Consider the following 72,089-nt stretch of genomic DNA (forward strand, 5'->3'; position numbering starts at 1 on the left):
TCTGGTCTGAATACAGGGATGCATAACCCACTTTTTTATATACCTTGGGAGTACATGAGCTATATATAGATACATAATACAAAGGCTAATCTCACAACTATGACTTTTCAATATCCCATGGTGGGAATGATTGTCTTCCAGCTGTTTAGTGACTGTAGCGTACATGACTGTTGCAGATGCACTAAGTGAACTTGGACATAATTTTGTAGGATATTTTATACCCTGCCCCCCAAAGGGAGGCAAGGGGTATTGTTTTTGGTTCAGTTTGTGTCTTTGTTTCTTTGATTGTTAACAGTCTAGCAGCAAAAATATGGGTCGAATTCATACCAAATTGGGGTTACATTGTCAGTGACCCAGAATAGATCTGATTGCATTTTGGGAACAGTAGGTCAAAGTTCAAATATTTTATGGATTTTTAAAATAATAGTAATAATGATAATAATAATAATAATAATAATAATAATAATAATAATAATAATAAAATATGTGTTTCAATTACAATATATACTGACAAATAAGGATTCACAGGCTTAATATTAGTATCCCACCCCCCTGTAGGGGAGTCAAGGGGCATTGTTTTTGGTTTGGTTTGTTTGTTTGATGTTAACACTTGAGCAGCAAAACTATTGGTTGAATTCATGCCATATTGGGTTTATAGATTGCTAGGTACCCAGAATAGATGTCATTACATTTTGGAAAAAGTAGGTTAAAATTTCTATTTTTTCTGAATTTTTCAAATCTTTTTTTTTGCCCCCATTTACGGGGGAACATGGGCGACATTTTCCATGTCTGTAGCAGCAAAATTATTGGTCGAATTCATGCCAGATTTGGTGTATAGATTGCCCGTAACCCATAATAGATCTGATTACATTTTGGGAACATTTGGTCAAAGTTCAAATTTTCTATGAATTTTTAAAATCTTTTTTTTCCCATTTACTTTTAATGGACAAAATTTCAAATGTCTGTAGCAGCAAAACTATTTGTTGAATTGATATCAAATTGGGTTTATAGATTGCCAGTGACCCAGAATAGATGTGGTTACATTTTGGGAAAAGTAAGTTAAAGTTACATTTTTTATGAATTTTTTAAAATCTTTTTTTTCTCCCATTCACTTATAGTGGGCAAAATTTCAAATGTTTAAAACAACATAAATTTTGTTTCAATTTACTTCAAACTTGGCACATACATAGAGGCAATTGATATGCTGACATCACCACACACATACTCATGATGACATCAGCTGGATCGATGCCAAAATAAGCTACAATACATGCGAGGGGCGGGGTTTGTTGTGCCTGGAAATACTTGTTTAATAACTAACTTTAAGACATGACAAAAAGAGTTGCATTCAACTAGTGCCAACATGATTCATTTATTTGATGCTGTTTTCTTACAATGATGCGAGATTACCATGAATCCTCTATCATAGGGGTGTCAAACTCATTTTATTTCAGGGGCCACATTCAGCTAAATTTGATCGGAAGTGGGCCAAACCAGTAAAATAATATAACATATATAACAATATAACATAATAATAATATATAAATAATGTCAACTCCAAACTTTTTTTCTATTTTTAGTAAATTTACATTATGAAAAGGTAAATACATGAAAATATTTACATTTTGAAAGAGAAACATTTGGAGTTGTCATTATTTTTATGTTATGATGATAGTATTTGACTGGTCCTGCCCACTTGAGATTGAATTGGTCTGAATGTGGAACCTGAACTAAAAGGACTGTTAATATCTTCAGTGTATTTTTTGCATTTCACAAATTCATCCAAAGGGCCAGACTGCACCCTTTGGAGGGTCGGATTTGGCCCCCGGGCCGCATGTTTGACACCCCTGCTCTATCAGATGACAGTTTTGGTGCCTGACTGGTGTTCAACACCTGGCCGACAGAGAAAGAAATGCAGCAGAAAAGGGTGAAGACAGGATTTTTCACTTGTTTATTTTACAGGTCTTTACTAAGGAAACAAGAAAAGCTTTAGTAACATTCACTTGACTGTCATTTTTGAGTAATTATCTACATGTACTCCTGCACAAAGTGACTGGGAATAGTATTACACTGACTGCCCAGCCAAAAATAAAAGCTGCATAAGCAATATTTCACTGCACCACCTTTGGTTTTGATGAAGGAAACATACACTCTGACAAATTTTTTGCCACATAATGCTTATGTAGTGTCACAATAAGGTTCATATTATTTTTTCCATCCATAGTTGCATTAATTTTTGATTATTAATGATGTAGAATCAGACCTCTGCATCATGTCTTCATCACATTTCAAATTAGGATCTGGACTTTATGGAGCCTAATCCATGTGCGGAAATGTCTCATTCTTCTTGAACCATTCTGTCACAAACCTGATGACCCTGATCAAGCCTGGCATTGTCCAATTTTTATGACATTAGAGACATGAGAGGACACTTACTGCATCAGTTAGAGTTAAATAACCTGTTACAGCTGAAACATTATTAACCACTGCAGTACTGGATCGGAACTATTTGCTTAGTTAAACACAAATAAATCGTGAGTGATTTTGCAACAGGAGTCATTTTTGTGAAACACTCTGCCTTGCATAACTGGTTCGATTCCCAAAATGTAGCCTACCTGTAAGGGAATAAAAAGATCTTCAAAAAATAGCAACACAAAATTTTTGTGTCCTTTTTTACTGTGTTACACGCAGATTTTTGTATACAAAAATAATATACAAAAAATATTAAAATGTGTTTTATCTGAAAAATAGTTTCTCTTTTATCTCAGTAAATATTTATTTTTTGAAATAGACCCAAAGCGCTTCCAAATTTTTCCATCTGGTTTGAACTTTTAGCCCCTCTATCCTGTTTTTAGGGACTAGTTTCATAGAACAGAATAGAATACAATACAATAGAATACAATAGCATGAATAGAATAGAATGCCTTTATTGTCATTATACATATGTACAACGTAATTAATAGAGACAACTCTCTTGTGGTGTGTAGTGCAAAACAGTTTAAAAGAAAAAAACAGTTTAAATATATATACAGAATAAAAACAAGCAAGTCAACCAACCAAGAAACGCTAGAGATAAATATATTGCACTTTGATCCTGGGATATATTGAGGATAAATGTTAAATGTATATCCTTATTTGGGGTATTGTCACTATAATGTATTCAGTACCCATATTAGAAGCACCCAGTTCTGTTTATTTTGACCCGTTTTATTTTTATAGAAGATGAAGTTGTCATGTTATGAAACAATAGCATCCAGGGCAGGTTTAGACAGTAGGTGCAGTAGGTTTAGTGGGGAAAATCTTTTAATCCAAGGTGATTTATCATTTAACATTTTATTATCCTGGTTACACTTCACTGGCACATTGGGTCATGTGGGCCAGACAGATATTGGTTTAACCCTAATGAAATTCTGATTTGGTGCATTAGTAATTCCACTTCATAATTCACTCTTCAAGGGTATTTGACTCACTGCTCCCTTCTACTTTTTTTTTTTAACTTAGAAATGAGAAATCTGACTTTTCCTGATGAGAACTAAGCTTCAGTTCTGTTCGGACTGTGTGACCGGTGTGGACAAAAAAGACAAATGAACCTCATCAGGTCATGAAACTGCAGTTTTTGTGGAACAGTGTTAGAGGACTGACAATGACAGTCTCTGCAAATGAGAGTTAACATTATACTGCGTAAGAAAAACAGATATGGATCAGGAAAGAACTGCTATGTTGTCGTAATCAGACATTATCTCTGTATGAAAATAAAAATCTATAATAAGATTAGACAGACATTATCCATTCCAAGTTTCCAGTTTGTTTGTGACTGTACTCTGTTCTTTCTTTATTTTGTCAGTTGAAGCTCATTTTGTCATGTTAGGTCATCGTGTTGTATCTGTGACAGACTTTGGGGGAAGAAAGTGAGATGTAAACACAAAGGACTGACTGAGGTGACACTGCAACATCATCTCCTGCATGAAACTGTCAGGACTGAAATGCACTCACTTGTCATTGTTCATCTTCTGTTTAAACTGGACTGCAGTGGTGGAAACACAGCAGAACACAGTGTTCATTACAGCCTCTTGGTCAAACTGCAGTAGGCCGAGTGGCAGAGCTGTAATTGCAGTGATTATTATTTCTCCCTAGATTCACCTATAACTGGCCCAGAAGTGTCATTTTCACTGTGCTCAAATTTGATGTTGGAGATTGCTGCACGGATTCTGTTCTGTGATATAGACGTAAAAATAATATGGTGAAGCCTTTTTCTTATCAGAACCACTCATTTTCACCCTGGCCGTTTAAGACTAGGAAGTAAAAACTCAACATTGCTGAAAGAAGGGATCCACATTTGTTTTGGGAAAACATTTCATTTATGTATTTAGTTTGTAGAACTTTACATTTCTTTTACTTTGTTTGTCTATTTCATGCTGGGATATAGGGCTGCACTATTTGGTAAAATATATATTACATTATATATTTGGGGTTCCTGCGGGGTTTTAAAAAGCCTTAAAAGTCTTGAATTTACAAATCTACATTCAATACCTTAAAAAAGTCTTTAAAAGATATTAAATTTGATATGGTAGGTCTTAAGTTATGTTGCCAAAAACTTGTTGGCTGTGTAGTATTTAACCCTGTAAAGCCTGAGCCATTAAATCATAGACAGAAAATTCCAGTTGTTTGAAACTGGAGCCTTTATTGGTCCTTATAAAGAACCAAAAAAAAATATTTTTTTTTAAATATCAGTTTCCATGTATGAGTTTCAATTTTCTATCATATTTGATACATCGGGTCTCAATGCTCAAATATTATTATTTTTGAACAAACAAAAACATAATATAACACAGACATGTCTAACAAATCGGTAATTCCTTTTCAAAATTGGATTGCATGTATGTAATTGTATACATCAGGTTTAATATATATATATATATATATATATATATATATATATATATATATATATATCACTGATCATGTAGAGGGCTTTAGAACTCATGTATCAAATATGATACGTTTGGTGTTATAGGGTTAAATGTGTCTGTTAAATGAAACAATTTATATTGAATTTAGGAACCAATTATCTCTGACTTGGCAGCCCCCGGTCAGAAATGACTTGGGGAATAAAGGCATTGGAGTAAGTAAATACATTTTCCCAAATTCTAGGAGTCACAAATTTTTACCAGTATGCTCATGAAATAGGCATTAAATTCTGTTCTAAGTAGTCTTAAAAAGGCCTTAAAAAGTCTTAAATTGAATTTGTAGAAACCTGTAGGAACCCTGACATTAAAATATCACAGTTTTCTCTTGTGATTTGAGTCTATTTATCTGGTCATCAAGCAAACTGATCATTTTGTATGTGTATTTTTTCACCTCAAGTATAGAAACTCGAATTTGTATGAAAATGTACCAAAACTTTAAAACCAGTAAAACAATGCAACTTTTATTCTGTATATTCTGCACAGTATACATCCCTGCATAGCGTTCCTTCTTTCAGTGTCACCGAATCCCAAATCTCACCACACACTGCACCTTTCAATTGCAGCCTTTTGTGATTATATAATCACACAGGCTGACGTTACAATGCGACTGCAATTTGATTAATTGTGCAGCTCTACTGGGAAAAGAGGAGACGCTTTCTGTTAGTAATTTCACAGGCAAAATAAAATTTGCTACCATGCTTGTGTTCACTATAGTCTGAGCTATTACAATTCCTGCATATGCATCTTAGTTCTGTAGAGACCCAGTTTTTCTTTTAATATATGAAAACACAGATTCATCATCTCAGGAAATCACGTGAGCCTCTAGGGTTGAAGCCATCAATATTGGATTTGTGTGTCAGGAAGGGTGCATGTGAATAGCTAAAATTAGATTCATTGAACTTAGTGAATATGTGCGGTATGTAAGGCACCGAGGGACCAGCGTCTATCTGATATGTTCATGAGTCACAAATAATTCAACCATTCAAATAAGATAATTCTCAAAAAGGCTGAATGTCAAGGAAAGCCAACAATTGCGACATTTACTTTTCCACTATGCGATAAAAGGAAATGTTAAGCGTGCTTAGCTACAGTACTCAGTGTCGCCTGTTTTGGTATGAATTAATGATTGAACCACAGAGTGCTGGGTAACGACTGCGCTCCCTGTAAAACTTTAATGACCTGCATGTTTCCTCTCGTAGTCAATGGGCCGAGCTGCACAGAAAGGAAGTGCTTGTGCCTGCAGTAATCTTATGCCGTGAGCACATCTCCTTCATCTTTGGACTCAACGTGCAGGACTGAAAAGAGAACAATGCATTGTGTGAAATGATAAAGATGGTTTCATTAAAGTTTCCCAGAGGAATTTGAAAGCAGGAGAAATACACTATGAATAACTTAGCATAGTTCATACATTTTTTATAACTATTATTATTTAGCTCAATCTTTTTATCATTAATCATGATATATTACCACTGCAAAAAGCCAAGTTTAATTCGAAGCGTGAAATGACTTGGTATAATGTATTGTATAACCTATTTTATTTATAATTCATACCTTTTTACCGCTGCTTGGTAACTAAACTTTCCTTAAACCTACTCTAGTACCACTTTGCCTTGTTAAGTAACAGGCGCTGACGGAGGTTCCTCCTCAGAGCGGGGGATCAGTGTTTTTTCCCCCTTGGTTATACTGTGATTCATTCATGATTGATGGTTTCTGTAACAGGATTTGTGTTTGTGGGCCAGGTCAAAGGTCACATGAGCTGTCCAGTGGCATGTTTTTTTTCTTAAATCAAGGCTCGAGCTTTACTTTTTCTGAGTCAGAGTATGAACCATTTTCCAACAAAGAAAATGATCTGGAGAGAATATTTTTATAGCCTGAGTCATACTTGACTCATCAAACTGTTAGAATAATAATAATAATAATAATAATAATAATAATAATAATAATAATAATAATAATAATAATAATAATAATAATAATAATATATTGCTTGATGTTTATATTTCTAAAAGTTTATTTTTGATTATTAATGCATCAATAATTGGTCAATTCAGGCCTCCTCTAAATGATTATAATTTCATCATTAATTATTGTGTTGGTTATCTTCTTAATTAATCGATAAGTATTGTATTGTATGCTTTGGTCTAAATGTCACTAAATGGTGAAAACAACTCTAATATACTCAGTTTACGGTCACACTAATGGAAAGAAGCACATAATACTGACATTTAAGAAACTTCAACCAGAGAACTTATAATTATTTTTTACATGGATTATTGATTATCAAAGCAGCTGATGGTTAATGTAATAGTCCACTGCTAATGGATTCATTGTTGCAGCTCTTGTTAAGATTTTTTATTTCGTTTTTTGGCACCTAGTGCTTCAAACAAATATATATAATTTGATTTGAAACCTACATTGGCAGTGTAAATAAATACATGGGCTCTAGTGTATTTAACCCTGTAAAGCCTGAACCATTAAATCATTGACAGAAAATTCCAGTTTTTGAAACCGGAGCCTTTAGTGGTCCTTCTGAACAACCAAAAAAATGTTTTTTTCAAATATCAATTTCCATGTATGAGTTTCAATTATGTATCATATTTGATATTTTGGGTCTCAATGCTCAAATATTATTATTTTTGAACAAACAAAAACATAACACATACATATCTAACAAATTAGTAATTCCTTTTCAAAACTGGCAAAATTCTTCCTCCTTCCTCATTAATGACAGTCATATAGTGTCACTGGAAAGGCCTCTGATGAATGATTTCCTCCCCCCTGGTGGATTATCTGTGTATTGCATGTATGTAATTGTATGCATCAGGTTTTTCAAGACAAAAAATACCACACTGATGTAGAGGGCTTCAAAACTCATGTATCAAATATGATACATTTGGCATTATAAGGTTAATATTGATACAACAAGGATTCTGTTGGGTTTCTGTAAATTGGCTTAGAGTGTGGTTTTGAGCAACTCTATATATAAAGTGTCATGAGATAACTTTTGTTGTGATCTGGCGCTATATAAATAAAATTTGATTGATTGATAGATTTGATTGGTTTTCCCATGTAAGTTGCTTTGGAAAAAAGCATCTGCCAAATGCCTAAATGTAAATGTAAGATATATATATATATATATATATATATATATATATATATATATATATATATATATATATATATATATATATATATATATATATATATGTGTGTGTGTGTGTGTGTGTGTGTGTGTGTGTGTGTGTGTATATATGTGTGTATGTATGTATATATAATTTGATGTGAAACCTACAATAACAGTATAAATACATCCTGATAAATTAACAAATGACAGGGTATCACTATTTTTTAGAGGATTTATTGAAAAACAAGAGGACCACTTGGAGAGCGCAGACCTCCACCAAGACAGATCTGCCCCCCCATCACCACCAAAATTTAATCATTTGTTCCTTGTGCCAGTATCAACATTTTCTGAAAATTTCACGAAAATCCGTCCATAACTTTTTGAGTTATCTTGCTAACAAAAAAACACACAAAGCAAAGTGATCGCAAACCTGTTTTTGTTCAAATATTCAACACTTTGAAACATGTGGAAAAGTTGACTGTGACATTACAGGGTGAAAACGTGGTTCCCATGGCTTGTTTATTAATTTTCCTCAGAATCAGAGGGCTCGTCCAGCTGGGTCCAGTCACTATTTCACCTCCGCTCCTCTCTGCTTTTGCTCGGTGGCGTCACAGCAGCCAAGCGTTAACAATATGGCTTTGTGTCTCACACCTGTGGGCTGTGGGACTCAGGGAGAGTGGGAGTAAGCGGGGGGAATAAGGGCCATGAAGTCGATAGAATAACATCACAGTAAAGTCTTTGTGCAGAAAGTGACAATTTTAGTTTACTTTATGCAGTGTGTTTCACTGATCCAAAGTGGAAACTACTCTGGCAACATTGATTTGAAATAAAATACTCCATTAATACTATTACTAGATTGATGGTGAAATGTGTTAATCCTTAAATACATAGAACTACTTTTGTGGCAGCATCCAAATGCATTCTTTTTTCAAAATGTAAACATTCCCAAGTGATTTATCACTATTTATTATAATATAATCCTATGCATTTTTTAGTGAATAGCAGGTATTTTTCAATACTTAGTGACTGATCATGTAGATGTTCTTAAAAGCTCAGAGAAAATGCATCGTATTATATCAAAACTGAAAGGAAATTGAAGAGATGTGACTTTTCATTCAGTCAACGTAAAAACAAGCACCTAAAAACACAGCTATTTATCAAACTATGTTGTTGAATCAATGTTGTAGATGACGGTGCTTTCACATTCACTATGAAGCCACTGAACATCCAAAAAAATCACATGTGATGCCCTTGAAAAGCTGAGACACTAAATTTTAGTTGAATTATTTAATGTGTTAATAGGACTAGTGATTTAAAAGTCATGAAACATTTTATATCAGTTGATGTTTTAGGTCTTTGGGGTCTATTGTTGAGGTGTAAACAAGTATAAACCGCTCATATGTGACACAAAGAGTACGTTACAAGTATTATTTATTGCAAGAACTGAACACTTTACTTTAATATCCAGACATTTGTCTTAACCCTGTAAAGCCTGAACCATTAAATCATTGATTGAAAATTCCAGTTCTTTGAAACTGTAGCCTTTATTGGTCCTTCTGAACAACCAAAAAAAACTTTTTTCAAATATCAGTTTCCATGTATGAGTTTCAATTATGTATCATATTTGATACATTGGGTCTCAACTCTAATATACTCAGTTTACTGTCACACTTATGGAAAGAAACACATAATACTGACATTTTAGAAGCTTCAACTAGTGCTTCAAACAAATATATATAATTTGATGTGAAACCTACACTGGCAGTGTAAATACATTCATATATACAATGTACATACATACATACATACATACATACAATGTATCATATTTGATACATTGGGTCTCAATGCTCAAATATTATTATTTTTGAAGAAACAAAAATATAACACAAACATGTCTAACAAATTGGTAATTCCTTTTCAAAATTGTCAAAGTTCTTCCTCCTTCCTCATTAATGACAGTCTTGTAGTGTCACTGGAAAGGCCTCTGGGGAACGAATTCCTCCCCCCTGGTGGATTATCTGTGTATTGCATGTATCTAATTGTATACATCAGGTATTTCAAGAAAAAAAATATCACACTGATCATGTAGAAGGCTTCAAAACTCATGTATCAAATATGATATGTTTGGTGTTATAGGGTTAAAGGTTGGAGGTTGTAGAGAAGAGCAATAATAAAAGCACACAAATACCACAGATCCACAGCACAATAATCGTGTGTGAGCACAGACAAGCATTCACACTCATCCAGTTGAAATGCAAAGTCATTATTTCAGACACTCTTTGCGCTGATGCAAACACCCACACATTCCACTTTTCTTTTGTTGGGCATTCATGCATTTCAGGGCAATTTTTTAGTCACACTCAAATTGTGACCGGAGGAAAATCTCCCTCTATTAAACAGTAATATGATGAATAGTGTCATCTTGAGTGTGCAGACATTTCTGTTTGATTCTGCTCTGTTTTATTGAACTGTTTTATTCTGCTCTTTTATGCAGGCTTTCTCTGTTTATGAAGAAAACCAGACCCGATGCGCTCTCATCTCAGTTTGAAGTTTTGACACACTTGGACAAAACCTCAGGCTTGGGAAGCAGCATTAATCATCTCTCCGTGAACTACTGCTGTGACCTTAGAAAGGATGTGGAGGAGTCCATGTGATGATAGGAAACCAGTATAAGTCCCCAACCCACCAAGAGAGGAACTAGGATTACATGGCTGCCATGGACTGACAGGTCAATTGATACCAGATCACGCTGGCTTTGCTTGGAAGTGTAAGTCCTTGTATTAATCCTTCTGACCACATTCCAGGTCAATTGTGTTTCAAATCAATGGAAGAAATCAATTGAAATTTAATCCATTAATGGCGAGTAATGTATTCTTTCTAGACGAGAATAATTGGATTTCAAAATATTTCTCCAGACTGATACTTTTGACCTTAAACATGAACAGAAACAGGAAATGGAGACAAATAAACAGGGTTAAAGTGGGATTAAAATGCTATATATATTAGTTTCTTGTTTCTGTTTTTCTGACAAGACAGTGAAGCTCAATCCTTTTTGCTGCTTCTATGTACCAAGGATGTCTTCCATTATGGCTGTTATCTCTCAACCCAGAATCTAGACATTTATCTCCTGCAGCTCCACTCCTCTTCTTTCTTCTCCTCTTCTTTCTTCTCATCTCATCTGCTCTCTCATCTTTCCTCCCCTCTCTGCTGCCACACTTTACTGACATGTGTTTGTGCTCTAGTTCCATCCTTTTCTTTGACACTTGGCAACAGAAGCGCTGGCTGTTTCTGCGATTCTGTTTTTGTTCTGCCTTTGTTCTTTCTTCTTCTTGGAAACAAAAAAAAAATCTTTTATCTTTTTTGTGTACAACACATGTCAACTATTCTGTGCCAGTTGAAAATGTGGATTTGTCTTTGAGGCTGTATTGATCTGTGAAAAAGCCCAGCGTTGATTGGATACAAATACATTTTGGATATATTTTATTATTTTGAGATTTGAGATATAACCCTAAAATACCACTTAATTCTTAAATGACACTTAGGAAATATGCTGAAATACATACTTAATATCAGCGATGTGAGTCCTTTTTTCACATCTGCAAACATGTCCAGTAATGTCCTCTATAACGTGTCACTGATGGAGCTTTGCTGAATGATTTATAAGTAAGATATTTTTCAAAGTCAAGGATTATTTCAATTACAGGAAACTTGTTGTAGGTTACTGAGGCTCATAGTGTGGTATAATAAGCAGTACATCATCAGTTTTCATGGTCACTAGCAATTAATCATTACCTAATGGAAGATGTAGCCATGATGGGATTGTGCGTCATTTAGTAAAGTAGGTTGTCACTGCATTGTGTCTTGCATGGAATATGTTAAAGTGTGTAGTTAATGTCACCTCTGCTCTTTTGTACCATGTCTAATTAGGGCTGAAACTGACAGAAAATAAATCAGCAACTCTACTTTATCATCTGTTACTTATGTCTGATGATCGCAAATTCAGTACATTTGTGTTTTAGTCAGTTCATTGAGGAAAACTAACCATTTAAAGACTCCACTTTGGGGTTTCAGTAAAATATTATGTGTGTATTATTGATACACCCTACAAGCCTTACATTTTAATGCTAGATTGTAAATGTACCTGGAATGTTATTGGACTAAGGGCTTATTATTACTTATTATAGAAGATACTTCTTAAAAAAATAAATAAATTAATAATAATAATAAATAAATAAATAAATAAATAAATAAAAAAATAATAATAATAATAATTATTATTATTATTATTATTATTATTATTATTATTATTATTATTATTATTATTATTATTATTATTATAATAATGTGTTGCATTTACAATATATACTGACAAATAAGGATTCACAGGCTTATTACTACCCTGCCCCCCCGAAGGGGAGTCAAGGGGCATTGTTTTTGGTTCACTTTGTTTGTTTGATGTTAACACTCCAGCAGCAAAACTATTGGTTGAATTCATACCAAACTGGGTTGTAGATTGCCAGTGACCCAGAATAGATGTCATTACATTTTGGAAAAAGTAGGTCAAAGTTTCTATTTTTTTCTGAATTTTTGATATCTTTTTTTTTTTTTACCCCATTTACTTATAATGAATGACATTTTACTTGTCTGTAGCAGCAAAATTATTGGTTGAATTCATGCCAAATTAGGTTTATAGATTGCCCGTGACCCATAATAGATCTGATTACATTTTGGGAACATTCGGTCAAAGTTCAAATTTTCTATGAATTTTTAAAGGTCTTTTTTTTCCTAACTACTTTTAATGGGCGAAATTTCAATATTTGTAGCAGCAAAACTATTGGTTGAATTCATACTAAATTAGATTTTTTGAAATCCCAGTGACCCAGAATAGATGTCATTACATTTTGGGAAAAGTAGGTCAAAGTTTCTAGTTTTTATGAATTTTTTAAAATCTTTTTTTCTCCATTTACTTTTAATCTGTGAAATTTCAAATGACTGTAGCAGCAAAACTATTTGTTGAATTGATATCAAATTGGGTTTATAGACTGCCAGTCACCCAGAATATATGTGTGTCACATTTTGGAAAACGTAGGTCAAAGTTCACATTTTTTATGAAATTTTAAAATCTTTTTTCTTCTCCCATTTACTTATAATGAGTGAAATTTCAAATGTCTATAAAACATCAATTTTCTGTCAATTTACTTCAACCTTGGCACATATATAGAGGCAATTTATATGATGACATCAGCTGGATCGATGCCAAAATAAGCACAATAGGTGCGAGGGGCGGGGTTTGTTGTGAATGGCACCACTTGTTAATAGTAAAGATTTTGTTTCATTTCCATGTTTTTGTGCTGAAGTTATTTATATTCAAGAACTGTTGAGTAACGCAGTCAGTGAGAGTTGTAGCTGCAGAGCTGATAAAGATTGTGTATGAATACAATTTTGCTGTTTGTTGTCTTGTATTAAGCCATTGCATTTTGACAGAATATACTAAAGCAGCGTCAAGCATGTGTAACACAGCAAATAAGACAAACAGGCACAAAAAGAACAAGATAACATTTAATGCATTGAGTTTTTTTGTCAGAATTCATCAAGCCTTGTGCAGTTTTTCCAGTAGAGGGAATGTGATGTTTTATTTGGACAGAAACCATATTCTACTGGTCTCCTGAATGGTTTCTTGCTATGTGAGACTCCTTCAGTCTGGAATATGGTTTCCTGCTTTTAGTGTCTGACTATGGAACGGTGCAGTGTGCCTCAGAGGTTTGTGCAGTCGGAGTAGGGCAGCAGAGATCAAATGTGACACACTTCACTTTGAAGTTCACTCAGAATGTGTGTGTGTGTGTGTGTGTGTGTTGGCTTTTGAGGAAGAGGAAGCGAGCCAGGTCATCACCAGACAGTGGAACCTGTTATAAACTCTTAAGATCGTGCCTTTGATAGAGTATTTGTGAGGAGAGAAACATAGCCACAAACTGTAATGATCATTAATTACACTGTTCCTCTCAGTGTGATAAACATATGCTTTCTGTTGCCTTGTTAAACAAAATCTGACTTTCTCCCTAAGGGGACAGACATTTATTTTCATCTGCGCGTATTGTTGTGACCTTTGCATTCTGGAAATGCCAACATACATCAGCCATGAAAGGTGTAATGTTATTATTATCACAGTAGCATGTTCTCAGCGTTAATGAAGACATATTGTTCCTGTTTAATACAAGTAATCATTTAAATTAATCATACAGAGGCAGAAAAGTCACAGTGTGCAGATGTGGCGCTCTGGGAACAGTTCCCTCCAGAGTATTTCCTGCTGTTTGAAGCTGTGGACACACTTTCACATTGATTATGATGGGGATTTTAATGTGACGACTGACTGGACTCAGTTGGACCAAGTCTGTGACACGACATTAAATCTTATCGTGTGTACGGATGCAGGACAGCAAATTTCTTGGCTGATATTTAAAATGACATTTTATTTGATGGCCCACCTCAGTACTGATGTTTCTTTATCTCTTTTTGATGTTATTTGTCTGTTAACACTAGAACCACTAACGATGGAGTACCTACTAGAATGGCATGAGGTCATTTTGATCTTACTCCACTGCAGGCTTTATCATAACAAATTAGACATCTGTTACTGGAATATATGATTATCTTTCTAATGAATATAAAAATAGGCACTATTTTAAAGTCTTTCAGTCCTTTATCACATGAGGATGAATCTTTGTTCATCTTTGAATGAACACAGATTTAAACCTGTAACTTTCAAAAAAAAAAAAAAAAATAGATAAAAGAAGAGGTGTCAGGCGCAACAAACCCTGCCCCTCGTACATATTGAAGCTTATTTTGGCAATGATCCAACTGATGTCATCATGCCTATGCATGTGGTGATGTCAGCATATCAATTGCCTCCATATATGTGACAAGTTTGAAGTAAATTGAAACAAAAATTGAAGTTTTTATAGACATGCTGTATTTTGGCCATTATAAGTAAATAGGAGAAAAAATTATTTTAAAAATTCATAAAAAATCTAAATTTGGACCTACTTTTCCCAAATGTAATGACATCTATTCTGGGTCACTGGCAATCTATAAACCTAATTTGATATGAATTCAACCAATACTTTGCTGCTACAAACATTTGAAATTTCGCCCATTATAAGTAAATGGGGAAAAAATTATTTAAAAAATTCATAGAAAAATTGAAACTTTGACCTACTGTCCCCAAAATGTAACCAGATATCTTCTGGGTCACTGGGAATCTATAAGCCCAGTTTGGTATGAATTCAACCAGTAGTTTTGCTGCTAGAGTGTTAACAAAGAAACAAACAAAGAAACAAACCGAACCAAAAACAATACCCCCTACCTTCCCTTCTGGGGGGGGCGGGGCAATAAATAACACGACAGAAAAATGTCAGTCAATATGTATGTTATATGCTGATACCGATATTAGGGTGCCTATCAAATGATCAAGAAGTTTGCAATGTATGACAGGCATTAGAAGGTCTCACCACATGCAGTGGTTCGTTGATAGGGATGGAGAGGGTGGACCAGAAAGAAACATGAGGTTCAGTCTCATTGTTGAAGCACAGGGAACTTTTAATATTAGCCAATATTCAATGTGTCACATATTCATTGGTGTATCATTAGTTGTGTGAAAACGTTCTATACCAGGGGTGTCAAACTCATTTCAGTTCAGGGGCCACATTCAGCTAACTTTGATCTGAAGTGGGCCGAACTAGTAAAATAATAACATAATAAATTTTTGTCTTGTTTTAGTGCAAAAACACCGCAATTAAATTATGAAAATACTTACTTATATAAACTATCCAAACAAAAAAGATGTGAATAACCTGAAAAAATAGAAATTTCTTAAGAAAAAAAAGTGCAATTTTAACAATATTCTGCCTCAGCTTATCATTTATACATGTGCATTATGGAACCGAACTGCAAAGACACTAAATACTTAGTAACAGGCAGAAAATTGTTAAAAATTGTGCTTAATATTCTATAAACATTTCAGGTTGTTCATATTTGTTCAGATTATTCACATTTTATTGTTACAGGATAATTTGTAAATGTAAATATTTTCATAATTGAATGTTATTTTTTTGTACTAAAACAAAGATAAAAAAAATTTTGAAGTTGTCATTATTTACAGACATAATGGAATATTTTTTTCACATCTAACCCAGAAGAAAATATGGAGTCATAATTTTTTGTATGTTATTTTACTGGTCTTTTACTGGTATTTTACTCATACTGGTCTGTATGTGGAACCTGAACTAAAAATCATCTGTGGAATTTTTGCACTTTGCAAATTCATCCCAATGGCCAGACTCGACCCTTTGGTGGGCCGCATTTGGCCCCCGGGCCGCATGTTTGACACCTGTGTTTTATACAATAGCCCTTACTCTCATAAATATGTGTTGAGCATGTTTAATGTTTGCTATGTTAAAGTGAAGCACAGCTGATCTATATTAATATGCAGTCCAGTTTTGATATATATGTATTATAATGTATAGGGCTGTGTTTTTTTTTTTTTTTTTTTTACAGCTCTCATATTCTTAATGCATGGTCACGTCTAACCCTTTTTTCTCTAACACAATAGAAAAGCTGATTAATATTGTATAATGCATATTAGTGCACAAAATATGAACATCTGCCCTAAGGTTCAGCCACCAATGGAATCCATTCTGAATGTTAGTACTGGATCATGCATGGATGGAATGATTTGCTTCTGCACTCTCAACTCAAGTGAAGCAATATAATTTAATTCACTGAGCACATTTATGGTGAGCAGGTGCTGGAGATTGAAGGAAGTAATGACACTGTTGCTGGTAATTTGTTAAAAAGACTGAAAAGCAGGTCTCTGGAATGAATGATGCAATAAGTAGCTGATGGAAAGACACTTAATTCATTTTTTTTTTTTTTTTTTTTGTGTCTTGTCACCTTTGTCTAAAAAAGTGATCTATGGTAACAAAATTATACTGTTTAACCAGGGAATCCAGTCTATTGCTCTTAGTCACTGTATCCCTCTCTGACATTGTTTTATCAATACCCTCTGTTGGTCACAGCTCAGAACTGCAGCTCATATCAACCGCTACGTCTTAATTCCCTTTTCCTTTCTTTCAAGTTTTTTTTTCTTTAGTAGCGCCTCAACATATTTAATCAAGATAGTAGCTCCATTTATTTTCAAGACGCAACGTGTGACATTTTCCATCATTTATGTTCCTTTTTCCCTCGCTCTAAAACAGAACTGCATGGTGTGTCTGACAAGAGATGACAGATAAGCCGTGGCCTGTGCAGTGACCCACACACACAGTATGTCACACAGCATAGAGCTGTAGGAAGGCTCTGTGTGAGTGAGTGTGACTTGCCCAGTGGGGTAGTGTGGGGAACAGGTGCCGACACTGTCATCTTGTTAACACTGGGGAGAGAATTGGCTCCTGCAACACAATTCGGCACATATGCAGCACGTAACCTTTGGCTCTGGAACGTATGCGCTGGCATGAATACATACAATGTGAGAATATGCTGTGTATGTGTGTGTTACAAAACATGATTCTGTGAGTTTAATGATCTAAAGGAGGTTTTTTTTTTTTGTTATAGTTTTGAATATGTATGTGCTGGGGTTGACCTTACAACACAGGTGTCAAACATGTGGCCCGGGGGCCAAATCTGGCCCGTCAAAGGGTCCAGTCCGGCCCTTGGGATGAATTTGTGAAATTACACTAAGATATGAACAATCCTTTTAGTTCAGGTTCCACATTTAGACCAATTCAATCTAAAGTGGGTCAGACCAGTAAAATACTGGCATAATAATCTATAAATGACAACTGCAAATTTTTCTCTTTCAAAATGTAAATATTTTCATGTATTTACACTAAAACAAAGTATAATTTCGCAAAAAATGTGAATAACCTGAAATGTCTTAAGAGAAGTAAATATAATTTTAACCAGATTCTGCCTGTTATTAAATGTTTTGTGTATTTGTAGATCCACTGTGATCTGTACGTTATAATGTACATGTGTAAACGATAAACTGAGGCAGAATACTGATAAAAATACACATATTTTTTCAGTTTGCTCATGTTATTCACATTGTTTGAAAGGATAGTTTGTAGATGTAAACTTTTTCATTATGTAAATTTACTTTTTTCGCTCTGAAACATAGAGAAAAGTTTGGAGTTGACATTATTTATATATTATTATGATATATTGTTATATATGTTATGTAATTTTACTGGTTCGGCCCACTTCAGATCAAATTTAGCTGAATGTGGCCCCTAAACTAAAATGAGTTTGACACCCCTGCCTTACAACATGGGACTTTTGCACATGTGAAAGCAAGCCTTATAAATTTCCATTGGCTTTACTGTGTCAAAAAAGCACATTTATAATGACTTTCCAAGGAAGGTTTTTCCATCTTTATTACACCCTTGTGTGTGTGAAAACTCCAGGGTGTGTCTTTGTCAGAGTTCTGTGTATTGCAACAAAGAGAACTTGTTTAAAAAAAAACAAAAACCTTACCCTAATTTAATATCGAATAATATTTTATAAGTTTTGACGTAAATTTAATTTTGAGCGCATTGTTAAAGCTTTAATATGTAGCTCTGTTTTCTACAAAAGCTTTGGGAGATATATTCATATGAAACCCCCTAGGGTTATGTGCAGAGATATTCTTGCAAACATCACAAATTAGGCCCCTAGATGACCCATTTCCAGAAGAAATAAATTGACACAATGAATTATTCCATCCAATCTTGTGGCCTCCGTAACGAGGAGGGGACTTAGAACAGAGGATAAATTAGGGCACTCAGAACTCGCTTCTCTCATTTATTCCATCAAAGTCATTTAGGCAGATTTGCCCCTGTTTGCCCAATTATTTCTGTGATTTCTTATTTGGAGAAAAGGGAAGAAATGAGGGGACGGGCTTGAGTCTGAAGAAATTGGCTGCTACATTTCAAGATAACACGATATAAGGATAATGTGTCGGGTTTAATTTAAGTCTGGTGTAGAGAGGAACGTTATGTATCCTGGTCTTTTTGGAAAGACACTCACCCACTCACTGAGCTCTGTGAAAGATAAATCACTAATCGCTTCCAGCAGAAATATTAAAGGGAAGAGTGACATTGTGTTTTAGGTTCACAGTAGACGGACGGCAAGAGTGAATAAGGAGAAAGTGCTGTGAAGGGAAAATAATACCATCTGGTCTTCTTTATGAAACCAACACTGTAACCTGTACACTTATGCTAATTTGAACACATCCACAGTGATTTAGGTGTCCTTGACAATGTTATTGTGCCTTTGAGAAACTACGTAAGGTTGCTTAGTTTCATTGTCACTAAGCAGGGTGTTCTGCCATGCTCCGTAGTGTACGATATCAAAGACAATACTGCAAAATGAGACGACTTCTTACACACACCCCGTTGAGCTAAACCCCAGTTTCAAACCCCAAATCCACAGGGGATATGGTTACTGTCACCTGTGGGATAATGTCTCCTTTACTGGTTTGATGTCTGAATGTGAGGATACTGATATGGTTTACATTTTGTGGCTCTTTCAAGTCAGCCTGACAGAACAAGACTGTGGGCAGATTTCCCACAAGGAGGTTCACTGTTCAGCACTGAGACACACAGACATCACTCTCAAGCCTCTTCAAAGCTTAAATCTCCATTTGGGCTTTAGTGTGCTTCACAAGCTGATGTTTCATAAGGTTTTAGCACCTCCTAGTGGAGTTATGAAGGAATGCATTGTGGCATTATTATATGAATACAGCTGTAAACAACAGAAAATGGTCACTTGGTCCTTTAGATAAAGACATACGTTACACCAGTGGTTGTCAATGCTTTACTTTCAGCTGTTACATAAATATGCCATGGAACTATTTCATTCACTCATTCATTTTTTTCGTGACCACTTAATCATTTTAACCTAAATATTTCAGAGTCAGAAACTCTTTATCGTCATTGTACAAAAAATACAATGAAATTGAGCTCTCTGGTTTAGTGCAAGAATTACAAGGCATCAACAAATAACAGTAAAAAAGGCACACTTATTTACATAAAAAAAAGTTTTGCAACTAGGAATATTTGTAAAAAAAAAAAAAAAAAAAAAAACAGAAAATGATCTCTTGTTCCTTTAGATAAAGACATACGTTACACCAGTGGTTGTCAATGCTTTACTTTCTGCTGTTACATAAATATGCCATGGAACTATTTCATTCACTCATTCATTTTTTTCTGTAACCACTTAATCATTTTAACCTAAATATTTCAGAGTCAGAAACTCTTTATTGTCATTGTACAAAAAATACAACGAAACTTGAGGTAGAGCTCTCTGGTTTAGTGCAAGAATTACAAGGCATCAACAAATAACAGTAAAAAAAAAAGCACACTTATTTACATTTAAAAAAAAGTGTTGCAACTAGGAATATTTGTAAAAAAAAAAAATACAAAAAAAAAAAAAAACAAAACAGAAAATGATCACTTGGTCCTTTAGATAAAGACATACTTTACACCAGTGGTTGTTAATGCTTTACTTTCAGCTGTTACATAAATATGCCATGGAACTATTTCATTCACTCATTCATTTTTTTCTGTAACCACTTAATCATTTTAACCTAAATATTTCAGAGTAAGAATTTCTTTATCGTCATTGTACAAAAAATACAATGAAATTGAGCTCTCTGGTTTAGTGAAAGAATTACAAGGCATCAACAAATAACAGTTAAAAAGGCACACTTATTTACATTAAAAAAGTATTGCAACTAGGAATATTTGTAAAAAAAAACAAAAAAAAAAACAGAAAATGATCTCTTGTTCCTTTAGATAAAGACATACTTTACGCCAGTGGTTGTCAATGCTTTACTCTTTGCTGTTACATAAATATGCCATGGAACTATTTCATTCACTCATTCATTTTTTTCTGTAACCACTTAATCATTTTAACCTAAATATTTCAGAGTCGGAAACTCTTTATTGTCATTGTACAAAAAAATACAACGAAACTTGAGGTAGAGCTCTCTGGTTTAGTGCAAGAATTATAAGACATCAACAAATAACAGTAAAAAGGCACACTTATTTACATTTTTAACAAAGTATTGCAACTAGGAATAGTTGTAAAAAAAAATAAATAAATAATAATAATAATAATAATAATAATAATAGAATTGAGTAGTGCAAATAACATGAGTGCAAATGACATGAGAAAATAAACATTGTGGGATAAATAGTGTGAAAGATTAAAAAAAATAAAATAATATGGGAGACTAAACATTATCAGATATTGCACATGTTATAGGATATAATGAGATTATTACAGTGAACATCAGTGTTATTACAGGTATCCTATTGACGTTGTGTTGGGTTATTTATTATGGTGATAGCTTTGGGAAAGAAGCTATCAGACCTGTTTCATAATGACACATTTCTGTTTCACTTCTTGTATTATACAGGCAATTGACTGTAAAACTTTTCACAATCTGGCTTCATAGTCTCAGAAAAAAAACTAACATGGACACTTTAAAATTACCAGTCTAAAGATATATTTTAGTAAATAAGTGATTTTATTGGTCGTTATTACAGTTAATGGCAGAAAGCTGTCATAAGAGTGTTACTGAATAAATCATTGTAATTAAGCCTAATACTGGAGAAAGCATATTTCCATACTCCTTGTTTAACTAACTAACTAGCAGACTAATAAGCTGAATTAAAACAGCAGCAGGACTGATTCATGTCGGAGAACAGAGTGAACAAGTGAATGACATTAATGGACAGGATATGTACTGTATTTATTAGTGTAAACAGGTCCTATCTTTAGATATGCGTCTTTAGAGAGACTGTTTTTTGGTTTTTTTTGTAATGTGCAATTATTACAGTTATACTAGACTGTAATTATAGCGCATCATTTAACAGACTCTACTGTTTTACTACATTAAAAGACTTTGCTTAAAACTGTTGTTTGTGAGATTTCAAGTTAAATTCCTGCTTTGTTTCATTCACAGTGACAATGGTGTTGTTTCTGATTGGGATCTCTATAGCCTTGAATAACTCATCTCATGACAATCAAACAACAGGTAATTGTTGCAATAATAACAAGTAATAATACTGTTTGCAAGAAGTGAATAGAGGTTTTTTTTTTATTATCTGCTGCAGAGATAAAATATGCAAAATCTTACATACATTTTATGCATACACGATGAATTGGAAGACAAATGACAAAAGTGCTGGTTGGTTAATGCTCTCAGTGTAAATGTTTAGGTGTAATTACATATTGTACATGCACAGGTTTATGTATATTTATATTACAGTTAGAAGGGATCTGAGAAGCAGCTGTATTCTAATGTGTAAACAGTGTTTGGAGGTAGAATTTGTAGCTCAGAGGCAAACATTGCTTTAGACTAATACCTATTCTCTCATTAACTCTTAGAATTTCATAATTGGAACCTTGAAACCTATAACCACCTTAATTTGTCTTTGGTAAATGTGTACTTTTATTGTGGAAGCATTTTTTTTTCAGAGCAGTGATGTTAAATATCAACTGTTAATTTGTATATTTTGTGGACTGATGTGAGTATTTTAAGAATGTGATTCACTTTGTCCTCTGTTTAGAAAACCCCACCCATCAGGGGGCTCATGTGCTACCGTCAACACTGGTCATATCCCTGCTTCTTATCATTGTGGTCCTGCTGACGATCTACTGTCTAAGGTGAATAAAATCAACACACACACACACACATACACACATACACACACCACCATGTTTGCCTTGTTTTAAGTGCATCTCTCCTTGCGTCCTCTTCACTCCCTCCCACCCCTTTACCATATATGTGTGTGTGTGTGTCAGTGGTGGAGGTGGTGGTGGTGGGTCAGGGCATAAGGAGGGGGGTGTTTTGGATGTTGGAAGCAGGCGGTGAGCAGTGGCTTATGGGTAAACAGCTGCACCTCAAGTAAGACAGCAAACAAACAGTGAGGTCAGGTCAGGCCGAAGACACTCATTCAGCGAGTGAGCGAGCGCCTGTTTCTGATGGCAGCATGAAGAGGAACAGCTTTGCCTCACTCCGATGGTTGAAATTAGTTTTGGTGTTTGTGTGCTTGTTTTTTAGAGATCAGACTCGGCTCAGTTTTTGGCTTTTACAATAGAGATATCTGCCCTTTAATCACTCTGACCGTCATTTTTCTCTCTTTCTTTCATTGCTATAGGTTTAAACACCACAGGAAAGCTCTGGTTACCTCTGTGGATAAAAAGATTCCAAATGGCTTTTTGGAGGAACAAGGTACTATTGTGCCGTACTCTATATAATCACCAGCGCATGAAAACGTAATGCTGGCTTTTACTTTTTATTTCTTTTTTATTTGATTTTTAAATTTACATTCTTTATGGACTAGGAAAGTTTCATGTTCTGAAGTCTGCGGCAGTTGGAAAGCTTTCAGTAGGCCCTTAGCTTTCATAGCACATAGGGAGCCATATAAAGTTTCATTTCAACTTAAAAAAAATAAATAACTGGAAAGGCCAAATTTGAAGGTAAGACAGTTTGGTGGAGCAGCAGCACTATGTTTATGACTCAAGAAATCATTTCTGTCATGTACCCGCAGAAGTAGGAAATCTTAATGGCCATCAGGCTTGTTTTTGCAGGTGGTATGAGGGTTTGTAATGTTCTCTATGGGGAGATGTTAACATTGTGACCGCCATATATTCCTTTACACAGGAGAGCAGACAGTGGTCCTCCTCCCTAGGTCTCCCTCGCCATCCAAGAGGTACTTCCCCATCCCTCTGGACTCGCTGGAGGAAGAATACCGGATACGCTCAGCAGATGACGGCAAGCTCTTCAGAGAGGAGTTCAATGTAGGTTTTTAAAAATTTTTCTTTTTTCTTGTTTTCATCGTGTGCATAATGCAGCAGAGTGGTCAGTATGTGACTGAAATTTTCATACAACCAACCACAGAAAATAGTCGTAAAACGTTATGTCAGTAGCCTGCCAGATATGAAAGTGTACGAATGGTTGGGTCTCATGAGGGCTTGGTTCTCTTTTTATAGTCGCTGCCGTGTTACTACCACCATGGGTCCTTTGAGGAGGCGAGCAGAGAGCACAACAGAGAGAAAAACAGATACCCAAACATTTTACCATGTGAGTGATTATCTATGTTCTGCAGCAGATGATATTATTGTAACCTTTAGACTTGCAGTTTTATTGATCACTAAATCTAAGGGCACGTAATGTCAGCTGAAATCAAAATGAGAGTCAGCTTTATTGACCGGTGTTTGTTTTGTCTTCCACAGATGACCATTCAAGAGTGGTGTTAAGTCATCTGGACGGACATCTGTGTTCAGACTATATAAATGCATCCTACATAGACGTGAGTCAAATGGGATATTTTCGAATTAGGGCTAAGATTTATTATATTTTATATTGCGAGAATTTTTCATGGAAATCAGTAGCTATCACACTGTGGCTCCTAAAGTCGGAATGAAATATTTTTACCTCTTCTCATGAAATGATTGTTTCTTTTTTGTTTGTTTTTGTTTGCTTTTTTTACCCGACACCACCCCCCCCCTCTTCGGAGGACAACTTTATTTGTAATTACAGCTTGTGTTTAAGTTACAATCTCAAATTTTATATTCACATGTTCATCCATTTCTTGCTTGTATACATATGCACAGAGGGAGGGCTCATATAGACGAAAAACAGACATAAGACAAGACAGTGGGATAAGCCAGCTAAGTGGGTGCTGGTCGCTATTCACGAAATGATTGTGACAGTGGGATTTATTCTTGAAAAACTATAACTGAGACTCAAAGGGTCAAATGTGATTACTGATGTGTATAAATAGGAATAAAAAAAATCACAGCAAAAGCAAGATATTGAAATTACATTAAAATCAAAACAAAGGGGGAAAAAAGACATTAAAATTACAGAATAAAAGAAAGACATGAATTATGTTAAAATCATACATTAAAATTAGCATTAAAATTAAAATAGATTAAAGCAAGACATTAAAATAAAAAAGTGTATGTAAAAGACAAGATTGAAAAGAGGAATGCGTTTTTATTTTTTTGTCTTTGTGGTTTATACTTTGAAATGTGACACAAACTGTGTAGTTTTTGTTTAATTCTCTTAATTACGGATTAATTTGGGATCAGTACAGTTCATCTGTGTCTGTAAATTTTTCCGTTTTTTCTTTTTTTTAAATAAATTTTACTCATGCATATATTGAAAATGAACAAGCATTTTTATCATTTTAATTGTATTGAAACCTCTAAAATTAAAATGTTCTGGCTGTTAATAAAGAAGTTTACCATCTCTCATTCAGACATTCATCATAATGATTATCAGTGGTGACTGATGTGAATTTATTTATTTTTTTATCATGATAACATTTTAGACGTATCTCTAAGCCTTAGTTCAAGGCGCACTATGCTGAAATGTACTAATACAGAATTTTATGTCACAGGGTTTTAAAGAGAAGAATAAATTCATCGCTGCTCAAGGTAAAAACCAAGTGGCTTTTTTTGTATTTTGTTGTTAATCTTCCTTCTTTCCCTCTGCAAAAAACATCTACACTGCTGTTTTTTTTTTTATTCCTCTTCAGGCCCAAAACCTGAGACAGCGGCTGACTTCTGGAGGATGGTTTGGGAACAGAAAACAACAACTATAGTAATGCTGACAAATCTGAAAGAAAGGAAAGAGGTTTGTCCATAAACATTCTTCTATTGTGCAGAAATGCTACTCTACTGCCAAGGAGAGACAGAATTAGAATGAACCTATACAATCTATAAAACTACAATGCACAATTACTCGAGGCCCTTTTGTAATCTCATGACCCAAAGTCATGGGTATAATTTATTTGACCCCTTTCCCATCTGAGAATCTATACAAAGTGTCACCCAGCAGATTACTTAGCATCACATTAAATTTAGCCTCAAAGGGATGATCAATTGAGAGCTTAACAGCAGGTTTGATATGGAAGAATAGAGGCATTGGGGATCAATGACGGAATAATTGTTGATAAGATCCTGAGAGGCTTCATGATAATTAGTCTGAGAATCTAGTTAATGAGTTGAAACGTCAACGTGAAGATCTTATTGACTGACAGAGAGGCACAAAGTTTCTTTGATTGCCTTTGAATTAGATAGCGAAACACACACACACACACGCATACAGAGACACACTGCAGATTCACATTAATATACATGCACATACAATTTACACACCAATGCAATGACTTGTAATGTCAGTCACAACTATGTAAAACTGCTGTGGTCTTTAGAGGTTAAGTTTTATGTCCATTCAGAGTAACATTTTCTTTTATTCTTTGTAGGAAAAATGTTATCAGTACTGGCCAGAGAAAGGCTGCTGGATGTATGGAAACGTCAGGGTGGCAATGGAGGACTTCACTGTACTGGTGGACTACACGATTAGGAAATTTTGTGTACAATATGTAAGTAAAACATGCAAAATGTATTTTAATCTCCTTCCAAACACAAATAGTGGAAGGGGGGTAACACTGCAGGCTTATTGAAACACATTCTTAATTTGGCACAGCATGGGTAATGAGTTATGCTTCAGCACATCAGCAAAAATGTAATTACACTGTAGGAAGTAACAGATATTTATCCAAGAAATACTATAACTTAAGAAGATTGTTGCGTATAATTAGAAATACAAAGGCTCTAAAAAAACACAATACTTTTTCAATATAATTTTAATTGTTATAAATATCCATAAGCATAATAGCAGTTTTCTTATTAAAAATTTAACACTAAACAAAGCTGGTGTAGAAAAGTAATGTTTCCCATGGGAAAAGCAGAGCATTCTAGTAAACTGTAACAGGAAATGAAACATAATAAATAAATGAAAAGCAGTATGGAAACACATTAAAGGACATTTAAATGACTCTATGTAATACACAGTGTAAAATTATCAATATAAAGTGTATTTAATTTTTTATTTACTTTGTAAATGTACAGTGAATGCACACTAACTGGATAGATATTGTATCTGTTCATAATGTTTTTTACTGCTCAGTTTGGAAACATCTCAGTGAACTGCAAAGCCTTCAGGTTGGGAAATGTGCTTTGTTACGTCTTTCATTTGAAGTGCAGATGTCCTCATTGACTTGCACAAAGTGTGACTGATTTAGAGGTGCTTTCACATTGAGCTTTTTGAACACTGTAACAAAGTGTTGAACAGAATGAATACACCTTCTCGTGGAGTAGAAGCGACACAAACCGGTGCACTGGTGTTTGATGGTTACATTCTCTGGTTTAAATGGTAGTGTGACTAAAATCAAATGCAGGCTTCAGTTTCCTGCAGATTGCAAAAAAAACAGATGGATTTTATGGCATAAAAAAAATACACAATAGATGCTGATTTGTCTGATAGAAAATCTCCACAGTGCGCACTGTCTCTGTGATGGTGTCTTTGTATCTCAGCAGGGCAGCGATGGCCTTCGAGCTCCTCGACTCGTCACCCAGCTCCACTTCACCAGCTGGCCAGACTTCGGGGTGCCATTCTCACCCATTGGCATGCTGAAATTCCTCAAGAAGGTCAAGAACGTCAATCCATCTTATGCTGGACCTATTGTTGTGCACTGCAGGTAAAAGAAGATGCTTTATTTAACAGATCATTTCAGAATTGTGGATGAAAAACATGCCGTTTCATTATTATTTATTGTATTCGTAAAAAAAAAAAAAAATAGCAAAACTAAAAGAGGATGCAGTAAAAATAAACAGTCCTCAGGTCTTTAAACTGTTATGAAGCCAGTATCGGTTTTGTTTCAGTTTGCAGTTTGACAGACTTTCTTTTCTGCTTTGGGAAAAATGAACCTTTCATGAGTTTAAAAAGATGAAAATCCTTTCTTGACATAAAATTATAAAAATACGTAATTTAAGGGAACAGTTTTCAACTTGGACTTTTATATCACTTTTTAAACTGACAACATTAAAGGTGAATAATTTGCTAAGTCTTTTTAAATGCAGAGCTATATACTAAAACTGATCCCACTCTTGTGACGGCTGACTTACAGTATCATCAGTGTCTTTATTCTGTAATAGCCTGGTTTCTCTTTGCTAGTCGGTGTAAAGCCGTACTAATCTGCAGCCGACTGTAGCAACTGCTGCAACAGGTGCTCAGGGAGAGGGTCTGTTGTTCTTGACAGAGGCCCACTGAAGAGGCTTCAACACCCCGCTGTGGAATCCCAGCTCTGTGCTCCCAGTGGTGTCGTCTACTGAAATGACCCTTGTAAATCTATTAGTAGTATTTCTACGCTGCAGAGGTGAAGCACTTTTACACATGCTCAGGGCTGTCCACAGCTGAAGGTTGACGTCTTTGCAAAAAACGAAGACATCCTAGCCGGCGTGTCAATTAAGTTCTGTATTCTTAAGTATTCATTCGATAAAATAAAATTCACCGGAATTTCCCCTTGTGGGACAAATAAAGGCATACCTTATCTTATCTTATCTTATCTTATCTTATCTTATCTTATCTTATCTTATCTTATCTTATCTCATCTCATCTCATCTCATCTCATCTCATCTCATCTCATCTCATCTCATCTCATCTCATCTCATCTCATCTCATCTCATCTTATCTTGTCTTGTCTCATCTTATCTTATATTATCTCATCTTATCTCATCTCATCTTATTGTATCTTATTTTATTGTATCTCATCTCATCTTATCTCATTTCATCTCATCTTGTCTTATCTTATCTTATCTCCTCATATTATCTCATCTTATGTCATCTTATCTCATCTCGTCTCATCTCATTTTATCTTTTCTTTTCTTATCTCATCTCATCTTATCTAATCTCATGTTATCTTACCTCATCTCATTTTATCGTATCTTATTTTGTTGTATCTCATCTCATCTCATCTTATCTTATCTCATCTTATCTTATCTCATCTTATCTCATCTCATCTTACCTCATCTCATCTCATCTCACCTCACCTTATCTTATCTTATCTTATCTCATCTTATCTCATCTTATCTCATCTTATCTCATCTTATCTCATCTCATCTCATCTCATCTCATCTCATCTCATCTCATCTTATCTCATCTCATTCTTTCTTTTCATTATTCTGTGAGGATACATCCTGGTCTTACAGTACACAGTTCTAGAACAGCTCGTATTTACTACTGGTTTTGTACACTGTGCTGTTTGTTACAGAGAAGACCTTGTGCTTCTGTCTGTTTGTTTCTGCAGCGCCGGGGTGGGGAGGACTGGGACGTTCATTGTCATTGACAGCATGATCGACATGATGCACATGGAACAGAGGGTGGATGTCTTCGGCTTTGTGAGCAGAATACGAGAGCAGCGCTGTCAACTCATTCAGACAGATGTAAGTTTTGACCCCGTCCGACCTGTTGCACCTTGGACTGACAGCTCAACTCAGAGCTGTTGTGTTTTGGCATAAACAAGCACAGGCGCTGAAACAATTGTGTGTATGATGCTAAAATAGTAAGAAGTACTTTGACAAACTAAAGCAACTTCCTCTTCTGCCTCTTCCTCTTCTCCTTCCTCTCCTTCCTCAGATGCAGTACTCCTTCATCTACCAGGCTCTGTTGGAGTACTATCTGTATGGAGACACAGAGCTAGATGTGTGCTCTCTTGAGGGCCATCTGCAGAGGCTTCACAACACTAGGGCTCCTCACGACAGGCTGGGCCTGGAGGAGGAGTTCAGGGTACGAAAAGAGAAATGCACTGTTAAATATTTCAGTCAGCAATGAATCGTCCCCGTCACCCTGCGCCCTGCATGGGTGTATTTTCATGGAAAATTTGCCCAGGGTGCCGCTCTTGGCAGTAGTAACATAAATAACAATTCTTTAAATCAGCTAAAACTTTATAAGTTACATCCATCTGCCACATAAAATTTACTGTAGCTCAATGAATATTTTTCATTTTCCTTGCAAAGAGTCCCTCATAGTTTCCTGCACTGACTGGAATGAATCCCCGGTGCCTCTTGTTCTTCTCATCTTCTCCACTAATAAGAAATGTTTACTTTGTACAGCTTCTTTTTTTTTGGCTTGTTGCATTTGTTGAATGAAATATTAGCATCCCCAGCTTTAAAAATGAACCTGTTTATTAGCTTCTCTCTTTCCTATACACTTCGGAAATGATCTTTTTTGATCATGTCAACTCACTTATATGTGCTCCCATCAGAAGCTGACCAATGTACGCATAATGAAGGAGAACATGAGAACTGGGAACCTTCCTGCCAACATGAAGAAGAACCGTGTACTTCAGATCATCCCGTGTAAGGAATACTCTGATACTCGGACCGGTTTCATTATACATCACATCCAAGTAACATCAAAGCACAACGCAGCGTGTGATTTTAAGGAAGCCGTACGTAGATGTATTTCTAGTTAATTCGGGTCTATGTGATCAATAACATTTAAGTGAGGCTTGTATCTTGACGTAAAGTTGTGAGTAAAGTGGGAAAAGAAAGAAAGGGTACAACTTTTTACGCTGCAACCTGATATGGAGCCATAATAACACAGCTTAAGTGCTGTTTTTCTCCACCAGCTTTTTCAAACTTCTATTTTATTAGGAATCACTTGTGGAAAGTTTTTCCCCTGTATTTTCTTTTGCAGATGATTTCAACCGAGTAATACTCTCAGTAAAAAGGGGACAGGAGTTCACAGACTACATCAATGCCTCCTTTATTGATGTAAGCACTCCCTCACGACCTCTTGTATAGATTTCCCATAGAAGTATATATAAAGCTCATTGTTTTCTTTACAAACAATGCAAAATATTATGTTTGCTGCTCTCTCAAGTGTTGTTTACTGGTTGATCTGCCCTCCAGGGCTACAGGCAGAAGGACTATTTTATCGCAACCCAAGGCCCCCTGTCTCACACCGTGGAGGACTTCTGGAGGATGGTGTGGGAGTGGAGGTGTCATTCAATCGTTATGCTCACCGAACTCAAGGAGAGGGAGCAGGTACGGTACAGCATGGAGCTCTTGTAAAGGAACTTGCTGAAAAGTGGAGTTGCTCACTTGTGTTTTTATCCAGTTATTTTATGGTTTCAGGTTCCTCTGAATGTCTGTGTATTTGCATTTAATTGTTTCCAATGTTTCTGTGGAACGCACGGGAGTTAAGAAAACAAAAATAAGATGTTAATCAATCAAATGGGGCCTGATTGCATTTCCATCTGACACGTTCTACCAGGAAAAATGTTTCCAGTATTGGCCATCAGAGGGCAGTGTAACATTTGGAGATTACACCGTGGAACTGACTGGAGATACACTTTGTGACACCTTCACTCTCAAAGACATGGTGCTCACCTACAGAACAGTGAGTATTATTTCATATACAATGCATAACATTAAAATAAACTGAGAAAAATATTTTACACAAACACCTCTGCCTTCCTTTTTTTTCCCTTTAGTTGTCTTCACAGATTAAGAAACTGCCACTTCATGACAATTTAATGTGACTGATTTTTAACCGCATGAATATATTCAGAATAACTGTCTAAATTCTGCATCTCACCAGGAAAAGCAGTCACAACACGTCCGACACTTCCACTTCCACGGATGGCCCGAGATTGGAATACCGGCAGAAGGCAGAGGGATGATTGACATTATTGCTGCTGTGCAGAGGCAGCAGCAGCAGTCTGGAAACCGACCCATAATTGTGCACTGCAGGTGAGAAACTTAATTTTAACAATTCTGCTCCAGGATGTGCATCTTCAGATAAAAATTCTGGATTTAATATAATGTATCTTCTTCACTTTTCATACAGCACATTTTGTCCAAACAGGCATAACCACTTTTCATTTCACTTTTATTACCTGATCGTTGGAATCCCAGAATGATATTGGAAGGAATTTCAATTTTACCAATCCATTTTTCTTTCTTACAAATGTCTGTAACAATAAATTCTACATTTTGCCTCAGTAGACCCGGTGTTCTATGCCTAAACCACTTATGTGATCCCTTATAAAGACTTAGCTGTGAAAGCTTTGATCAGAACCTAGCTTCAGGTGAAGTGATTCTAAAGCAGCATGCCCCTGTGGGATTGATCCAATCCACTGATTCACAGTCAATTAAAACCTCTCAAAGTGAAATCTCCTCTGACTCCCACTATGATTAATCTGATAAGATGAGCTAACGACAGGAAATGGTGTCATCACTCTCTTCTATTCCTTCATCACCACTTGTCTAAGAGGGGCTTTTTAAAGCTTTTTCTCTTCCCCTCGGGAATGGGGCTAACCCGTTGCAATCCCTAACGTCTCTCTACACGTCTCTTCCGAATCGCACATTGCTTGCGCTCTCTCCTCATCTATCTGCCTCTCCCTTCACCCTGCCATCATTGTAAACATTGACTCAGTCAAACACTGAGCCTCCAAACTGATTAGTGTTAGCGTTTGGATTAGCCTCTCTTTAAGTGAGGATGATTATTAGCACTATTACACAAAGGTCACCTTTTCTCTGGCAAACTTTTCCATTTAAATGGAAAAGGATGTGCTACAAGAGTTTCATTGCAACATCACTGTGAAAGAAATGGAGAAGATGTGAGAAATTCCCCTGTTCTACTTCTGGGCTGCCTTTGTGAGTTGTTCTCCATGTTCTCACACCAGTGTCCACGGTCCCTGGCCAATCGCAGTTCTGGAACAAATCTCAAGGCTGTCCAAGACCTTCCAGTGAATGTATTATGTGATGCGGTTGCTTATGGTTTTGTCCTTCGTTTTGCAGTGCCGGTGCAGGTCGGACTGGTACCTTCATTGCCCTCAGTAACATTCTGGAGAGGGTGAAAGCTGAAGGCCTCCTCGATGTTTTTCAGACAGTCAAGAGTTTACGCATGCAGAGACCACACATGGTTCAGACTGTGGTAGGTGGAAAACACAATAATATCAAATGTTCAGTGCAGAAGCTGTCAGCTTTCTTAAAGTTTGTGTTGTTTGGAACCATTTCTGCACATACATGCATATTAACATTTTTTCCTCTTGTTTTTTTTTTTTTTTCTCCCCCTCCAGGAGCAATACGACTTCTGCTACAGAGTGGTTCAGGATTTTGTTGACATTTTCTCAGACTACGCCAATTTTAAATAATACCTGTCTGATAACTGTTCTGTGTAGTAATGTCAAATTAACTTATGCAATTTTTTTCTGAATGTTGTTTTCTAAGACAAGCTCTTTTTACATTTTGCACTTGATTACAGATATCACATTTGTTGTAATATACTGTAACATATTTGAAAATATGTGCTCCAGGAGATTCTGCCACTTTGAAGAATGATCCTCAAATCCTCTGGTGTAAATTACAGCAATTGTAATGGTTATTTAATGGCTTGGTTGGATTGTTTAAGGTATTAAAAAATCAGAGTTTCATGTTGCATAAGTGCAGCATCCTAAGATCAGTAAGAGGTTTTAGAGGAAACATTTAATAATAGTTCCCTAACTTTATCTATATGTGTATATACTATGGTATTGTTCAGTTTCTACTTACAGCATCACACATGTTGTCTAATACAAGCCATCGTCTTGTATTTCTGCTTATTTTAATGACCACAATGCCTTTGGTTTGGATTATTTGTATTTTATGCCTCCCACATGATTGCTGTTGAGAAAATAAAATGGCTATTTGATTAATTTGGATAAAATGATGAATGCTTTTGCTAAAATGACACCCTGTGTGTGGATAACATTTATGATCTACTTTCAGCTCAAACAAAAACATAAGACTTATGATACATGCCATTCTATTAAACACACTGCAAATTACCTCACTTCTGTCTATGAATAACTTAACAGGGGCTGCCTGTTGCAATTTTATTCAACTTCACCAACTTTCCTTTTTGCCTGTGGCAATATTACTTAGAGGTTTGGTGCCTGATGCTGCAAACTGAAATTAGCCCACACTGAAACAGGCAGAAAATAAAGTATTACCACATGAACCTAAAAGTATCCATCCATCTAAGGTTTTGCAGAAGACATCATGTCCTGCTTTAAAAAACAACTTTTTATACACATTAATAAAACACAAATACAGTGCCATATTGATTAGGAAAACAATTCTAATCATGAAAACTTGTCACCGAGTGACACAATTTTAATTGTGATAAGCCAGATGTTTATGTTTAATGCAGATATAACAGATACAGGTTTAAATGTGTAATTGTTTATAAATAGATAATCTTATTTATTAGTTATAGCTTCTTTATTTGTATTATAATTAAAAAAGATGTACCATAATTTTAGTTGTAGCATATAATTGTGTAACAAGTAGAGAAAGAAAAAAAATAAAACTAGTCATTTTACCATTAGAAAATGTGGATCTTAAAAAAAACAGCTATAAAGGAAGCAATGCAGATCTGAAGAATCTGTGATCATTTAGTGAGAAAAACGCTGAGGACAGTAAAAAGCATTCACTGTATGAACCACTGCTCAGCCCAAATGAAAAATATATACATGCACAGACATTTTGACATATTTTGACTATGGTAGTAACTCTTATTTCATACTTTAAAGAAGGAAACAGCTTTTCTGCAAAATTCAAATCATATATTTTTGCAAGGCTTCTGCTTGCTTCTTTTTAAAACCTGTAAGTTTAGAAGTCTTAAACTTAGGTGAAGAACTTTATACAAACTTCCATTTCAACACATTTATACAATGGGTTTATACATGGAACACAAGTATCACTTGTCTTGCTGTATTCATAACTGTTAATAAATCATTATTTTAATGTACATAAGTACATAATGCTGGAAGAGTAAAATATGGACAGAGTGACCGTGAGGCCTCTGATGTTACATTAAAATGCACATGCATCTTGTTTCAGTTTTGTTTCTGCCTTTTGTTTCTGTATGGATTTGAACTGCTATTTGTTGCTAAAAGCTGATTCAAATAAATTATAGATGAACAGAAAAGTCATATCACATCTTCTTGTTGTCCTTTTGTCTACCCCTGCAAAGACACATTCGATACTAATACAGAGATGTATTTGATATATATTTAATGCTGTTTGAACACTCTCAGTGATGTCAGCATATTTGAGCACTTAGCAGGTCCATTAGTAGTATTTTGTGTCCCATTAGTCCGTGAATGTGTCACACCTGCAGAGAGGGGATTATAATCCTGACAACAGCCCTCTACAACACCTATAAATTCCCCCTCTGGCTAATGCACAACATGCAAACAAGGCAAATACAGAGGTGAGTCAGTCCTCGGTGAAGTTTGCTCAATGTTCATTAAATTGGAATTACTCTCCTTATTAATTACTGTCTAAAATGTTGTTTACTAATGTTTGATGATGCTTTATAACCCCTGGTCTACGAGCCGTGGAGCTGTGAAAGAGGAGGCAGTGACATTATTGTTTTCATTACAAACTTGGCTTCCTCCGCAGCTCTAATGGAAGCGAGCAGCAGAGTGATGGTGCAGGTGTTGTTGTTGGCGTTGGTGGTTCAGGTCACCCTGTCCCAGCACTGGTCCTATGGATGGTTACCAGGTGGGAAGAGGAGTGTGGGAGAGCTGGAGGCCACCATCAGGGTAAGTAGTTGGACTAGTTTACATCTGTGGGAAATGCAGGGAAAAAATAAAACACTGAAGTTTGTTTTTTCTGTGGATTACAATACTGTGATATTACAGTGGGCTCAGATTACATATGAGCATTTGTTCCATTAGTACTGATCTAATAATGGCGACTGGAAATGTCTATTTTATTGTACTTAGATGATGGGTACAGGAGGTGTGGTGTCTCTTCCTGAAGAGACGATTGCCCAAACCCAAGAGAGGCTCAGGCCATACAATGTAGTAAGTGCTTATTATACATAATTTATTACCAGTGTCTACTTCAATTGTACAATATTAATGTACACTATAGCACTGTGTGGCACTGTGTTCCAAAGCAGCAGTGACAATATACAAACTGTCCAATGGCTGTTTTTATCTTTTTCCTTTTGCATGATTGAATATGTGCATGCGTAATTGTATCTTTTGGAGGTTGGTGGATGCATTGCTAATTTACCCAGACTTATTTAGTATCATACATCAATGAAAATTTTAATGTTTGTTAGATTAAATATTCAAGATGCAGATCAAACTACTAACTAAATTTTAATCTCTTCAGATTAATGATGATTCCACTCATTTCAACCGAAAGAAAAGGTTCCCATCTGAATAAAGAGCGAAAGTGGGAAAAAATTTATAACAGACTGTAAAATGACATGGAGCATGGAGTGAAGAATGCTGATTTCTCATATTAAATACATCATTACATTTATTACACAGTTGTCTGTGTTGGATGTGATATTGCAATCTGTTATATTGTAATAAAGCTTTTGAATCCCTTATCAGTGAAGTTTTTTTATTTTATTGTTTTTAACTTCAGTGTTGTCTATTAAATCTGTTAAGTTTCACATTTTCTTTCCAGTCACTGCAATTGAAATGATATAAAATAATAACAATGCAAATATTTTTTAAAGCCTTTAAACAGATTCAGTTGTCTTTGTAAAGCAGCCACGACCGACAAGCATGACAAACTTGTGACACAACAATCTTAGCATGACAACAGCTGGTGATTAAGCCAATTTATTAGAAATCAATGACTTAATTGAATTTGTTACAGTTTTGGTAATTCCATTTTCTGCCACACCAGCCATGTGCAAATGCGATGTGGAGAATTACACCAGCTGATTTTTGTGCTTGTTCCTGAATGTTGATTATCCCCGAAATGAAAAAAAAAAAAAAACACTTATCTAAATATTCTCTGTTTATAATCCGATCTACATGCGATGTCCACAACAGCTTTATACTCATTTAGGATAACCGCAGTCATCCAAAACAGACAGAGTGTAAAACTTTTTTTTTTTTCCCCGCTCCGTTCAGGAAATTGGTGTTCATTATAAAAATTGGAATTTCATATCAGGAAAGGAAAAGAATCAGCAGGGGGCATATGTTTTAAAGAGAACTCATTTTCTGGCAAAGCCCCACAGACAGAGCACCATACTAATCGCCTGGTGCATAAGGGGCCAGGATTCATGAACTGTGCTGACACCGGGGAGGCCCTGCATTGTTAGAGCGTGGTTGTAATGCACACCAATGAACCCAAACCCGCTGGCACAACTGGGAAAAGGTGAACATTATAAAAGCACATAGAATTAAAGAAAAATTAAACCACATTCCATTGCACTTCCAGAACAATGCTCGTTCATTTGTGATACTTCACATCGTTGGTTTAATATTCATGGTTGTAATTTGCATAACACAGTCATTTCCTTTGATGAGGAAAGACTTATGAATTTTTTGAAAAGTACATATTCTACTTTACCTTCTTTGACAAAGTTACTGAAAGAAATGTTGTCCAGGGCTTTCCTCTCTGAAAGTCACAATAAACTGCCGTGAACTGAGTTTGTCCTTAAGTTTTCACTAATTCTGCAACATCCTCATAAAAGATAATTATGCTTTTATATTATTTTCTAAAATATGGTTTTAATTCAATTTGGTATACTAGTGTGAGAATAATTAATGTTTACAGGTAACACATGAAATCCCATAAATTCCCTTTAAAGAATCCCAAAGCATTTGTTGTGAAACTCAACTTTCTCACTCCCAGTGTCCTCATCAAGGACCTGCCTAATTGCACGTATATCAGGACAACAAAACCTGCTGGTATCTATGTTTCCAAATTTGATTTAACCTCACTTTCTCCTTCCCAGACCCCCTGGTGGATATTCACTTTGTTTACCTCAAATTAAACTTCATATTGTTTACAGCCTCCCGGTCCCTGAACATTTTATAGCATTTTAGAATTATTTCTTTATTTATTTTTTGTAATGATTGTAGAGTTGGGATTCATTTGAATGTTTCCCTCATCTGCATGAAAATTATATAATTAACTTTTGATTAACCAGCTCAGTTGAGTTGGTTCCCCCATGCACACTGGTGAATAGTACCCACCGCATTTTAATGACTGTTTTCCAATTGAGTGGCGACCTTTTCATCAAAGAGCCACAACTGGGGCTAAACAACAGTAGAAAATAATCACGGTGAAGACAATAGCAGAGGCCGACAGGCTAGGATGTCATCCTTAAATATAACAACACGGATGAAAGCAACCTTACTGCACGTAGTGGAGGTGGAGAGAAGCCAAGTGCTTATGTTGCTGGATGCCCCATTGTTAAAGCTGTGGAGGTCACATCCATTGGCATATAGAGAGGGAAAGGACAGGAAGCTGAGAATGGCCCATTGTTACATGTCCTTGCTCAGAGGGAATTCCATTATGAAGGGCAATACATTTTTGATACTTTGATTTTTGTGCCATTCATTTGTTTGAAAAACAGAACATATTTGGATAATGGCTTCAGGAAAAAGGGGTCTCAGAGCACCTCCATCCAAGGCTACAGCGCTGCATTAACACACCTGCCAATCAAGAACATCCTAGCAGATGTGCATCCTCACAGAGTCTATCGTCAAAATAAGCATTGGATCATATGCATAATATAGTTTTCATTTCATCACGATTACGTTCAGTGCAGCTTGTGTGTTTCCAATGGGTCATAGGAAACTTTTATTGAAGCAGAGTGTATAATAAAGTCATTTTCCAGGTGCTTGTTGTGGCTCTTATTATGAACAGAATGATAATTTCCCCTAGAGGTATCTGGCACTGCATATCAATTGAAGTTTAGTGTGGGTCTTACTATGTTCCCGCAGGCTATAGTAGAAGGCAAAGTCATCTTCAGAGAGAGTCTAAATGTCAGGGAGGTCTTCAAACCCTTTTTTCCCAAGCCTTACTGAAAAGAGTCTTTGGAAGTACAATGTCTTGGAACTGATATTGGTAGAGGTGAGGAGGAGATGGAGGCAGAAGGCTTAATGTAAAGCAGTTGACACAAAATTTAATTGGGAGAAATTTATAAATAACTAAAGAAGAGGTTGCAGAAGAAATGGAGAATGATTGCTCTGACTGAGCTGCGTACGGAGGTAAAACATTTGTGCAAAGCAGAATGTTCTGTCATGTCATGTTCGAGTGTCTCCACATGGTGACACTCTTGAGCTGTGTGTTTTGCATCTGCTACTGGCTGTCAGTCTTTCAGCAATTCCATCACTTAAGTTGCAGAAACTGTATTAGTCTAAATCTTACAAAGCCTTCCATCAATCACCTCCAACTCCACAAAAAAATGTTAATTTCACTATGAGCTGACTGATGGAGTTTGTGTTTGTAACAATAATTTTGTTCGGATCTGCTGAAGCTGAACGGGATGGCAATGTGGAAATGTAGAAATTCACAGTAGACTGTCATGTGCAGACAGTCATGAATTTGACAAGTGTTTAAGTTTTGCATTTGCAGGGCATTAATTTAATTTATCTTTTTTCCATTTTTTTTTTTTATTTATTTTTTTTTTTTAAAGTGGATTTGAAGTACACCACGCTATATCGTAGCATGTACAGTACAGTAGTGAATTGGCCTTCCTTCTCCTTCTTGGCTGGCAGGGAACCTTCCTGTTGTGATCCGACTTCTCTCCTTTGATCAAAGAACAGTGTTAAAGCACTGGGAGAAGGAGAAGGTATGAAATATGAATGAATACAGCTGTGTTTTGATGGATATGTCTCAAAGTATCCCAGTAAGAGACTGCTAAAGGCCAGGAAATCTGTTTGTGTTGTGGAAATAGGCTCTTCCTCGCATGTTTCTTTACCAGCTTCATCTTGGGTAGCTTTTCACTTCATATTTTAGAGATCCTTTGTTAGGAAAGAGATCAACCCCTATCCATGCATTTGTAGGAAACTGTTCTAAGAGGCCCTAGTTCATAATATATATCATTAATGACACCATTTCCTTTGTTTGGTCTTGAAACCACCTTTTGAACAAAACGAGCACCAGCTATGAGAGAAGGATATTTATTATTTTTCTAGGGTAGACCCAAAGTTCTCACAGATGGAATAAGATCTTATATGAGGTGATGGAGGCTTTGTCACTAGTTATGTCTGTGATTCCATTTCCTTTTCTAAAACCCCATCGGGGAGCTGTGACTCATTTTGAAGTTGGAAGTTGATACTGTGGTGTAAAACTAATGTTCCCATCTGAATTAAGAAACTATCACAGCTTTTACAAATCTCAAATTTTAGAGTTAGAAGAACTCATTTCTCATATTACACTTCTTTAATAAACAAAGATAATAAAAAGATACGCTCATATAAACATGGTTATTAGGATAGGCTTTAAAATGAAAAGTGGCGCCTGTAGATGTCTTTTATATCACATCACTGCAGCACTGTCTCATTAAGAATCGTTTAAAGACTCTCTATAGTCATTTAGGAGTATATTAACTAGGATCCAGCCTTTGGACCTGTGGCAGGACAGTGTCTCTGGACTGTCGGAGGTTGAAAACTTTTTGCTCAGGCTTTATTAGCCTCACTAATAGCTGGGTTCCCCAAATGCCAGGGTCCACCTCTGCTGGGAGTAAGGGCTCAGATCCTGTCAGAGAGGGGTCGCACTAACCAACTGTAATCTTTAGGGTACTCCACTCCCGCTGACCTACATCTAACACCGGTTCCATCCCCCCCGCTTACCCCCAACCGCTATCCTTTCCCTCCCCAATCTGGTCTACCCATCCCACCTAAGTTATGCCACCCTTGGCTCTCCCTCCCACGTCTTACCACCCTTGTGTGATAGTATCCCCCCACCCGACCCGCCCCATGCTTTTTCCAGCATCGTCCGGCTGGCCACAGTGAGGAGTGCGCCTGATCCTGTGGTAACGGCAATTAGCAGTGTAAGGCAAGCTGTGGAGAAGACTGGATCCCTGTCCACGTTTCAACCCCAGATCACGAGTCTCCAGCACGACTTCAAGGCAAACCATGCAATTAGCTACAATAATGATAATGTGTTGTAGGGGAACAAAGAGAGGGTAAAACAGACTACTGGTGTGAGTGAGAGTGGGGTGCTAATAGTAGGGGGGTTATTTGAATGCCCTGGTGCAGATAGGAGACCAAATCAGACTGATTATCAAACGTATGATGAATTACATTTTCCTCTAATTATCCATGCCTTTTATGTGTAAACCAACTGAGTGAATTTTGCATTCTAGACATCTACGGTCAGTGGTCTTTTGGCATCACACTGGGGTTACATCTTTTATTTTTCTCAAAGAAACATACAAGGAGTTACTCATGTGGCTAAGCTGATGAGAAGAGACGAGACGCGCTGACATTTTTTTTTTTTTTTTTAGTTGACTTAATTAAATAGTTTCAGAAATATTTGGCAGTGGTACAGGAATGGAAAGGGGAAGTATGTGGTTTGATGGTTGGCTATCGCAGATGTGTTGACGCAGAGTCAAAACATGCTGGAAACAAACCACAATACCCAGACCACAAATAACAGCATTTCAACTCAATGTTGTGCGTAGATACAGTCGGGAAGCAGACTCACTGCCTTGGTTGGAACACAAAGTGCAGCGCCTATTCTCTCCGCTGTGAGCAGAGACCATTCCTACAGTCTTACATCCAGAGGTTTATAGAGGATATTTTGCTGGGTGTTGTGCAAAACGAACCGTGTCCCCAGAGCAGCAGCAACTTCACCTTGGCGGAGTAATGCTGTGATATTCTGTTTATTCTTCACTCACTTCATTTTACTCAGAGGAAATCCTCTGGAGATGGCTTATCTTGGAGCTGGAACAGGTGCACTCTAATTTACTCCTATTGCTTGGGGAGCCCAGGGGCCCCTGTAGAGAAGAAAGTAGCGATGTAGCACACTCCACTGTAAAGCACAAACAGCCAGAGAAAGAGCATTTAATCGAAAGTGAAGAAAACTGTGAGCTTTGAGTGCAGCCATATCATTTGGATGCAGAAAATCTCTTGCTTTTTTTTTTGTGCTTTCGGAAGGAAAAAGGACCCGTCATTTCATTTAACTTTCATTTGTTCAACACTGTTTACTTTGCTTGAAACTGTCATGCTACACTTGGCAAAGCACCAGATGATGTCGGGGACCTGTTGTATTACCTCTGCATAATTTTACATTTCCTCACCAATCACTGTAAAGCCTTTGCAGCATTCAGAGCTTAAAAAATGGTTTAGATGGCCTTTGATATGTCCCACTTAGGTTAAAGTGTACATAAATGCTTATGCTATGGCCTATTTGTTTTGGTAATGCTACACATTTTCAGCCAGGAAAAAGTTTGTTTCATCTTTCACCCTCATCCCTGCACTCTCAACGAAACAGCTAAGCTTTCAACTTTGAATTTACTCTCCAATTCCTTTTCTTTAGAGAACTATGGTTTTGAAGAGTGGAGCTGGTATGTTATTTGTTCGGTATATTATAAGTCTGAATTCAGTCAGTATTTTTGTTTTGTGTTGTTCGTCTCTTGGGAATTATGCAATCAAAGCAGATGCCTCAAGCAGTCTAGAAAGCGCCCCTTGTGAATAAGAGAAAATCTTGTACACAGCATTTTTTGTATGTGTGTATGAGGAAGGGGGGCATGACAACAAAGCAAATATATGGCATTGTTCTCTGTATATTATACCTGTATGCTGCACCTTTTTTAAGAGAATATAACTATCACACCTGTATTCATTTTTAAAAATGTCAGACCATTTGATTCTATTCAAATTGTAGTCTACGCTGCTGATAAAGTGTTTAACTATGTGCATCACTTTGACTGATGCAATGGAGGTTCAACCGTCAATGCACTGGATCTCTATTATGGAGAAAAAAAAAAGGTTTGAAGATTGTGCGGCTGCTAGATTTTTACAATGTAGAAACAGACATCTTTCACTCTGAAAAACTACAAAACAAACAAACAAACAACAGAGAGACAAAGGCTTTGGTATAGAAAAGAGTGAAGACGAAAGCGGTACAAGGACAACAAGAGAAATATCATATACACTTTTAATGAGTGTGCCTGCCCCAAGCCTCTGTTTTTAATCACCTTTCCGTGTGACATAATTTGCTGCAAGATTGTATATGCTTGAGGGACTTTCAGTTCTTGTCAACTCAAGAGCATTTGAACCAATCAATACCTGTCTATCCTGTGGCACACTCATAGTTGGCCATTAGGAAAGAGCTGCTTAAAGTAAGCTCAGCCAATACCATTAGCCCTAGCCTAAGGGCAGTTCCATGCCTTAGTCAGGGTAGGCACCTGCCCCCATCACCCCCACCTCACCCCCTTAACCCCCCTCCACCCCTCCCCCTACCATTAAGAACCTCCCCTGAGACATCATTTGGACACATCGGCCAAAGAGCACTTCTTTATTCCCTCTCTTTTCTTTCCCTGGCTCCAACAAAAATCAATACATCTCCCTTTTTCTTATTTTCACAATTTTGCCTCAATATTATTCTCTCCTCTGCCAGCAACCAATGGACTATCCTTTTTTTTGCCTTTTCATCTACAATTTCCTGTGACTAATGTCTCCAGAACTCATGCTTCAGAGGGAGAGAATTGGGAAATAATTAAATTATCTTGTCATGAGGATATCAAACAGAGGCCCCGCTATGAGTAGAAATATTTTAACAACAGTGCAGTTATTCTGCATTTTGTTGATGTCGTTTTATCCTTATAGATTAATACATTTGTTTGTTTGTTTTATTTCACATTTTACAGTTGCACTGCATGTCAGCAAATTTTTGTAGTTGTGTTTAATCCTCATTTGCTTTTGACACTCAATGAGGGAGACATCAGAGCTCAAATATCTCTGCTGTAATGAGTAAAATTCTCCTTGTCAGTGTTTTTCTGCTCTGACCATGTCATAATACAAAACCCCAGAGAACAGAGCAGTGTATACAATCATGCCTTCTGACTGCTTCTACTTTTATTGCACGGCAGTGGCTCTACGCAGTGCAAAGTTTCAGAGCATGTGATAGAATACAGTGTGTTCAGAAAAGCTTCAGTCACTCGGTTAGTGCCCTTGCAGCTCTCTATTTCAAATAGGAACAGTGAAAGTGGGGTGCTGCCCTAAATCTTGGCCAGTGCTGTTTACGATAATAACTCTGAAGAGTGATAGCTGGTTCCGCAGCACTGACGATTTCTGTGGCCGCCTATATCGATCGGGGGTCCTAATGAGCAGCAGCGGAGCTGTGGCTAATGGTGTTGTGTCTGGTGTCTGTGGTAAACGCCCACGTTGAGATTATCATTCCCAGGGGGGACTGAGAAAGGTTTTGCCAGCCCAAGCCCTCAGGGTGCGAGCGACACACTTCAGGGGTCAAGGTAAACTATCAAATGAACAGCCAGGCCTTCCACTTCCCTTTCTTTAAGGACTATACCATACACTGCTGATAGAAACCTTTAAAATTCTTCACAAAGCAACACAAATCAAAAAAGAGAGAGAAAAAAAGTTTGATTTCAATGCATATAAAACAGAGCTGGAGAACTCAGCACCCTGTTGCAGCCTTACTTTGTCACTTCACTTCTTTGTCTAATTACTCTACAGTAGTTGTAAAATGCTATTACTGGGGCATTGATGGAGACTTCACCAAACTGCCTAACTGTTATTAAGAGACCTCAATGAGACCTGGCTTGACAGACTGATAATGGCTTATTTGACTTCAGAGATCACCCTGGCACAAACACTGTAGCCCCCTTCACATACCCATGGCAGTCATTGTCCTTTGCAGTGCATGGCCATTCTGGCAGTCTTGAGTGACATCCAACAAGTTCAGCAGAATCTGAAAGTAAGTACACACCAGACAGTACATAGTATCTTCAAAGAAGGAGTAAAAACATTTGCATTGTAGAGAAGGGAGTTGTTGCTCACTTCATGAAGCTGGCAACGAAATGAAACCTGCTTTCAACTCACTTGTGGGAAAGGGAACTCTTAAAGCAACTTGGACAATTAAGTCCTGATAAAACCGCAGCAAAATCGCATCTTTATTACAGCCTCTACTACTTTGATTTAACAGAAAATGCCTCCATGGATTATTCTTGATGGTTTTCAGCTCCAGAGTGTGTGTACAGCATTAGTATGGCACTTTCTAATGAAGTCAACCCAACGCACAGCTCCACTCGGAGTCATGCCCTGTTTGGAGTCACACTTCCATGTCCTGGCAAATGCTGAGCATGTAAAACAGAACTGTCAATTATTCAACATGAACAGGAGGATGTATGGAGTGACATGGGGGGTGGACAGGGGCCGACTAAGCCTCGGGCAGATAGGGGGTACCACTTTGATGTGAGTGTGTGGGCCTGCAGAGTTGAGCAAGGTGTACTGGGTAATCTCCTAGAACACCCCCACCGCCCCTCCAACCCCACCACTCCTTCGTTTTTCTATCCCCTCCCTCCCAGTGCTGAACCTCTCTGCACTCTTTATGTCCTGCTTCGTTTTCCCGTCTGACACACACTCCCTCCCTTCATCTCTTCTTCACACACAGATTCGCACATGCAGTACATGCACATGTGCACACAATGACATAAAAGCGAGATTCTTTTGTCCATTAACCAAACAAGACCAGGCAGCAGTTGTTATAGATAATAAATTTGTGAATGGTTGATTTTGGAGAAATAGTGTTGTTGCAGTGTCACAGGAATGGCATTACTCATTTATACAATGAATACTAAAAGTTCTCCTCTCTAGAGTCTCCTCTCGTAGTCATACAATAGCAAGCTTAATTACATTAAGTTCTGAGAAGAGGGAAGTTAATGGATGACATTTTGCTACACCATGAGTGCTCCTTCCAATAACAATAGAAACCCAAATAAGACCTAATTAATATGCATAGCAGAGCCAATGAACTTAATTGTCAAGTTGCTTTTATCAACCTGTCAAAGGATTGACAATTAAAACAGCCTCCGTTAAAACTTTAATGAGAAGCAAGTAGGAGAGAGGGATGATGAGGGAACAAAAAGACGCAAGCTTCATCCGTCATGAAAGACGCTACAAGACAACTACCCATTATTATTTCCTATCAGGATAAAACTATGCAAATCATATTATGCATTTTTAAATAATGAGTCAATGAGTTATATTTAATTTATTACCTATACTCTTAGAATGAATATTTAACGCTGTTTTTAAGTTGATGAATTCATTAGATAATTTTGTGTTGAGCTGTTCCAGCAAGTTTTTTTTTTTTTTCTCTTCTTTACCTCTCTGAATGTCCTTCACTCGCTGTCCTGAAATCCAACTCAAGTGTGTGTCAGATTTCAAGTTCAACAAGTAAACTTCCACAAGACTTCTCAAGAAGGCAGGAGCCGCACATCAGTTTAGGTGAAGTCTGTGCAGAGCGAGGCCCATGCATGGACCTGAACGGCGCAAAAGGCAGCATTTTGACTTGAGTTTTTATCTCAACATTGACACCAGCATGTCTATGTTCCAGAGGGGAGTTAAAACTGCTGACTCATTCCCAGTGCGCTGGTTGTTGTTCTCCCTTACAGATGTGACCGTTAATAGGCCTGCATCCATAATCATTAGTGTGTCTCAGTGCACAGGTACCCGATGGGCCCCGTGCGTCTGCCATTTGGTCTCGGTTCACTGTGCTTGCCTGCAGATGTGAGCGAGACACACACCTGCTCAGGGGCTCTCAAACAGACCGCCGCCATCCGTCACAGCTCACGCTACACTCGCTCTGTCGGAACAAGGCCTTGGTTCCGGTCCAACGGCCCTCAGACTGTAGGTCAGCGGCCGTCTCTCGTGATGAACCCACCCTACCATGAATCATATCCTCTCATCCCTTTATACCCACTCCACTCCATCCAACCCCAACCCTCATCGTCCCTGTTCATGGTTCGCTCTTTCCTCAAACAAGCACTCAAGCGCACTGAGCTAGTTCAGGTGAGCCAGGTAAAGACAGCGCCTTAAAGAGAGGCACAAACTAATGATCGTGTTCTCCCACATCATATACTCCCTCTGTCCATAATCCACAGTGCACTCTATAAAAAAAGAGAAAAAAAGGAGAGAAAAAAACTTTCGTGTGGGTCTTTCACGGGCATCAGGCCACGCTTCACACTACATTTGTTGATGTGTGCATGCATGTGCACGTCTCATGCCAGCCCGCCTCCCATCAAGTCCTAATGAGGCCAGCTGGCTCTGTGCTCGGACCAAACCAAACTGGAGAGACGGCACAGTCCTGGCTCTCTCTGCCTTGTACACCCCACCTCCCCAAGCCTCCCACCCACCCACCCTCCCTCCCTTTCCTCCAGATATCTTGGAGAACCATGGACGGCTGAGCACACACGGCAGATTTGGAGATGGCCAGTGTGTTTGTTAAAATCCACTATGTCTCCCAGATCCCTTGGCCAGGGCCTGAATTAGAAAGTCCACGGCTGCAGCCTCAGACCTGCCTCCCTGGTTGCTTACTACTACAGTGTTTTCTGCATCTACAACAGCAGCGGTGATGTTGAGGTCTGCTGTAGAACAGCGGAAAGGAGGAGATATACCCTGAGGCACAGTCAAGGGAATATTGTTTCTGACTATGGAAACAGAAACACAGCCAATGTTACATATATCTACAGTAACTACAATAAAAATTCACACAGATAAAACAGATCCAAGGCAGTGTGTCATAATGTACTTTTTCTTAAAATGCTGAAACAATCTTAAACACACACCAGGTTCCATATTTCCCTACTTAGTCTTTGACAGGCTGTTTTACTTTCTTTTAATTTTTTATTATCTGTAAGATAATTTCTTATTAGGTTGCAGAAGTTAATTTCACCACAGACTAATTAGAGCCATTCCACATTATTAACAAGAATTATTGGCGATAAGGGCGAAACAGGTCTGCAGAGAGACTAGTATTGTCCAGGCTGTTATTTGGCTATAGTTACGTCCATGTGGGTGAGTAATTCCAGCTCTCTGCAATGTTTCCTTGACAACTACTAATATACCTCCTCTTAATATCACAAGAAATTATGCAAAGCGTTTTTACATGCACACATAGAGTACTTGTATGCATTGCAGTATACATACACATACACAAATGGACAGGAGGGTTTGTGTTTGTGTTGTAGTATGTGCCCACACAGGCATAACCTGCACATCACATTATGTATGTGTACACAAATGCAGACAAACAATACACAAACATGTGTTCATCCAATCAGAAACCAGGTCTTGTTCACCATAGTCTGGAGAGACAGCAGACTGCATGTGAGTTTTTTGCCCAGGAAGAGAGACCGGACCAGGGGGAACACCTTAACAGGTAGCCCTGGGGTGCTCACCAGAGTTCGGGCAGCCAGGGGGGGAGAGTGGCTCTGGGAAACCGTACCACCACTATCCTCTCTGTCCACTGATTATGAAGCAGGTCCCAGACGGGTGCCTTTAGGAACCCCCCAGGCTACTTACAGCCTCCCTCTCCTCTGTTACAGGATCTGTCGCTGGGGGATTCGACTGAAGTGTGAAGAGGGGTGTATGTTGGAGACGTGCAGAGAATTCTAAATAGGTACGTGTGGATTTCATTTTTTGTCTTTAAGTTTTTATTCTGGTTACAAATTTGATGAAAATGTGCTCATTGTCTGTATAGAGATGATTTCAGATCACTCTGATTTGACTTATGTATTCCCCAGACAACTCAGCATGTATCAGTTGTTGAAACATTTAAAGCAATGACTCAAAACTAAAATGGCCTGTTTTGTATGTGCTACAAGAACTGAGAGGAAAAGGTCTCAACACTTGGGCTCAACTATAACCCTGTCTTGAGTTATGATGACGTCCCAAGTTTGCAGAAGCCCTCTGGCTTCAACTATCTCTGACATGGTGTGCGTGTGCTTGTGTGTGTTTGTGTGAGTGTAAAACTCCTTGCAAAGTCCAAAAAAAGAAAGAAAAAAAATCATAACTAATGAGCCCATTTAGCGCCCAGCACCTGACTTTGGCCCATGATCTCCGGGAGACATTAGAGGCAATTTGCCATCGACTTCAGGGCTCGTGTCCCAAACGTTATCAATGAGCTTGTCAGGTAGAGACCTAACCTCCCTTTGTTTCCTCCTCCACCCCCCTCTCTGCTCTGGTCCCCCAGCCTGCTCCCCGGGCCCCTGAAGAGGAACCAGCGGCATGATGTCACACACCTGTTTGGCTGGAGGCTGCGGCCCGGCGATGCTTACAGCCGTGGGTGTCACGTTGGCACCCCTCGCTCCCCCCTTGTCGCTGCCTGCTACGCCCCGTGGATGTGTCAAAATGGCAGATGATGGTTGGGGGTGTGTGCAGCTGCTTGGGAAGAGGAGTGCCAAGGGCGCTCATTTCCTGCGGTGAGTTTTAATTTGCTCTACTCGCATCTTCTGAAGAACCCTACCCCCAACACACACACACACACACCCACACACACACACACATCTACTCCTATAAACACAGATCTTACCTCACCATACACACACTTGAAATAAACACACACACACATATACAAATCTGTCTCCACCCAAGGGGCAGGAACCCCACATGCCCAAATAGAGGTGAGTGCAGGGGGAGACAGGATGGTGCCAGACTTGAGTTTTGGAAGCTCACTTTTCTTGAAACTTGAATGAAACTCCAAACAAAATGTGCGCTCAAATGATCTAACTGGTGCATGTACAAATCACTTCTCAGAAGCATTCAACTGGGTAAAAAGAGACAAGTCACAGAACCTGCTGATAGAATATGCGGCTAGCATTGCTACGGTATGCGAGGGGTCTATGTCTCTTGACATATGCTGTGCAGTTGTCACTGGTAACTTAAATCCCCATTGATCAGACAGCTAGAGTGAATTTGTGTTGCTGTTTTTTTCTAACTCCCACTTTGCGAACAAACCCATTTTCACACGGGGCACACGCATATACCTGACAGTTACACCCAAACAAGCCTTGCTGTTTACTCGAGAACAAACACATAGACGCCAACCAGCAAATCTATTCTCAATACACACATCACCCCAGACGTAAAGAGATTCAATTTTCGCCTACCGGGAGTGTTTCCATTTTTTTACGCAACAATTTTTTTCTTTCTCTCCTGTGTCAAGACAGCTGCCTTTGATGTTAGCATCTAATATACAGGGCTAAAAAACTATAGTTTGCTGTGAGCTGACAGATAAAACAGTGCAAGACGCCATTACCCTGCAAAGCGGAATAATGAGGAGACCTGAACACACAGAAGACAGGAGCCCAGTTGAATTACCGTGGTCTCTCATCCAAGGTGGGAGCTTTTTGACAGCTTTCCAGGCAGCACAACACATTACCATACTGACGCTGCTCTGTAGTGCCAAAGAAAAGCTTTGATGAAAACATAACTGGGAAACTGGGAAATCTTTATATGTGTGTGAGTGTGTTTGTGTGTGTTAAAGCACGTGTATGTATATGTGTGCCTCTCCGTGCATTTATGTGTACACATGCATGTTACATGTGTGTGTTCATACCAGTGTGCTCATGTCTGTGAAAGCGCTTGTATGCGTGTGTGTAACAACAAAGACAGGACAACAATGGGAAACCAAGCAGTGTCAAGCTGCAACTTTATGTTCTCTAATTACTAAGTGGATACTGTATTCTTGAGTGTGCTCCTATTGGCTGGGATACAAGGGCTTATTTTTTGATTTATATTCATGTTGATGATTGAGTTGAATTATCAAAGTATCAAACCCAACTGACAATATGTCTAAAAGAAATTCTTCAAGTGGAGAGTAATGCTGCCAAATTTATTCTGCCATTTCATTAATGTGGTTTGCTAGTTAGTTATCCATATTCTAACAGAGTAGGCTTGATGTTAGATCTTTGGCAAGGACACCCTGTACTGAGTTTTGGCACGGTACTGTGCCGCAGTATGCTGCTGACTCTGGGTCTTAACGACAGGCTAAACGAAGCGGGCGTTACGGCCCCCTGGATAGGTCATTACTCGTCCGTGGCCAAGAGCTAAACTGGAGCAGGGCTTTTTAAAGAGGGGAGCAGGTGTGTTTCACCATAGGGGCTGGAGCCGGCCCAAGACCAAACAGCCTTAACGGTCTTTATCTCCTTCATAATGAGGCCACGCTCTCCACACACCCGAACTCTGCCCACATGGGCTAATGCTGGAGGTATGGAGACCCAACCCTCCCCCTGGTTAAATGGTGACACTTTCAAAATGACCCATGCCCTAAGCAATGGAGAAACAGTGGCATGTCATGAATGTCTATAGACACAAATGGGTGAAGTGTTATGCCATTCAAGGTGTGCTTCTTAAGAATTTTACAAAGATAAAAATTAAAAGAAAAAAAAAAATTAAAATAACTTTGAGTGAAGAAACAATGTGTTGACCTTTTCTTATTTAAAGGAAAAATGTTTAAATAACTGTGTGCACTGGATAAGAGGTCCTCTGAGTGTGTATGTGTGTGTGTGTGTGTGTGTGTGTGTGTGTCTGTGGGTGTGTATTTGTATGTGTGAGTGGCTGTGTACGTGAGTGTGTCTGAGTGGTATTGTCCCTCTCCTCTTTCACCTGTCTGAGTAGGTTCTCTAGTACGGTCCCTGTGCTCCCCACAGTCTTCTCAGTCCTGTCAACCAAGTTGAACTTGATCAACATCAAACAGCATAGCATTCAAAAGTATTAGTGTTCTCTGTTGATGGGCCCTCTTGCTATCACAAATCAGTCCCCGAGCTACTTCATTATTTATCTCTAATTCATCAGTGTTGTCTCCTCGCACACGGGCAGTAATGCACACACATAAAGTGGATGTGAACACACACACACACACGACGCACAGCGCATGCACATCAACACTAAATCTCAGCTTAAATTCAACATAGTTTTTTTTATATATTTATTTGCAGTAATTTATGTCATTACAATTTTTAAGATTTTTTTTTTTTTTTTTTTAAACCGGCTGCATATCTTTTTTTTTTTTCTATTATTATTATTTTATTTACCTCTTTCTAAGGTCAGCACGAAGCAAAATATCACCAAGGACTGATTAGGCTCATGTTTGTACTTTCAAAATGCTGATTATTGCGCGGACCCAACAGGCCTTGTGTTTTTCTCCGAGCATTCTGGGGAAGTGAGTCCGAAAGTAGCCCCATGGTGCTGTGACCCCTGACCTAGCGTGGGCGATCCCACCAGATGTGGAGTGTGTGCTGGGACAGTGGCGAGGGGCAGCTTGGTCTCACGCGGGGAGGCCCTGTCTCCCCAAACTGCCACAGAGAGCATGGCCAGATGGGTTCTGTCAGCACCGTTATCAATCATACTCCCTCCCTGTCTCTCTCTCTCTCCCTCTCTCCCACTTTTCCTTTCTCTCACTCTCTCTTTCACACTGTTTCCTTTTTGCACTGTCTCTCACTTTGCCGTATTCTCTCTCCCTCTCTCTCTCTCTCTGTTCTACTCTCTGCTTTTGTTTTTCTCTCACTTTTTCTTTTTGCTCTCACAGATATCTTCTTTTCCACTTAGTCTCGCAGCTCTCTTTTTCAGGCACATACTGTACACGCCTTTAGCTTCTTTCTTTTTCTTTGACTGCACAACCCAGCCACCCCCCCCCCTCAAAGTACACACACTTTAACCTTCCTTGTGTGACTTTTTTGCTCTCTTTTACTCTCTAATCTGTTTCACCCCTGCCTTTCTCCAGTCTTAGCACATACTTTTAGCCTTGTTTTTACTTGTCCTTTAAATTGACAAAGCAGATGCTCCAGAAGGACGCAATGCGTTGTACCAACTCCAAAAGGAATACATAGATCGTGATTTATCATACCCGGGGAATCTGATTAAAGTGAAGAGGAAATGGAGAAGTGGACAAAAGAGCAAATATAAAAAAAGGGACAAAATTCAACATCAGCAAAAATATATAGAGGACACCCAGAGGAAACATTCAAAAAGATTAAGTTTGGAAATAACTTTTTTTTTTTTTTTTTTTTAATGAATAGCAGTGTATGCAGTGTAATGGGAGAAGAAGGCAGGGGTCATAGTTTGAGAAATAGATGCCAGTTGTCCCTGCCATCCGGTGTGAGGTGTTCTCTGACACATGGCACTTTGAAGGCCCCAGTCCCTCCTCCGATCCTTTACATCTGCAATCAGGGCAAATGGGTTACAGCCAGCACAACAGACAACAACTAAATAAACAACATACCTGGGGTGGATCCCCTCCAATTCCGGACTGCCAGTCTGGCTTTGGTGCATTTTTAAAACATCACTAGGTAATTGAACTCGAACGTTCACACTGACACATTTGCATGGTGTAAAGGGGGGCTGGTGTAAGCAATGGAGCAGCTGGTACGCACCAGTACGGCTCCGGCTCAACCAGTCCTTCTGACTTCATATGTAGCACTTAATTGGTTCCCAAGGCAAGAATGAAATATTTAGCTCGCACGTCCTTTAAAATGCGATTGATTTTGATCTGACAGCTGTGCCTGTCCCGCGCGAGGGAGTGAGAGAGAGAGAGAGGGTGAGGGCTGTCTGGGCTCGTTGCCTGAGAATAGTGCGACAACACCCACTCAACCGCACACAAACACCAGTATAAGGCCACTGAATGTAAAGGATCACTCATGGATGCCATATGCTTTCAACTAAAGCCTCCTTTTAAACCCCCCTATTTAACCTTTAAGATACAACAAGCTTTGCAATTTGGATGCTCATGAATGAAAGCTGATTTATCTGGTGCAAAGCGAAAATGTAATGTATGATATACAAAAATCAGCCTCATACACTCATCCTGAACTGAAGTGATTTAATTTTATTTTGGAGCCAGAATTAACAATCATAATGTTAGAATTTTTTTTACTTAAAAAAAAAATCTACAATGTGCAATAAAAATCCTTTATTAACTTCAGTGAACTTCATCACTGGGCTCAAAGAAAATGTGGTGACCAATCCTGTGTAGGTGCATTTTCTGCTTAAAAGTAATGCTCTTTCCAATGCGAGCTTGATATCCAATCAAATTGGATTAATGTCACTAATTATATGACAGAAATGAGCAGTGCAAGGCAATACTGTGGTCACGCCATAACATGATAGAAATGCATTAAATGAAAACCTGCACGGGATCCATGGCTGGGAACCTCCCCCCTGTCAAATTGACTAAGCTGCAAATTACATACAAACGGATATATCCTTTATATAACAGCAGTGATTTTCTCCACTTTATCCTACCTGTCAAGCTCAGAACATCACAGGCTAATTCTTTATTAAGTGAAAGGGCATCGGGGACCAGATGATCCAATTTAAGTACATTGGGCAGAATAGAAGACTAATTAAAACCCATATTTTTACATTATTAATTTTGGAACTTCACTTTTAATGAATGTGAAATGACAGGCCTTCCATTTATACACACATACTCTTTGGGCTGCTCAGCAAGGGAATAAGAGTTACGGGTATACTGCAGGGGCTAGGAAGAATTTTTAAGCATCCATGACAGACTTAATATCAAAGTTTAGACAAAGGTGTGTAATGCAGCTAACTTCTGCATCATAAACATGGCTGTTAATTGAGTGTATAGGTTTAGAGCTCATGGTTTATTTGGGGCTGCTGTGAGGCTTGAGACAAAAAGTAATCAGGACGTCTGTAGCCAGGGGTGCAACCTTGTCATTTAGCCCTCATTCTTCCTTTCAGTACCTGGAGAAAGAAAGAGAGAGAAAGGCACCAATGGTGTGCCCCATTTCCAGATCACCTCTGCTCAAAACCACACTGCTTTTTTAGCAACGTCACCCTTAATTGTCCATCATGCCCTCTAATCAGACCATTAAGAACATGACCCCGTTTTAGTGCTAACTTTAATTATCTTGGTGGATAGCAAAGGAAAAGCTGCTTCTGAGTGCATGGTCTTCATTAGAATAATAGTTAAATATCAGTATTAAACATGGGAATAGAACTATTTTTAATTTTAATGAAAACAATACATGATATTATCCATTTTTAAATAATACAAAGGCATCAACTGTTAAGAAAATAAGTGCGGAAAATGGGGAAGGTGGTTCTGGTGTTTACCCTTCGTAGAAACGGATCCTTCTGCTCACTTTTCAGTCCCGAAAGGCTAACGCATCCTCACATCCACAAATAGGCACAAGTCATAGGCCAGCGCGTTTATAAAATTGAGTCAAATATACAGAACAGCGATATTTAATGGCGTTTCTTTTTTCACACTAACTGACCCCTGTATGGAAACCGATCTTTTTTTTTTTTTTTTTTTCCTCCGGTTTCAGGAAACTCTTGGAAGGCAAAAGCAACATCCTGAGTTGGTGAGGAGACAGGAGAGGTGCTGACATGCCGACAGGCAGGGGATCCTGGGAAAAGCCACAGACAGGAAGAGGCTGACTGACTTTGACCCCCGAGGTCAAGGCTGGGGGCTCGGCAACTGAAAGATGTTTCCAAGCCACACTCAGACTATCACAGAGTTTTACAGGAAATAGCTTAGAAATACTGTATGCTGTGAAATGTGGGAGATCTTTTTATTGCTCGCGCTTTTGTTTTGCTCTCTGTGACATAAAATGCATTTTGGCCCTGAGCTATATTTGACTTATTTGTTTGAGGTTTACTGTATGTAATTGAGTTGAGCTCAAGTCCAAGCCTTATCTCTATAGTGTAAAAAAATGCTTCTTTTTTAGGATGTGGATGTGCCATAACTAAAAGAATTATAGATCATGGGAAATATAGGGATTTGTATGATAGATTCTTAGAGTTTGACAAAAGCGTAGTGGTACTCTCCTGCTCCATTTTCTGACATGTGTTTTGAATAGAGAGAAGTTTCTCTACTTTTTTAGGCTTTGTGCTGCGAGTCTCCAAAGGCCCTTTACAGTTAAACCAAATTGGGTGAGAGGAGATTGTCCTTTCCCCAGTCTTGCAGAAGGACCCATAAATCAAGGCATCCATCGTTTGTCACACTTCTGTCTCCCCAGCTCGTGGCTCAGGCCCACCACGTTCCAACTCTGAGTTTTTACGGCACAAATGTATCCATCAACCCCACCGAGTGGCCGCCAGCCGGCAAGCCGCCTCAGCGATCGATGGGTGCGATGTACCCTCCCTCTCGGCCTGTGTGCAGCTCTCTCTGCGTGGGAAGGGGTAAGAGGAACCTCATTTTAGCTGGTTTTAGCCTCGGGCCACTACTGTGATTTTACCCCATGCTCCTGGCCTGACGTCATTAAAGATGCATGATGATGGATACCATGAAGTCAACCTCTCCGAGGGGGTTTTGAGGTGGAAAAAAAAAGGCTTGCTTGTTTTTCAGATCACACTAAGAATAAATCAAGACTGTTTAAATGTAGAGGTTGCAACTGGATGCATGTGACTAATCTTTCAATGCACATCAGAAGAGAGAGTAGTCAGGTATTTAATGGTGAGGAGGCATTTTTTGACCAGTTGGTGGTGCTCCTGTCACAGTGAATTCACAGGCCTGGCTCTCTGTGATTCAGATAAATACACTGTTGGCTGTTACCAAACTGGGCTGAAGAAAAAGAAGACAAGGATGCAAATTTAGATTTCATATCAAGACATGCTAGAGAAATTGTTTCTTTTTCTGCTGTTTTGCAATAGAAACTTGCATTTGCTGTTACTAATTTTAGGTTCTTTCACTCCCACTTTTCATAATCTGATCACCATCTTCTCCTCCCACAACATGTACATGTTTATAAGATGATGGAGGATATTCATGAGGGCCTGCTATGCCACAGTGTACATTCTGAAATATTAACAAAAAGTAAATTCGTACTCAAATGCAGTTTGGTTAATTTATTTCCAGAATTACACTGCAAAACTTACAAAAAAATACTCTATTTCAGCAAACTTACCAGAAGGTGTAGTCTTGATTTTACCTCTGAAGGTGTGTGAGTTGAAAGTAACAAATGCAGTGAGAGTGTGTATGTCCGTACATTTCGGTCAACGAGTGTGTGTAGTGCCTTGTGAAGAATCTGTGCTTCTCCAAAGGGAATGACAGGGGAGACATTTGACAGCTGTGCTCCTTAGGTTCAAAGGTCATGTCAAGTCCTGGATGAGCCCAAGGTAAAATGCTTCACAGGGCTCGTACCGGTCAATGGGTATCGTTTGCCTCAATAGCAAACAGGGCTGGCGGTAATGGGACCTCAGTCATGTGTCAGCGCTTAGAAGAAAAGTTAAATACCATGAGGCCACATTTATAGCCTCCAAAAACAAAAGGGAAAGTGAAAAGATTGAACTTTTAAGCTCCCCAATTTATAGCTTAAAGGTGTCATATGCATGGTAAACTCTCTAGGCGGCATCCATTATCAGTCAACACCTCTCTCTTTCACTCACCCTCTTCTCTCAATCTCTTCCCTCTTCTACTTTCTCCCACCTCCCCTTTTACTTTCTCCATCACTCTCACTCTCTCCGTGTTTCAGCTCTAACTGCAGTTTCTAGCATCTGCCTTAACCAGCGCGGTCCGTGCCGTCCCTGCTGGGGAGTAGAATCCAGCCCTCACTGGAAGACCCTGAAATAAGGCCTTTATCAGCCAACCCCACACAGTATCAAGGGGCCCCCCGCTCCTCCAGCAGCCTCTGATGTGAAGGAGAGATGGACAGAGCTCTGTGGTCCTCTGGTCGAGCACCAGAACAGGATTCAGCCCATTGTACCATTCAAATTAAGCAGGCATCAAAAGGGAAGAGGAAGCTGTTGTTGATGTATTGTCTCGTGTTATTTTAACCGGCTTAACTCAAGCCTCTTCATGGTGGAGTGTTGTGGTGCTGGATGCCGATGATGATAAGTGGTGGATTCTCTGTTAAGACTGCTAAGCTGCTGTGCTGGCTGAACAAGGCTCCGGCTCCATTGGCTGTCGTGGCTGATTTTGGCTGTGGTTGAACCATTTCAATAGGTTACCATGGATTTATCCAGTCAAAACCGCTGACTTGGCTGTCCATGTACAGCCTCTTCATGTCACCAGTGGGACCCCTGTTTATTTCATAATGCTGACATTTTTCGGAGGAGATTTGATGAAAAATTAAAGTTCAACAGAACAAGCAAAGAGAAACTTTCAGTTAGTTGCACAGTTTTAAAAACTGCAGACTTTAAAAACACAGTCTTCACGGTCCAGAAATATTGAGTTTTATTTATTTTTTCATTAAATAAAAGACTGTTTCTATTTTTTATATATGTATTTAAAATTATACATATCATTTACAGCGTTGTAATGACCAACTAGACATTTACGTTCTTGTCAAAAATCCAAACAAACACAGGCCTTTTATTAATAATGACACCAATAACATGTTAATACGTAGGTGCCGTAAACATACATGTGCGAGGAAATATGTTTTCCATAGCCTTAAATTACTGCTTTTTATTTACTGGCCTGGTAAATAATCACCCTGTAAAGACAGTTCAGTCAGCTTCGAGTACTTGTGAATAGCTCTCTCCATTCTCTGCTGAAAGCTGTCTATTTAATTTCTCTCTTCTGTCCTCAGAGCAGTAGCTATTAAGTGCCTTCATATGTCAAACCAGTGACACCTCCTCCATTCTCTTCAGCTTGTTTAAGCGTGCCCCTGTATTGTTGCCCGCCGTGCTTGACGTGTTAATAGCTTAATAACGTAATCTGGCAAATAATGACACCTCATCACAAAGACCGAGGCCAAATGTTTACAAGGGAAGCTGTAATGTATGATGACAGTAATCTGAATAAAAATGAATTTACTGGCATCGTCTCATTTGCAGTAAATTTTCACTTCTTCCATGCACAACTGATGCTCCGCGGACACCTTCCTTTGCTCTCTAGCTGTCTCATTACCCTGCCTTTCAAGTGGTGGGAGAAAGGGAGAGACGGAGAGAAAAGAGATGGAGAAAGGGTGAGAGTGTGTGTGAGGGAGAGAGAAAGAGGGGGGAGAGAAAAGGGATAAAGGAAGAAAGACAGAGGCCAAGGAGTAGATAGGCACTGATAGAGCTTGTTATTTTCAAAGCCATTTTCCTCTCTATTGTTTGCTGTGGAACAGGAATAAGGAAAAAAGAAGAAGTTCACACCGATTTCAAAAAGTCTCACTTCCTTTTGACAGATGTGGTGTCAGCTTTGCTGTTTAATTAAAAGGAAATGGAGGTGATGATTGCAACACAGACGTGATCTGATATGATAATGTATTTACAATCATCAAGATGATCGTCATTAAGGATGTGTCAAGGACGAATTCATTGTGGGATTTGGGGTCCTGAGCTGTCAAGTGTATTTTTCTGAGGCAGTTGTGAGATTGTCAGGAGGATGCTGTGACTATGACAGTCACAATTAATAATTTGCTAAAAGAATGTGATTGAGTTTTATACACAGTTTTGTCATGGCGACTTCCAAAGCCCAGAACATTTATACCAGCAGAGTAAATGAAGAAAAAAAAAAAAAAAAGAATTGAAAACGGCTCAGGAAAGACTGAATCAAGAGGCAAAAATACCCTTGATACACAGGCTATATGGGATTCTATTATTAAATGATTCTGAATTATTTTATGCAAGTCAGATTAAATTTTTCATAAGCGGTGCATATGGAAGGTTCGTCAAAACAAATTGTTCGATTTTGACAATTACTACAACAATCACACCCTTCTTTCGCTGCACCTGTTAGAAAATGAATAATTTGAAGTCATTTTAATTGCTTATGTGACAGCTAATCATCAAGGCATTAATTTATTTATCGAGCTTCATTTGAACTTCCTCCTTAGTGATAACATATCCAGCCTTACTCTCTAGAGTAACAAGATACTGATTAAACTGTAGCAACCTCCTTCAGTATTATGCAGATGCCGAGGACTGAGCCATAGACTGCTGCAATAATAAGATGCATGATCCGCAATAAGTCAAGATGAACCATGCATTGATCACAGAAATGAAATTCAGAAAAAAAATAACTTGTTGATCTGATCTTAATATTTGCCACTAAAACTGAGAGTGAAGATATTGCTGTCTGTTTTAATTGTAAATCTGTCCGACTATAAAGATTTCAAATGCTTTCAAACATGTTGCTGTTTCCATTTAGTGAACCGAAACATAAAATCTGTGACCACTGAAATTTCCCCCGAATCAAAGACAGACTTGACAGTGTTGAGTTATGTGACGAACCACAGAAAGTGAGGAACATCTGCCCCAAACTCTCAGAGAAGCGGAGCATTAGCCTGAATGTTTCTAGCTGCTGGTGGCTCATCTGCAGTTGGTGGTGTGCCGGGATTGGTGCGATGGCTATGGGGAAATCAGCCACTGTTCTCTCTCTCTGGGTCCCAAGCATGGCCATTAACTGACTGCCAGCAGCTCTGGGAAGAGGAACAACAGATGCCAGCAACTGAAAAGCCTCCAGCTCTTCAGCTAAACCAATCCCAACTGAGTCGGGACGGGCCTCTGTAGATTTTTGGACATACAGCGAACAAATGTGGACATGAAAGGGGGAAGAGGAGGGCTGTTCTGGAGGTAAAGATTTGTTAACCCTCTTGAACTTGACAAGAGAAGGGACCGAGGCACAGATTAGCCCTCTCAAAGCTGGCTTTTGCAAAAGGTTGCTGTGTGAATATGTGAATGTTGCTGTGAAGTGGTGTGTGTGAGTGTATGTGTGTGTAGGTGTGTGTGTGTGTGTGTGTGTGTGTGTGTGCGTGCGCGCTCATGCATGTGTGGGTCTGTGTTTGTTTACACTTGTGCATTTGTGTTCAAACAAGTTTGCACTAGTCTGTTTGCACGTTCTATATGCAGACATGTACAGTCGTAATGACAGCACCATATTAAACGGTATGTAATTACAGTGATGAAACCATTTAATTATGTTGTAATTACATTTTACTTCTCTGCCATTACCATATCTGTTCTACAGCAAAAGCTTTCTTTTCATCCGATGACAGTAGATATCGTTACAACCATTTGGCACAATGTCACACTGCAGCTAAACTTTCATTTCCTCCAAAAAGAGGTGAAAGGCATCAACTTGAAAAAGTCACGACACATTTAAATGATTTAAAATCCTTGTCCTCCACCTGGAAATCAGTAATGAGCCTAATCTATTTAGGTGCTAATGCTACCTTAAGGTGCAGAGGTCACGTACTTAAACATTACACATTACACTTTAGCAAAGACACATGAGAGATGTCAAGTGATTCTGACCACTTCAAGCTCCTGCGGAACAAGAAGACAGGGAAATGACGGGATGATGAAGGAGGAAGTGGAGGTGGAGTACAGAGTGGGGGAGCAAGAAAGCACAAAGCCTGGGTAAACACAGCTAGGTCTGCATCTGGAACCAACTAAAAAGATGCTTAATAATGCAGAGCCGTGCAGGCGGGCCCTGTGCAGCTGTTGTGTGCGCAGGACCATGAAAGACTCTCCATCTGACAGCTGGCTCCATCTAGCTGGCTCCATCACCCTCTCTTTCCCTCTTTCCCTCTTGCTTCCCTCTCTCCTCTGTGGTCCAGAGTGGCAAGGAGACAGCAGATTAGGGATTAGCCAATCCCTGCCATCCTCATCTGTCCCATCTGCCTGCCAGCTAGGCAAGCTCCTGATCCCAGGGAGAGATGGGACATTACTGGGGAAAAGGGGGAGAAGGGGGAGTGAGACAACAGAGGAGACAAAGCAGGACTGAGGGGGATGCAGGGAGAACTGGGACAGGGCAAAACTGTGGAGGATGAACCCTGAGAGCGGAGCTGGAGGAGGAGAGTGTCAAAAAACATGAAGGCGAAGACAGGATGGTCAGACCGGAGTGGAATAGACAGAGACACATTCCATACAGTTTGGGGAATAAAAGATGAGAGACCTCACCCTTTCAATGAACTTCAGGCTACTTTAACAATTTAAGTCAATGCCATGATACATGCCATGATTCTGTAATCTCATGAAACATTCAGAAAACCTGCCAGTCTGAATATTCAACAACTTTTCAACACACCACTGTATCTTAATCTGTGACTTTCAAGCTACAGGCAGTGCATGAATGTACATTATTTTCTGGGCAGAAATTTCACCTGAACAAAGCTGGCACCCCTTTACAGTTGCTAAAAATACCCCCTTGTATTTTGTCTCGGTATCAAAGAGACCACTTGTCTTTTTAATAATCTGCCAGCTCACATTTGGCAGAGACCAGAAAGCACACTCAGAGAAATAATTGCTGTTATCTGTTAGAGTCAATAAAACCGCTACAATTGCACTGTTTGAGATAAGAGTGTGTTCCTCGCCATGTGTTCCCTTAAACGAAGTCCCACTAAATGATTTAGATATACGCTCACTAAGTATCTGCTTATACATTATGAGTGTAATAAGCTCCAGGCAATTGCAGGCTATTGGAAGCATCAGTCATTGAACTAAATAACAAGGATACAAACGCTGCACACATGCAAATCTGGTTTTGAGCCACAATTTAATTCACATATCAGCATTTGGATCCCATTTCTAAATATTTTCCAGTCTTTTACATATCTGTCTTTTGCAACAAGACTCTGTACAGTAAATGTATTCACTGTATATTTTCAAGTGTTAAGTGAAAAATAACAGGTAGCAGAAACATTATAGCTTTGTTTCATATTATAATAACGATTCAAACTTAAGGGACCAAGTTCTGCTCAGCAACAGGGGATTTAGGAAAAAAAAGTTCCCTCCTTTTCCTCTAGAAAGGCACCAGGTAGCTTAACAGGCCCTCAGCTCCAGTACCTGGTTCCCTCTGTGCACACCTTTAAATCACACCCAGGATAGTTGCCTTGTCAAAGCGCTCACAGTGAGCCAGGCATCTGAGAAACATTAAAACACTTCCTCATGCAAGCCCGAGCCTCCCACAGGGCAGCGAACAGGAGCAGAGCCTTTCTCTCAGGCCCAGTATCCGGGGAGGATACTGCTCAGTACCGCTTGGAAAGTCCCAGCTCGGACAGCGGTGGTTAATATTTTAATAGCCTACGGCTGAGGCAGTTATCATCCAAGTGTATTCTTGTTGGTGGATTTAAAAAACCCACTCTCTCTCACTCTATCTCTCTCCCTCTCTCTTTCTCACAGTTAAGATCCCGATTTGAGTTTTTAATTATTCTTTTTTGAATTCCCCAACCAGCTCTCCTCTGTTCTTTTTCATTTGTGCTGTGCAGTTTTTCCAAGACTTGTGCCCAGGGAATCCCTGACAGTGTCCTACTTAACTTTTCACTTTCTTTCCTGTGATTTCTTCTTTTTTTCTGGTTTGAGGGACTATTACTGATCAATCCGCAGCTTCTCTCCAAACACCTGCATTTATATTGATCAGTCATCCGCTTTCCCTCCTTTTGAACTGAAGCAAAGACTTGTCAGCACAGGTAGAAGTGATCAAATCCCCTTATGAAGCCACAGCTCTGTACTCTGAAATCCTTTACGTGAGAACAATGTTTGCCCGCAAGTGCTAGTCTTTGGAGTTAAATGGACACCAGAACAATATCTGCCATTGAACTGGTCTCTTAACGCAACTTTGTCAAAAGTTTTGTTGTTTCCACTAATAGACATTTAAAGGTCTAACAGTGTTCTATAGAGTATTTCTGTAATTTCACACAACTTAAAAACAGAGGAGGGAAATTAAGAAGAGTAGAATGACATGAGAAATACAACAGAGACATCTGCATATTTGTGTACTAATGCTTACACCGCCATGTGTGTGTACATGTGTGTGCTTGCATATGTAAGCATGTGAACATTTGTGTCCATGCAAATGTGAGTCTACAGGTCTGTTTTTTCTGTGTGTGTGTGTGTGTGTGTATACATGTGTGTGTGTGTGTGTGTGTGTGGCTGCTCTGAGCCAGCCGTCAGCACAGCCTGCAGGGAAGGGGCCGGGGTTACGGCATCAGCTGCAAGCAGGAATGAGAATGGCTGAGAGTCAGACAGACACTGCCGTGGGTTATTATGTTTGAGTCAGACCAAGCACTCCTGGGAACACCGAAAATATTGCTGTTACAGTTGTAACATTATCACAACAGAATAAATAAGAGCGGACCTGGGACATCCAAGGAAAAAAAAAATTTAAAAATTGCATGGGCCAAAAACAGAGCTGGAATAATTAATCAAATAAAACTCATCACAGCAAAGCGTCTCCTCTGCTCACTTAATTGAAGTGCGCTAAATGCAGCGAGTGCTTTCAAAATTGAGAGGATGGGTCAATCCGAACCTCTGCACCTCCATAATGAAAGCGAAAAAGGAAGATAATAGCACACATAACCTCAAGCAATTAAAGGGCTCTAGAATGTGGTGAACAAGCTTTGCCCTCTTGGACACTGTTGACCCATGGTGCCCAACAAGGCCCCCTGGGAAATAAGCACTTATTAAAAATGGAGGAACAGCCACAATCCCACCGAGGCTGTAATATGCTATAGAGTAATTTAATTCTACTTACATGTATCACTTCAGCTTCCGTGCCGAGTATGAAGCAATTCAGCATTTCATTTGACAAAATATGACCTGTCAAGAGACTGAATAATAACTCCGCTAGATCAGATGTGTGGACATACGATACAGTATTGTGGATGTTTCCAGAAAAGGGTCCTGCCATTCATGAAGTGTCTCATCATAATTGTCATTTCCTCTGCTATCTTGAAACAAGCTGCAGGCGTACAATAAAAGCAATACATAAAAAGCCTCATCTACTTATGGGATTATTTTGAAAGTCTCTCTTTACCCTCCAACAGACTGATGAAACACACATCCATGCTTGATTTGATCATTCTTCATAAAGGAAAAAAATAAGTATACGGCAGAATCACAAGTCCTGGCATGGGTTTGGGAATATTGGTTGTACCCTTCTCAAGAGTCAGGAAAATCCCTTGGTATAGTTGCTCTTTCTTTGTGCTGTGTAGCTTCATCGCAAATAAACATACTGTCTGTTATTGTTTTCCCTTAAGAACCTCAGAGTTAAAAAAGTATATTTTTTTCTTTTGCTCTTCAAAATGAAATACAGGTCAGTGTCCTACATAAGTTTGCTGCAGTTTTGAAAACATTTCTGCAGTATATTTAACGTGTGAGGTTGTATTTCGGATACATTTTATAACGCACTTAAATGTATTTCCGTTGTTTTTTTTTTGTTTTTTTTTTATTCCTGTTTCTTTTCTATTTGAAGAACAAGCCCCTTTCACAATTTTTAATAATGATAATTGTTATATATAGATTAGATTCGATTAAAGTATAATGTTAGAGGTGGGGAGGGGGGGCAGATCTGAAATGCAACCATGAATAAAACAAATGCTGTAGGGGTACAATTTGGGCCGTCTGATTTTCTCTGTGGGTGTTGAGATGAATAAAAAAGGTCCTTCTTGAGCATGCATGTGTGGTTGTCTTTGGGAGAGCGGCCATGCCCTGTGGACAGATAAAGGAGTGATAGGACACCGGGGGATAGGGCAAGGACACGTGGCGGCCCGCCCCTGGTCATTGGTGACAAGAGCAGGGGGACGTTAAACACACACACTGGGCTGACTCCACACTTTGATTTAGCGCTTTTGCCTAATGTTACAAAGGGGGGTTACAGAGGCCCACTGGAGATGGGATCAGCAGATCTCACCGACTGTCGTCATAAAGAAGCCTGCAGAGGGCTCAAACCTCGACTCGCATCTGATACACAAGCCAAGCTACCATACATGCAAGTGTGTGTGTGTGTGGTGTGTGTGTGTGTGTTTGCGAGAGAGGCAGTGTGAGGAAAGAGGGGTGGGCTACCGACCATAGAGAACATACACAAAGGGCACTTAATGTTTCCATATTGATGCTCTGTAAATGGCTTAATTTGTCTGAAGACGCACAGCAAAGGCAGTGTGTTGAATGCTGTGGTGTGTGAAAACTGTATTGACTCAAAACACATGATTTAATACATATTAATATTAGATGAATAACTCATTAATGGATGCATCAGACAAATCATAATACTGTGTCATAAATAGATTGAGGGCTTTTAAGAATTTATGGAATAATGATTATTTTTCCTTTTTCCTAAACAGTGATACAGATCCAACTTCTTTCTATCGGAATCGTATACGGTCCGTGCAGGTAAATAGTCTCTTCCTTTTTTTTTCCAGCTAGTTACTCTCACTGTGGGCTGGGAGCTGATCTCTGCTCCAGACACTTTCAAGTCTACTTAATGTAGCCTACACGGGCTTCACAGGCTGTTTCATGCTCTTATGGAAAACAGGCCTTTGAAATCCCTCAGCAGCCCAATCTTAATCTCATTTGTGAATATGAGCCGAGCCACGACAGGACCAGGAACATCCTCGTTTTCCTAAAGCACCGTTTCATTTGTCAGGAGATTTGGGGCGGTTGACACTAGAGGAGTGATTTAATTGATTTTAATCACACACCTGAGATAGGGAGAGCGAGGGGGGCTGCCCTTAACGATTATTCAGAGGGCCCATCCCATGCTGTATCTGTGCTCTCAGCCCTCTGTTTGTTTTGATACATCAGCATTTTGATGGATAGGACTTAGATTATGAACTTAAAAAGCAGTCTGGAATTTAAAGCATGACCTTGGACTTAATATGCCAATAGGAATAATAAAACCATTGTTCATCAGAGAAAAGTGCATCAGAATCACCACACTTTGGTGAAAAATCTTTTCCCAAGGAGTTCGATACAATGTGGATTTTCTATTTCCAAACGCCGCTGTCATCCTCCTGACAATGTTGACTTATTATCTCCAGTTGACGGCGTACTCAATGTTTAACGGACACACACTGTGAAAACGTTCCAGAGGCAGCGTTCAACTTTGTACCGCTTAAAGATGAATTTTTCCCTTTTGCCTCTTCAGGAAGTTGGAGCCTTCTCCCTTCCCTCAGCGTACCACAGTAATTTGTTATGAAAATCTAGACCAAAAGCAGAAGGGAAAAGCAGGACCACGTTGTTGCAAGCCATTAGTTGGGAGAACTGTTTGGTGAACATTATAATGCAAACCAACCCAGAAAAAAGACTGGAAGACAGCCTGGGGAGAGAGATTTAAATATGTAATAAACTAATATTTCATTTATTTTCCTCACATGGGAACCTGACCATTTAGCTACAGCATACTCAGATCAGAACCCTTCTCCTTTAATGAGTGAAACCAGCAATTATACACATCCTGGAAAATATCTGGAAATGGATCTGAAACACAACATCGCGCAAAATATTATACTACGCATCTTAATGTTGATATTTTATTTTGCTTTCTTAGTTTTATTTTGGGGAAATTAATTATGGCAATTTTACTATTGTTTTCCATTGTTTTTTTCTAGTCTTTTACTAATTTGTCCTCAAAACTGCTATAAAAATAAAAGATTGAAATAAAAGTTACAAAGCTGCATTTTTTTCCTATGTATTTTATAATTTCTTTTGCCCTCATTCCTTCATTCAAGCCATTTCTCCATGTTTTGGTTTTGCCTGTTTTAGATGCGCTACGGAAGCTTGTGTTTTATTATCAGATTTTTCCTGTCTTTTCTGTTCCATGTAGAATACAATGGCATTCATTCTTGATGAGGTTGCTGTCACTTTTAATTTCTGTTAGTTCTGGTAAAATGAATGACAGTCGGCCTTGTAATAAATATAACATGCGCTGCATTAATTTTTCAGAGAACAAGAATGGGAGGCTCCCGTTACTAATTCCTTTTCAAATGTTTAGATTTATGGCTTTCTCAATGAGTGCATCTTTTTTCAAACTTTGTGGCAGAAATATATTTCCATCTCATTAATGAGCAATTAAGGGAAAGGGGAGTGAGTTAGAATCTCCATACTAAAGGACACGTCTTTGATGAATCTGCACAGCGCAAGTGTTCATATATGCATGTGTGTATTCATGCATTGTATGTGCATTTGTATTTCACTTCAGTGCACATGTGATTTTTTCCTGTTTTCCATGTAAACACATATTTTCCTTTTTGAAGATGGTGCACATGTGAGAAATGTTTGTGCACAAGAGAAGAGCGGCATTGTGTAGACACGACATATACTGCTATGTGTGTGTGTATTAGTGTGTGTGTGTGTGTGTGTGTTCCCACCTCCCTAGATAGATTCTAATTACTGTTGACTCTTATCCCTGAGTTTGCACTGTTCCTGCTGTCTGGATATCATCATTGACAGGTCTGCTCAACTAACCCTCAGACAGTAGGGGAAAGCCTCAGCATCACCTCAGTTTATAGCTACATCAGCGAAAAATTCAGGACATAATGGTGCTTCTCAGTCAACGTTTTCAACCCAAAGTGAGAGTAATGATGGTCCTCTAATAAGCCCTTTATGAGCCATCTTTGTACTTTGCTAGGCAGGAAATCACTGTAGCAGTTTTATCACCCGAATTAGTTGTGTTGAGTTGGTCTCCCGACTTTATGGCAAAAATAGATTTAAAAAAATGAGAGAGATGAAAACGTTTGGATATGCTCAAAAGAAGTCCTCTCTCAAAGGCAGTACATCCTCAAAGAAGTTGGGGGAATCTGATATTCTTTTTAATGTCTGGAAAGCTGTTGAAGACATGAGCTACTGTATGTCCTTGTAGTGGCTTCACCGTGATGATACATTACACAGGTCCAGGTTAGCCACGGGGTATCCCCAACTATCAAATAAAAGTGACATATTGGACTAAATAAATGCTCATTGTCAGTGTTTAAGGCGACAGTGGGTGAAATATGGTTTAAAATATGGTTTTAACAGCTTGTTAGCAACTAAACTGTAGCATTACATGTTATGATTTGTCACAGATATTTTATATTTTCAATTAAAAAAGTGACAATACGGCCTTGACTCCAACTGTGATGTACACTGAATAATAAAAAAAAAAGGGCTATACCTACAATATGCAGCCCATATTACAGATACACTGCTGTATGACCAGCATCCATGCAGCAGAAGCTATGAGGCTATGCAGTATATATGAGCTGTAGTAATGGCGGTACTTTAGTTATAACTTGGCAATAACTACAATAAAGATGTTTTCTAGGGTAATTTCGTCGCTACTCCATGACATTAATTTTGGTTATAATGGCTGATAAAAAATGCAGTTAGCATAATTTGAAGACAGGGAGAGCTAATAAGATGGACCATATCAGCGGCAATCCCATTTCCATCCAACCTCATCTTGGTGCAAATGTCATTCATATTTTAGCCTTAACCCTTATTAGGAATGTCTGCTTCCGAGTCTCTGAATTACATTTTCAGGATTTCCACTCATCTTTAAAGACAAAATCATTTGAATTCCTAAAGATGGCAGACATTGACAGAGGAGAGACAGAGTGAAAGTATATATAAACCCAGAGATACTTTTTCTTCTGGGCTTTTTTTAATGAGCTAAAATCCCCACTTCTTGCCATTTCCCTGCCTTAATTGATGATTATGTTGTTACACAGTAGAAGCGCTTCCCTCTCTCCACCCAGTCATTATGATATGGACAGGCAGCTCTTGAAGCTTCAAAGGCAGGATGGAGTGATTTAAGCTCAATTCAACCATCCCCTGGCCCACAGGTAAAAACCCTTGTAAACAGTAAATGCTAATCGCTAATTAGCCCTGTGGCTGAATCACACAATTTCTGTTTGAGCTGACCGCTGTTACGGTCCTGCTTAAGGGCATGTTGTATCTCTTTTGACGGCCCAATTAGAAATTCAGCTGCAGAACCATAAGGCAACCTCGTCATGAATATTTAACAAGACTGCCACAGACGAGCAAGAAGGGGCACTGAACCACATGTCATGGAGGGAATATTCTGCAAGTAACCACCAATCAATAGTCTCTTGATGTTCTGTGTATTAACGTGATGATCGCTGTTTTTCTAGGGCCTGTAATAGAGAAAGACTACAGGTCAGGGTGATGAGGGGGCTAAAGTAATAAGGGTCGGGTTCACACCACTGAATGTCCAAATTAAATCTCCGGTGGACATGATCCTATCTGACTCAAAACATAGCAGGCACTCAGGAATCAAACTCCAGCCTCGGTGGTTCAACTCAATCTGAAAGGACTGGCAGGTCTGTGCCACTGCCAGGGAATAATTAGGCTACTGTCCTTCACAATATGTCAGGCTAACTGACTGAGGAAATGCTGCATGCTCTCACTGCACTTTCACTTCATTGCTGTATGGTGAGGTCTGAATATAGAGGAAGCCCGTGTGCTGACTCAGTACTGTAGGATATTGTGGAATATATACCGTGTCAAACGCAGAGACGTTGCAAAGGGCAATAAAGCTATACCATTATCATTGCTGCACAGGTTGACACGCCAAGTGCCGCTCTCCACATGGGTAGGCGTGGCGCCAATCTGCCGCTTTTCCGTGTTTTGTCAACTTTAATTTTTTCACTGAATTTTTAATGCTAATTTGTTTTTGTCATACCTAATTTTTTTTTTTAGACAGACAATGTGTATTAAGGAATAATGGGCTCCCACTTCCGTATGACAGTGATTACAGTAAATGTGTCAGATGGATGTTGGGTGTTATGCTCTAATTGGTATTTCGACGTACTATCTGCAACACCTAAGATTGATTCTTCATTTACAATAACACTCTAAAACAGCGTGCCGCCTTGCATAATTATTTCAGTGAATATGAAAGTGCCTGTTTAAACTTTATTCACTCTCACCTATTCTTCTGCACGCAGAGTTGTGAAATAGCTTCCAGAACAAAACAGAGGAATTCTGGCATTTCATCAACCAGATTGTGTTGCCTGTCACTGAACTGCAGAAGGTTCAAACACCTTTCTCAAGTAACCAAGGTAAACATGTTTTTTGAGCCTAGGGGCAATTGAATGAATTACCATTCCTCATCGTTTCATTATACAGGTATTCTGTATGTTAAACAGCTTTGCATACTGCAAAAATATGCAGGATTTAGTTAACTTGTCCGCGCAAATATTTCTCAGGACGATGGAATTCCTGGGTTCCCTCAATATATTTATCCTCTCCACCTGAACTAAAATAAAAGTGTTTTTTCTGCTTTGATTTCTACATGAGAGCATCATTTGAATGAGTAGAAAACAACAAGTGTAAACCTCTCGCCTTCCACTCACTTACCCCATATCACTCCAGGCAAATTGTTTTTACTTTCGACCCCACGACAGCAACTAAAGACCCACCTGCTCATCCAATAACAGCAAATAAAATCACATAGGCTTCCCTTTCTTGGTTTCAAAGGGACATTCTCTAAGTTGATTCTTTTCATTTAATTCCTGCAAAGGGATAGAACCCCACCACCACCCCCCACCCCCACACTCGCCCTTTATCTGCTCGTGAGAGTGGGGGAAGAAACAGAGGATTATCGATTTGCACTCAAACAGTGGGCCAACCTAAAAGCCCCAATGAATTGTCACTCATTATTGAAATTATCAGGCACTAATTAAACTGGCAACCCTAAGCCCCCTGGGCTGTGCTCATCTCCAACTGAATTTCAGCTCCTCAGACAGTAATAGGGAAGCAGCATTAGCCGCTACTGGATGCTAATGAGACCTGGAAGCTGTCTCTCCCTCTTAGGGTTTCACAGAAGCAACTGCTGAATGTGAACCACAACTACAGTGCAGCACTGTTTGTGAGCACTTGATTGGCAGAATGAGAGAGAGCGAGAGAGAGAGGGAGGCAGAGAGAGATTTAAAGTAGCGACTGGATGAAACTGCGTGGTCCTCCGAGTACAGCGTCAACAGTTACATTCAGCAATAATTTTAGTACACGGATTTGAAAGATTTGAGGCTTTTTGTGCATAATGCCTCCCTATTTTCTGTCTGTCGTTGCTCTACATATTTCCACCTCGCTCTGTTTCTCTCTTAGCTGTACTGAAGTTGTTGACTTACTCCTCATGCGTTCTCCACTTCTCCTCTATTCGAATCAACAGACATGGTACCAGTGAGAGTCTGACTGACTTTATCACATGGTACACAGCTTGTTAATAACTTCCTCTGACAATTCCTCCTCATCTTTGCTGATGACCAGAGGGACAGCCGTGATTGTCATGTTTGTAGGGGAAGAAAGACTCTAAACAATGATGTCACGTCAGCCTCTCTATTAAAAGACTTCATATTTTGAGCGGCATAATTAATACTCTTGGGCACGTCGCTTCCAAGTTGGCACTCCAGGCAAAGGGCTGCCACTCACCTGATAATTATTTTGGAAATGGAGCCCAAATTACAGTGATTGACAAATGCAACAAAGCAGAGACAGCCTCAAGCATTCGTGAAGAAAGAAATGAGAAAATAGTTAAGTGGTTAATGCACTTTCACAGTGGATTTAAAGTTTAAATCGCTTGTCTTTTCATGTCTCTAATGTAACTTTGGCTGGGGTCATACTGTTTAGCCCTTGTATCCGTTTAAAGAACCAGACTAAAAGACCTCTCTAGGAGTAATTAATACTTTTCTCATT

General features: G+C 38.6%; 2 protein-coding genes across 3 annotated transcripts; both read left to right on the plus strand.

Moving 5' to 3' along the window:
• Nucleotides 1-10,587: 10,587 nt before the first annotated feature.
• On the plus strand, nucleotides 10,588-34,973 carry LOC115434163 (receptor-type tyrosine-protein phosphatase epsilon). 2 transcript variants are annotated; one of them, XM_030155915.1, is made up of 20 exons: nucleotides 10,588-10,861; nucleotides 22,097-22,168; nucleotides 22,704-22,800; nucleotides 23,295-23,368; nucleotides 23,801-23,937; nucleotides 24,130-24,220; nucleotides 24,373-24,449; nucleotides 25,545-25,581; nucleotides 25,683-25,780; nucleotides 26,412-26,531; nucleotides 27,526-27,689; nucleotides 29,298-29,433; nucleotides 29,627-29,776; nucleotides 30,255-30,348; nucleotides 30,689-30,765; nucleotides 30,904-31,038; nucleotides 31,268-31,393; nucleotides 31,595-31,746; nucleotides 32,797-32,932; nucleotides 33,078-34,973. In XM_030155915.1, exons 2-20 carry the CDS (start codon nucleotides 22,102-22,104, stop codon nucleotides 33,150-33,152), a joined length of 2,043 nt encoding a protein of 680 aa, XP_030011775.1. In that variant the 5' UTR covers nucleotides 10,588-10,861; nucleotides 22,097-22,101; the 3' UTR covers nucleotides 33,153-34,973. The 2 variants fall into 2 exon arrangements, with proteins under 2 accessions (XP_030011775.1, XP_030011776.1); XM_030155916.1 differs by having other exon boundaries at nucleotides 27,529-27,689.
• Nucleotides 34,974-35,063: 90 nt separating this feature from the next.
• Nucleotides 35,064-36,326, plus strand: gnrh3 (gonadotropin-releasing hormone 3). The gene is made up of 3 exons (XM_030155918.1): nucleotides 35,064-35,588; nucleotides 35,772-35,852; nucleotides 36,169-36,326. Exons 1-3 carry the CDS (start codon nucleotides 35,451-35,453, stop codon nucleotides 36,220-36,222), a joined length of 273 nt encoding a protein of 90 aa, XP_030011778.1. The 5' UTR covers nucleotides 35,064-35,450; the 3' UTR covers nucleotides 36,223-36,326.
• The last annotated feature ends 35,763 nt before the right edge of the window (nucleotides 36,327-72,089 follow it).

The sequence above is a fragment of the Sphaeramia orbicularis genome, chromosome 15 (genome assembly GCF_902148855.1).
Source record: "Sphaeramia orbicularis chromosome 15, fSphaOr1.1, whole genome shotgun sequence".
Lineage (NCBI taxonomy): Eukaryota > Metazoa > Chordata > Actinopteri > Kurtiformes > Apogonidae > Sphaeramia > Sphaeramia orbicularis.

Excerpts from the sequence above, each read along its gene's own strand:
- LOC115434163 (XM_030155915.1), top strand. The coding sequence starts at position 22,102 with ATGGTGTTGTTTCTGATTGGGATCTCTATAGCCTTGAATAACTCATCT. Across the intron at positions 23,369-23,800 it reads TGGCTTTTTGGAGGAACAAG|GAGAGCAGACAGTGGTCCTC; the intron begins GTACTATTGTGC and ends TCCTTTACACAG. Across the intron at positions 24,450-25,544 it reads TAAATGCATCCTACATAGAC|GGTTTTAAAGAGAAGAATAA; the intron begins GTGAGTCAAATG and ends TTTATGTCACAG.
- gnrh3 (XM_030155918.1), top strand. The coding sequence starts at position 35,451 with ATGGAAGCGAGCAGCAGAGTGATGGTGCAGGTGTTGTTGTTGGCGTTG. Across the intron at positions 35,589-35,771 it reads AGCTGGAGGCCACCATCAGG|ATGATGGGTACAGGAGGTGT; the intron begins GTAAGTAGTTGG and ends TATTGTACTTAG. Across the intron at positions 35,853-36,168 it reads GGCTCAGGCCATACAATGTA|ATTAATGATGATTCCACTCA; the intron begins GTAAGTGCTTAT and ends TAATCTCTTCAG.